Source organism: Amphiura filiformis, chromosome 1, assembly GCF_039555335.1.
Source record: "Amphiura filiformis chromosome 1, Afil_fr2py, whole genome shotgun sequence".
In the NCBI taxonomy this organism is placed as follows: Eukaryota; Metazoa; Echinodermata; class Ophiuroidea; order Amphilepidida; family Amphiuridae; genus Amphiura; species Amphiura filiformis.
Window position 1 is genome coordinate 89277077 of NC_092628.1, and position 71772 is coordinate 89348848.

Genomic DNA, 71772 nt, shown 5'->3' on the forward strand with positions numbered 1-71772 from the left:
TAACAATTATAACTTCTCAATCTATTATAGGCTTCATACTAATCTTTCTTGCTGCCCTGCTGTACACTTAGAGATCAGAATAAAAGTTAATCAAGTGGATACCAATGGTGGAATTATAATCACTTGGGTGAAATATGTATTGTTTTACAACTTTCATTCCACTCACTGTTCTGGCTTGTGTCGCTGTTCTGACTTGTGGAATGGAACAAGCCATTTTTCACCATGTGATTATATTTTGACCATCACACTCATCATAGACAGATTTATATGCTATCACATACTTGTACTTACATAGTGAGTATGAGCACAAAATGCATACTGAGGTTTTAAAGTTTGCAGGATCTGTGGAAAGTAATGAACAGAAGAGATTGGCATTAGTTATCAACATTTATAGGTTAATTTATGCATATTACTTGTTGGGAGTGAAACTGTACAAAATAATGCATGTGTACCGAGATGATGCATTTAATGTACGAGCTCCGAAGGGGGGAGTGCATTGTATGCATCAGCATCTCAGTACACTCTCAGCATCTCAGTAGTATGCGCCTGTGCATATATACAATCAATGCATGGTTTGCATTTTTCTAACGCTTGCTCTGATTGGTTCTCGCTATCTAAGAATGTATGAAGGAACTCTTATTAAACCATAAATACAGTGGCTCGCATTAGCGAAATATGCACTGGGATTGAATAGCAATTTTCTTTGTATCGCCTCATCTGTTTGGGCCAAAATTAAAAGAGGACATATCTCATGATATCTGACAGTGAAACCTAACATTTTGTGGGAAAAATACAATTCTATTTCTTATGGAAATGTTACAATATGTCTTTAAGGAGCATGGCACTCACCTGTATATGCCTATGTAGCATGGTTTCTGATATTGCATTATGGGACAGTAATATCTTAACTGGTTTATTATCAGATTCTTCCTGCATTTCAGTAAGCTTATCAGTCAGGTCTACATCTACTTTGGGACTATGCTGAGTGTGTAGAAACGGTAGGAAATTCAACTGCAACAAGTGAAGTGAGACAACAAATATTAAGTTCTGCACAGAACCACATACATTAAAAACTTGCAACATTACAAAATTAAATGCAAATTCACATTATTTTCATGTAAAATCCATGTGTGTAAATAAAATTAAGACCGCTCCGGCCTCCACATATAAACTGCTCAAATAAAGAAAGTCTGCAGTCATTTAACCTGTCCTACGCCAAAACCTAATCGTGTTATGACAATTTAATTGATACGGTCGTATGCAAAATTTTGTTAGCTCCAATTTGATACCAAATTTGCTACCAAACACTCAAAAGTGACAAAGATTGATACCAGTTTATGGCATTTGGTGCATTTTTAAAAGTTGCAAATCAACACTATGTACGCGGTCGAAATTGCTTAGTGTGGTAATTTGGTCAAGCTTGCTTGCCCACGATGGGCCCCTATCGACTATCCCAAGTGCGCGCTTTATTCAATTGTTAATTTAAAACGCATGGTTTGCTACAGTGCTTTACTGATGAATACTAGGGCATGATGCGATCGATATGACCTAGTGGTTGTTTCGGGCTATGTCAATGGTCGCGCTCTGCTATTCACTTCTACAGGTCCGTGTGGTCCGTTTTTAATTTGCAACTTTTGAAAATGCACCAAATTTCATATACTGGTATCAATCTCTCTGAATTTAGAGTGTTTGGTAGCAAATTTGGTATCAAATTGGAGCTAACAAGATGCTGCAAACGACCTTATCAATTAAATTGCCTTAACAATATCAAGTTTTGGTGTAGGACAGGTTACATGACTGCGGACTTTCTTTATTTGAGCAGTTTATGTTATAAATTATCACAAACCTTGTAGAAACTAATGAAATTATGTTGTATAGGTTCAGCTACACTGCCAAAATGTCTTTCAAATCTTTGTATCTTCTCATCAGTGAGTGGATCACTGGCTCTCTCCCCTCCAATGTCATTATCACCTGCCACATAGATAAGCTGAGGAAGAAAAATCAGAAAAAAGTGTTCTAAAGAGATCTAAAGTGTATCATGTCAGAACTTTTGTACTTGAACCTTCAGGGAAAAAAGTTCATTTTGGCAGTTGCGAGGGCAGCCAGGCAATATTGCTAAGGCCTGTGAGGGCACCAAGGCAATCACATGCTAATGAATACATCCAAAGTTACACATTTTGAGGGGCACCAAGGCAAAGGCATGGGGCACCCAAGGCAATTGCTTTTGGTGCCTCTGGTTATTTTTTTCCCTGAACCTTCAAAAGGGTTTCTGAAAATGTAAGAACCCTTTGGATAACCATTACAGGTTCTTCATGCTTTTTAACCATGCAATGTTTCTCTAGAATGCAGTGCAAATGTATCCTTTTATGGTCCCTCTTGAGAACCATCAAGGCTTCTCTTGAGAGGACAAATAAAGAACCGTTCTGGAATCTTTTTATTCTTAGAATGAACAGGTGCAAAGACCAAAGCTTAGCTGACTGCAACCCTTTATGGAAATGTGGTTTACAATATTAGGTTTTCAGGAATGTCATTTGATGGACATCACAAGATAAAAAAAGATGTGACAAAATCCTGAAGGAAGCATGCCAATTCAGTTGGAGATAGCTAAACTGCATCAGAAATGATTGAAGGGTTGTTAAACCACACTGTCTCATGTATTACTGCAACCAGTAGAATGGCACTGCATCCTTGTACACAGACCCTAGAAAGAATCTATGGTCTATTGGTCTATGACTGTGCCTAGCAAAGTACTTTGTAACAGCTGGTAAGACATGATGCAGATGGTTCTGTCCCAACTTATGTCAGAGTCAAGACAAATATATTGTTTGTTTTAAAGCAGTTGGTTCTGCAGGAAATTACCAAATAAAAATTCAAATTTCATTTCAAATCTTAACTCATAATTCCATTACTGACAAACAACATAAGTCACAAATTATTTAGTTTCCTACCTTAACATTTTCTGGCACAGCATAGAGCTGTTTTAATCTTTGTGCATACACATCAAATTCCCAGTCATTAGCTATACTGCCTTCGTCTAATAAATCACCCATTAATATTACCACTTCTGGATGGACATAATCCATGACCTCTTGGAAGTACCTAAAAGAAAACAAGGCACAATATTTTAAGACATCTATTGACTTTTGTATCATGTATTTTATACCAGTAACTGTTTTATTTCTGGTATTATTACATGTAGAGTCATTCCTGACAATTCTAACTTGATATGGATATGTGTTGCATTGTAAAATGTTGTGATGGTTGTCATATCATCATACCAACCAGTCAACAAGTATTCCATGTAGCTTTTGCCTACCCAAGAGAAATGTGCTGGATGATGAATTGATGATGTACCTGGAGCTTGTGTGAAATAAAAGTGCAATTGGGATGTCCAGTACTGCAAGGTATGAAATTTGAATTAACTTTCTAAACAAAATTTCTAAATGAAAATTCACATGATTCAGGTGCGTATACAAAACTCCAGCAACCGGGGGAGGGGGATTTCTTGGTGAGCTAAGAAAGGATCATGAAACATGTAACTATAACAAATTGAACTTGGAGTGAAGTGTGCCTAATTTTCCCTTCCTTTAAAGCTGAAATAATCATATATGAGATTAATTTTGTCAAAATCACATGCACACAAGAGTTTCCCTTCTCTTTTTGTCCAATTTCTCTTTTCTTTCTTTTTTTATGGGGGGGCACACCCGTTTAATAAGGATTGTATACACTACTGTCATTAAGAGTTAGCGATCAAGTACAGCAAGTCTGGGCATGCCAACTGAACCCAAGAAGAAGATTTAAAACTCACCTTTGCAAATATCTGTCTGCGTCCCATCTTGTCACATAGCCAAGTAATGCTGGCTCATCCCGATATCCCTGGATTTGTGGGTCACCCACAAACAGTACCCGTACTTGATTCTCAGTATCTTTAGAGGCAAACAATTGATGTGCACTTGTTTGAGTCCACTGGCTATGTTTGAGGAGCATAAATTCTATGTATTCATTGTAGATTAGTAGACCCAGTGCTGTTATGATGACTAAGGATGTGATGGATGGTGGGTACAGAGGTTTCAACATCGCAAACCTGGAACAACAGCAACATAAATTGTTTTTTTAGTGGAACACGGACCGTACAATACAGTTCCAATAATTGGAACTCACAGCTCAGACCGGGAGTTCCAAGAAGTGCTGTGTATGTGTTTAATGGGCATTCATGTACATACTTAGTCGTTGGCATGAAGAAATCATTGCTCCATAAATGATTGCAAATTAGACATTTTGTAATCATTTTTCACCACAAAATATGATAATGAAAACACTAAACCAATCACATATCTGACATACATCCATCCAGGCCTTGCTGTCTAGATTTTAAAGTGGTTAATCACTCGCTAGCATGATGCTAGGCGAGTGGTTGATTTTTCACAAATATCACTTATTGGGTTTAATCAAGTTGAGCTTAACGCGGCTGTGTACTCTAGCCATTGTTTCTTTCTCAAAATTGAGTTTTTATGATATGTTTGTACCTTGTTATGTTTTTTATAAATACAAGGAATGAAAATCCAGATTTGTAAACTCCAACTGCAATATTTTAAGGATTTTATTTCACTATTCCACTCGTGTTTGAAATTGAAAAGGAAAGAAAATCTTTGTTGTACCAGCAAGGTACACGCGGCGCAACAACTCATCGCGTTGCGTATCGCGCAATTTGTTAACGACAAATACGCTGGACGATACGCTGACGCTTATCCTGCACGCGCTGGCAAGCATCTTATGGAAACACCACGGAAGCACTGATTTCACAAAAACCTAGTGGTCAAATGGCTCCGTTTTAGCTGATAAAATGTGGGTTTTTTCAAGTTCTTTCCCGATTTAAATATCAAGTTATGAATGGATTTCGCTCAAACTTCTCAAGGGGCTGTGGATTTACCCGATGTTCACGTAATATAAGTTACAAGAACGAAAACTGTCGCATTCTCCTGTGAGATTCGATGAAAGTGCAAAATGTGACCACTTTAAACTTCAACGGCCATTATTTCAATGTTCATTTTCTCGGTAAAATGACGATTTAGGTAATACGATAACTCAATAAATACAGCATCTATAGGTAAGCAAATATGATCATCGTAAAAAGCATGATCGACTCAAGAAACGGTTTTCTCATTTTTTATATTTTGGTCTATTTCCGATTTTGGGCATCATTTTGTGCAAATAGGCGTTTTTGAATTTTAAAAAGTTCATTTTGATGCCTTATATGGTCAATATCTCAAAAAATAAGGCCAATATCAAAAAAATCAAAAAACCGTTTTTGGAATGGAGCCTCAAGATTGAGCTCAAAACAAAATAAAATATTTTGGAAAGAGTGTTTTTTGTTATGATGTACCTAACAAATATTGCCAAAAACTCACTTTTTGTGATTTTCTTCAAATTTGTTGTTTTTACCCCAAATCTATATTTATATTAAGATTTATTGATGTCTTGCCTTCAGAAAAATGTATACTTTTATATTTTTTGCGCCAATAATTACAAATTTATTGCACTTTTACTCAATGCATGTCTGAGAGTACACAGCCACCTTAAAACGGTATTGTATTCATGTTGAAATGCGTGTGAAGCGCGCTAAGCATCCCCTTCGGGTCCGAGGGAGCGAGATGGAACAGCCAAATCTCGGCAAAAGCAACCAATGGCCTGGGAAGAAGTGTTCTATTGCAAGTGATGTCATGCCGACCGACAGAATATAGGTATAAAAGGCAAGTTTACCTTAAAACACATTCGTTTGTCAGCCAAATTGGCCCAAATCGGGCCCCAAACACAATACATATTTTGCATAGGAAATTAAATATTGTCTATACTTCACTTGACCCAAAAATTTATTTTGGTGATGAGAGAATTGCACTTTATGGAAATTTAGAGGGATTCTGATAGCAGTTCCACAAAAAGTTGCTCGACATAAGGCTATGCTGTTTTGTTTTTTAATTGATGCATTAAATGTTGGCTGAATATTTTTGATGAAAGTCAATCTTTGACCAGCAGCTGCAAGATCAAGATGTAACTTTGCTACGGAAAGCGCTATAACAAAACGGTATTCAGTTTTGGCTTTCTTTACTCAAGGCAAGGGCTTTAATTTGATATATATATATTTGATGTGGTTTGATGCCAAATTTGAATTCACCTTTTCCCTTTTATACCTAGGGGCTGTGCAATAATTATGAGCCCTGGTAAAATTGGGGGGCAAGAAATTTTGGCCAGCCGAAAATGGGAGGCAAGCAATTTTGGCCAGCCGAGAGGGGGGGGGGCAAGCAATTTTCGGCACACATTCATGGGGTGCCATAAAATGCTCGGAAAAGGCTTCAGTACGGAAATGCTTTAATATGCAAATTTTCCTGCTCGCTGCGGTCGCAATATTCTAGGCCATTTAAGATTTCCAAATTGGGATCCAAAATATTTTGGCACATGTGTAACTTTAGGTGAAAGGAGGGGGGCAAAGATTTTTTGGCAGGCTGAGAGGGGGGAAAGCGATTTTTGGCAGGCTGAGACTGAGAGGGGCAAGCGATTTTGGCGGGCTGTTCGAAATTTTACACCCCCCCTGGAGGGCTCATAATTATTGCACAGCCCCCTACAAATAAACAGTCAAATGTAAACCTGTATTTTTATCTCGAGCTAGCTGCAACTTGACTTCAAATCAAGTTTGAATGCCATACCGGATACCGTACATGAGTATACGGTATTTACTATTCGATATTCGGTAAGCTTAAAAAAGTAATAAAATGTTTTGTAAAAAAAAGTGTCTCCTCAGCTCAGTTAGATCACTGAGATCAGCCCTATAGACCACGGTAAATTACCTTGGTGGTAAGGCAGGTGAAACGGTAGACATCAGTCTCATCACATATTTTACCTCTATATTAAAACAATACAGCTTCTTGAATACAATCTTCGTGGTAGAATATCAGGCTTTATTCGTTGTTTACAATCATGCACGGCTCCTGTAATTTATTGCCGGCGAAACAAACGTTTCTGCTACAGCTTACAATCGTGATCTTGATAGAGGCATATAGCGCCAAGGAAACCTCTAAAACTGATACAGCGACTGTTTTGCGGCCAGGTGGTGTGCGTAACGAATTTCATAATGTGCTTTACTTTACATTTTTCATTAAAATCATTTATTTTAAATTTTTCATTAAAATCAAACCCATCAAACCTGAACAAAATTACAAAAAAAGTATGTTAGTTTGTTAGTAGGTATATATACTGATGGGTGGGCAAAAAGAGCCAAGCAAATTTGGCAGGGCAAAAAACAAAAACAACAACAACAACAACAAGTTCAGATAACAATATTGTATGCAGCCAAAATCATTGTGCTTGTAGGATAAGAGCTATGGTTGAAATGTCTAAAAGCCATATGTGACACGATCTGGTCCATGGGGGCCAAAGGAGGCATTTTTGAAAATTGAGTTACTGTAATTAGCTGTAATTATTAGGCCTACATTATAGCCCTACATACAATAGGCTATCATTTACTGAAAACACCAAAGGTCTAGCATGCTTGGTTCTAAAGTTATGAAGTTTTTTGATGTCTATTTTCTTATGTAGGCCTATTTTATTGTTTTTTAACTCCATATTTTTACCTTTATCTCAGTTTCAAATTTGCCGCCTTTGACCCCCATTGACCAGATCATGTCACATATTATAACATTTAATTCTGTTTTTTAGAACTCAGTAGCAGATGCGATGAAGTAGCATACTGCAGTTACTGTCCGTTTTCCTATACATAATACACAGTGCTCTTTCCCATTGACGCGTGACCTCTACAAATAGCCTACGTAAAAAGTATGGGGATATGCCTAGTTAACGTCGCTGTGTGAAAAATAACCGGCCAATATTAAAAGTACTCTTCTAAAGTAAAATATAGTTTTGTAACATATCCTAAATTTTTAGCTAATTAAGATGTTTGGAAATATTCGCACTTTGGTGTTTTAGTTAATGTTATAGGTAATAGTACATTGCCTAGTTAACGTCGCTGTGTGAAAAATAAGCGGCCAATATTAAAAGTACTCTTCTAAAATTCTAGACAATATAGTTTTGTAACATGTCCTAAATTTTTAGCTAATTTAGATGTTTGGAAATATTCGCACTTTGGTGTTTTAGGAAGGATATGTAAACGACAGATAACACCAAAAATATGAAGAAATTATTTCCAAACCGTGTTAAGTCTGCAAACCACCATGTTTCTCATTTTCAAGAACGCTGGTTAACAATAAGCACGTATATTGTCTCACTCGTAAACAAAGCCCACACACAATTGTTCTCTAGCGCTCGCTTTATAATCGTTCACCCAACTGAAAGGATAATCCCAGCGCATTGCTCCATTGTACGTGTAAAAGCAGAAACATATGATGTGTGTATTTAAGCAGAGAAGATATGATTTAATCAGTTGAGCTGTTTTCAATGAGTGTTATCTTAGTTTAATAGCTTTTAATGGGGTTTAAGTCCTGCAAAGGTCGAATTGAATTCTACTGTAGACATGACTGCATCATGGTCTGCTTATCAATGCTTATCAGTATCATCAGCAGCAAAGAGCTTTTAAATAGAAATAGAGTCGCAATAGATTATATATACATAATCTTTTGTTCGTTTGATGCCGATTAGAAGTTGCGACAGGCTATTCATAAAAGTGGTACCATTGTTTCGAATAAAGGGTTCCGCCATTAAATTGGTCACTGATCCGGCATCATATTAACGCTCTACACAACAGGCGAGTATCAATAAGTGACCACACTACAGTCATGTGTAAGGGCAGTCATGTGTAAAGTGGTACCATTGTACTCATGTATCCCAAATGTGTGCTTGTGTGGGTCTGAAGACTATAAGGAGGCTTTAGCTGTCGATGCAATCATCTTTACCACCACCTGAAGATAGGTGTTTCATTTAAATAAATTGAATGCTCTTGGTGATCGATTACACATTAGAATGTATGAAGGCTGCCATTTCCAGTCCATATATCTATATTACACTATAATGGTAATCGCTATACGTATACATGTAAGTATAAGCATAGGCCTATAAAGGTTGTTTTTAAGAAATTTCCATTTAATTTTATTTTAAGAAGGAGATTGGTATAGAAATAGTGGCGTACCCAAAGAGGGGAGGGGGTTGGGGAGGGACAGATTCACCTCTGTGAGAAGTCTTGGGAGGGGAGGGAGGAAGAGGGAGGAGGGATATGGAGAATGAGAGAGGGCTGGAGGAAGGGATAATAAAGACAAGTAGATAAATAGAAATATAAGGAAAATGATGGGAATGAGAGAGGGAGGGTGAGAGGGGACAATGAGAGCGAGGGAGTGATAAAATGTAGGCCTAGGAAAGAATAAGTACAGAGAAGGGAAAAGAAAGGAATGATGAATACATTTAATAATAATTATTAGGCCTATATTAACTAAACACATAACAGCACTGGGCAGCCATTCGACGATGTCAATGCCTTTATTCGTTACGTAATTAAAACGCCCAGTCAGATGTATTTCACACCTACCAAACACAACTCACCCAATTTCGCAAACTGGACATTGAATGTACACTCTCATGAATATTGATTGGCAACATTTTCCAATATGTCAGCGCTCTAATCGGAAACAATAGAACAATAGACCCTGCAGAGCGTTGATCAGCAGTATATAGATAACAGATGAAGTAGTGTGCTATCAACAATAGAGGCAAATGAAGTAGTGTGCTATATCAGCAGTGGAGGCAGATGAAGTAGTGTGCTATCAGCAGTAGATGCAGATGAAGTAGTGTGCTATATCAGCAGTAGATAACAGATGAATTAGTCTGCTATCAGCAGTATATAGCAGATGAAGTAGCTATCAGTAGTAGATACATGATGCACTTATGGTCCATGGCAAGCCCGATTCGACCTTTGTGGCATTAAACCCAGTTAACAGGAAATTAATCCAGTAAATCGATTCAATAAAGCAAATAAGCTCATGCATTCGATCACTAACGGCAACCAGCTTCGGTCGATTACCCCAGCTGCAGCGTGTGTAAACTCTAATTTGCATAGAGGCTGTACGTGAAATTATTGATTGCCTCCAAACAAAGGATTTGAACCGGTGCACGTAATCATGGCGCAGTGCAGTCCATTCAATCAAAAGTTGTCATCAACCTATTTGATCGCAGTGCATTGTTATGTGTGTGAGACGAACTGTCGCGGTTGATTGCAATCAAACAAACGATGTCTTATGTATTACTTTGTTCCGTGATGAAAATCGTGATGTTTTATTTAATCACTCTCGAAAAATGTATTTCTTTTGTAGGTCTATTACTTTGTTTTGTGATGAAAATCGTGATGTTTTATTTCATCACGCTTTAAAACAAACGATTTCTTATGCATTATATTTGTTTTGTGATGAAAATCGTGATGTTTTATTTCATCACGCTCTAAACAATAATTATAGTTACATGCATTTCAAGAAAAAATCTTATTAAAACGGTAGGCCCTATGTTGTTTAGAAAAAATGTAGAAAGTGATGATGATGATGATGTCGATGATGATGATGATGATGATGATGATGATGATGATGATGATGATGATGATGATGATGATGTCTCCAAAAGTGTCCCGGGTTTTTTTCTTGCCCTAAACATGCTAAATCGTGCGTATCTATTAATAAGGCACTTCAATAATCAATAATCAGTCCCGTGACGGCCTCCACTAACTAGCTACTAACTTGGGTTATGGGCCCTGATTTTCATGTTCACTGTCACTTACTCATCAGCGAAGTACGACCCTTTGTCAATTACCTACAGTACCAAATTTCGGCATACTATTTAAAAACTCATCATGATGATCGAACAGAGAGTACTTTAAATGTAGCTTGTACCGTTTTCGTGTGGCATTCTTCAGAAGTGAGCGGTCCGTTTACCAAAATTTTCGGTCAAATCTCCATTCAATTAACACGGGATTTGGTTAGCTATGCCTTGCCCTCACTCACTGTTTTACCAAAGTACGAATATTTCTGAACATCTAACCTAGCTGTAATTTTAGGTCATGTTAGAGAAATATATTTGCTAGAAGTTTTGAGAGTACTTTTAATATTGGCCGGTTATTTTTCACACATTGACGTTAACTAGGCAAATGCCTATCCTTTTAACGTGGCACGATTTGTAGAGGTCACAGCTCAATGGTGAGAGCACTGTGTATTGTGTATAGGAAAACGGACAGTAACTGCAGTATGAGCAGATGAAATAATATGTTATCATCGGCAGTAGATAGCAGATGAACTAGTGCACAGTGTCAACACCCTGTATTATAAATATTTTTTCCATACAGCTCTATACTCCGTTGAAATCAACATTCTATTATTGACACAGATAAAGAAAGTTTACATATGCATTGTGTTATAGGCCTTGCACCTGGAACTTAACTGAATGGGCTAAACGTGTTCCTTTATACCTATAAAGTATAATTGTAATTCTCAAAATTAAATAAATCACAATTTTTACTTTGGATTTCAACATCTTTACTTATAAAATGCAGTAAAAGATATCCACAGCAAGCTGCAAGGCCCGCTAATTAGTGTATTGCTTTTCGAGTTAGTGTACTGGAAACAAAACCCTGGTTTTACCTGAAAACAAATCGATTTTTCTTGTAATAGAAACATCATATGGGGTACTAGAGCATGCACAAATCGTAATAATGTGTAGAATATAGAAACTCTATTATGGTGTCTCAAATGATAGTCATGGAATGCTTATCCTGAGTCGCTCGGCATATCTCGAACAAAATCGCCATGCGTAGCTGTTGAAAAACGAAAGGATTCGCTGTACTATCAGTTTTCACGGCAATTTTGACACGAAGATATAGGGATGATGACGATGTGTAGGGGGGGGCACTTCAATATGAAATGGATATAGGTGTAGGGCTGGCACTTTCGCACTAAGGGGCATTCGGTGAGAGCAAAATGTAAAAAATATGGGGTCATTGGGTGAGAGCATGATTTTTGGCATTCGGTGAGAGCAAAATTGAAAAAATATGGGGTCATTGGGTGAGAACATGACCTTTTTTTAAATGGAATCTTTGGGTAAGAGCCGAAAAAGCGCCACAGAAACCTCGAAAATAAAATTTCTAGTTCTAAATGGCTTCAAATTTCTTTGTAGTGTGCTATCAGCAGTAGATAACTGATGACGCAGTGTGCTAGATGTTTGATAATGTTTTTGTTACTTGTTGCCGAATATGCCGTCTAGAAATTCAAGCAGCGTACCGTGGTTTAATAATACTAGTGGAATGCCAGCGCTCCGCTAAGGGGCTGTGCAATAATTATTAGCCCCCGGGGTAAAATTTCAAACGGCTCGCCAAAATCGCTTGCCCCCCCTCTCGGCCCGCCAAAATCGCTTGCCCCCCGCCAAAAAATATTTGCCCCCCCCCTTTGAACATGCCAAATTTTTGGGATCCCAATTTGCAAACTTTAAATGGTCTATATTTATGTTGCGAGCTCAGCGAGCAGGAAAATTTGCATATTTAAGCGTTTCCGTACTGTTTTCTTAAGCCTTTTTAGAGCGTTTTATTAAAAAGGCGCCCCCGTGAATGTGTGCCAAAAATCGCTTGCCCCCCCCCTCTCGGCTTGCCAAAATTGCTTGCCCCCCCTTTCGGCTCGCCAAAATTTCTTGCCCCCCCAATTTTACCCTCCCCAGGGCTCATAATTATTGCACAGCCCCTAACGAGAGCGATCACTAAAACGGGAAGAATCGCTCAACAGGTTACCGGTACATGAGCTTACATGATGATAGCGACTATAACTAGATATGAATGCACAGCCGGCAGTGACCTCTTAAATGCGTTATGGCTCAAATCTTTGTGACAGAAGAGGCATTTTGAAGCTATTTGGTCCCATACCGGAAACCCCAATTTTTTGTACACCATATAGACACTGGCTATTATAGCCGATGCATATCCGCATACTGAGGCACTTTCCGAGATACTCCAAGATACCAAAAGGAATGGAAAACATATTGTGACAACGTGGCTTGACCTACAAAATGCATATGGTAGCGTGCCACACAACCTCATCCAATTTGCATTAGAATCAGGGACAGACTTAGGTTTCAGTTTTCTACTGGCCCTCCGGGCCAGTGAAATGGCAGATCTAGTGGCCCTGCAATAAATTTACTGGCCCAGCTTTTTCAATATGTTCTACTGCAAAAAAACAAACAAAAAAAACACGTAATTGTTTTCTTGGTGTTTTGGGGAAAAAATCTATATCAATTTTTAATCATTTGCCATAAAAATGTGTAGTATATCACGAATTTCAAAAAATCTAAATTATTTGATATCAGAAGGACATTCCTCGTTTTCAAAATGCAATTCGATATGTCTGATGTGCTCTCAAGTCCCACAAAAATATGTGGAAACGTCGCTATCCGAACCCTTAAAGTCAAGCAAACCTTAACATTTGTTTTGTACTGAATGTACTCAATGTAGAGATTGTAGTAGTCACAAAGACGAGTTCAGTCAGTAGTCCTGCCCAGTGGCGTAACTAGGGTTGGTAGCGCCCGGGGCAAGAAACAAAATTGGCGCCCCTACACCGCCCCACCCAAGAATATCTTAGACGTGGGCAGTGGCGTAGCTCAGGGGCTAAGGATACATAGGCCTAATGCTCCCCTATTCTTGAAACAATTGCGTGCCGAGCGCGCGAAAATTTGGACTAGGCCTATACACTAATCATGCTAATTCATTTTGGTTACTAGATGTTGAATATCCGTCTTAAAAATGTTGTTTCAATTGATTTTGTGCTGAAATTTGCGAAAATTTTGACTTTCATCGCTTGGAGGGGCGCAGAATCGATGCTGAATTGGTCAATTTGGCGCCCCCTAAGGGTGGCGCCGGGGCATGTTGCCCCCCCCTCTGCCACCCGTAGTTACGCACTGGTCCTGCCTTTTTTAGTTCCAAAAGTTCACAAAGGTTCAAATAATTGTGACATGATCAAGAGGAATGAGTCGCATGTCGACCCTGGTTGAAAATAAGTTTTATTTATGTTTCTAAAGAGGACATTTAGAGCTTTCAGAAACTGAAAACCCCATGTTGATACGACTTTCCTTTATGAAGTTACATCAATTTATCAATCGCTGAAAACAATATAGAACAAAAGAATGTATCGCTATCATCATCAGATAGAGCACGAAAGAGCTTGGAAGTAGTAGGCTACGTGTACTATCGCCGTAAAAAGCGGCCGTATATTTCCAACTTGCTATAGCAATGCAAGAATAAGAATATAAATATACGAAAAATCATTGAATAAAGATATAAATTACAGGTGACAGACGGAGCAGAAACTGTGTAAATAATGTCCATGACTGATTACATCTTGTCTCATATGTGTTGGCTCAAAAATCTAGTGGCCCGCCGGGCCAGCGTTGTTGGAAGTTTACTGGCCCGACGCAAAATCCACTGGCCCCGGGCCACCGGGCCACCGCTTAAATCCGTCCCTGATTAGAATGTTCCCGACCACGTCAGGAAGATGATCTTTAACTACTATGACGAAAGCTACATCTATGTAGAAGACTAAGGAATGGACAACAGATTGGATACACTGTAGCATAGGAGTATTCCAAGGATGCCCACTATCTTGCATCCTATTCTTGGCAGTATCCAATCTTTGCCTTGATCTTCTTGACCAACACAGCCATCTGGGGTACTGCATGAAATTTGATAACTCAAAACAGGTACTACTGGTAAAACTCCATCCTTTTTTTGGAGTCTGAATAGACTCTGAATTTAGATATCTATTCTTGCAAATTTGCAAGTAGGCAAAGAAACCCAAACTAGCTCCGGAAATATCTTATAGAGCAAACGTTCCACAACAGCCATGTGAAACTCAAAACTTTAGGTTACAACACAATTTTTGACATTTTTGCAAGTGGTCACACTTTAAAAAAATAAGATTCCATTGGGAAAACCTGCACTAGAATGGCTGGATAATACTGTATAGTTAATTAATTAATACATAATTCATTGTGGACATTGTATGCATGCATGGAAGTATAATTGAAAATGCCTTAAAATCTTTTGCGCTGATTTCAGTACATAAAAAAGAATATTTTTGTATTGAAGGATTATTGAAACTTTGAGTTTACAACATTGCTACATGAGGGTTGTGCAAGAATTATGAGCCCTGTGGGGAGGGTAAAATTGTGGGGCAAGGAATATTGGCCAGCAAAAAAGGGGCAGGCAATTTTTGGCAAACCAGGAGGGAGGGACATTCATGGGCGCCTTTTAAATTAAAAAAGGCTTTAAATAGGAAAACTGTGAATTTAGTGTCACGTCCCTGACATTACTAGCGCCACGTACACTTTTATAGTGATGCTTCCTGTTTTAACATTCCTTGAACTCAACTAAATAAACTGAACTGTCAGTAGCGAGTCATGCAGCCAAAGGTCAAATCTTACGGTCACATAAATTACTACAATAAATATTGTACTTGAGCAAGTACAACTATGATATCTGTAGCATAATTTCCTTTTCCTGTACTCCCTGATATGCCATTGCAACAATGACTTCCACGCTAGATGTACTTGCAACTCTAGCTGCAGTAGCAATAATAGCGTTGATTGCAAAATTTGCCTATTTGATGAAAACAAGATGGATGATACAAGCTGCATTAAAAGATTTCCCCGAACATCCTCGTGGGATATTTTTCCTTGGACACGCGAAAGCCGTAAGTATAATAAAGATCTTATAATATGAATTTGGTTAATTTTTTTAACCTGATTTTTTGGCATATTTGTAATGTTTACACATGTCACAACTTGCACCTAAATGGAATCAGCCAAATTTGTTGTGTTTGTAGGTAAACAGAGCAAAGTTCGACATAAGTCATAATTCAAGAAATTATGTCCGCCCATAGAACTGCGTGTTAAACGGCCAAAATAACAAGCAGTGTTTCTTTCACGTTACCTCGTTATTTCAGCTCAAAATGGACAGAAACCATTCCCGATCATTATTACTAGTATTATTTCAGCATTTTGAGTAGGCCTATATAATGACAAATTTAAAATTTGAAGGAAATCGTACATTAAGCCTTTAATACTCCCGGCACTAATACTACTACCATACGTACTGCATACCATGACTGCTATACCCTCATTTCGACAGTGTTGCCAATATCGGCTCAAACTAGTCTTGAAAGATGACCTCAACGTCCCACCCAATTTAAATATCATTATTACCTTTGCTATGCTTCAAGAAGTGACCCGATTTTACAAGCGCCCAAATGTACTCACACGAAATGACCACCATAAACAAGTGATATAAAGCAATTCAGCATCGAAGTGGTTACGTAATTCTCTTGGTTACCGGATCACGCTACTTTGGTATGCCTTCGAGTGCCATATACTTTATGTGGTGATCATTTCGATCGTGGTTCATTACTCTAGCGCGTGATCCCGTTGACATAGTAACATTACGTAACTTCGATAGATATATATAGAGAGTTGACTTCTGACGTCAATGCCTGGCAGTATGCGCACGCATCATCACAATTTCCATTGTTTTTTGCCTAGCCGTATGCGCGCGCATCATATTTTGTTCAGGGCTCGTGTTTTTAAAACTCCCGCCACATCACAATAAGGCTATTGAACAGTGTAGTGGTTGCATGGGGTTCAAAAAGCATTTCGATATACCAGTCCCTTGCCTTTGTTGATAAACATTGGGGTCAACTCATCTATAGAATCACTACGTGCTTACTCCAAACAGAAGGAATCGAACTAATGTACCATATTCGCCGTAGAAGTAGTGATGTAACTGGATTTACCATGCAGCCTATTTGTAGCGCAGGGCAATACATTCAAAAATTAATCCTGTTACATCACTACTTTTACGGCGAATAGTTTGTTCAGTAGAATCTTGGGATCAATTATAGTAGTGTTTATTTGTTAGCTATTAATATCAAGTTGAGGAAGCTGTATTCAATCTCTGTTCAACTTTCTGTCCAGTATATGCCTATCAAAATAATTCACGTGTTGAATGTTTGGTGTGGATGATCAGTGGGACTGATCTTGATCGATCGAGAACAAAAGCTGTACAATAAGGTACAATATTGCCAACGCCGCGTTTAAACGGCCAAATTGCACTAGTTCAGTTTATAACATAAGATCGTTATGATTATCCCGGTTTTGGAATTGAATTTTTTTTGTGAGTTAGGGACGCGCCATTTGATTTGCAGTGGGGTGGGATGGAAGTATTTGGGGAAAAAATCCACTACATGAGCAGGAAAAAAAACGTTCCCCACCATCACTAAAAATTTAATAATTTTTAGTTGAACTACCCCATTTTTGACAGTTGCAATATTACAACTTGCCGCATTTTCACTCCTGTGATTTTCTCGCGTGTCTTTAAAATCGCATCTTGCGAACAAGTATGTCTTCTTCTACTAAAGTTGCTTCCTTGGTGACCGCCAAAGTGACATTTAATATATCATATACTGCGCCAAGAAAGTATCCTTACACTTGGAAAAATAATCACAATTTCAAAACTGAACCATTTTGGGGTAAATTTGTTTTGTAAAAGATGTACTATCTAATCCTGCACATTATGGCACTGCATTGAATCAATGTGACCTCAAGAAGTAAAGTTACAAGCAATTGAATAGACAAAGGTCCCATTTTAAAAGTGACAAATTGGCCTATACATACAAGGCGCAAAAAGATTCCAACAAGCGCAACAAAGAGACTACACAGTTTCTTCAATGAAGCCTTATTTAAAGCAGCATTTACTTCGGTTTTACTTCTCTGTACTTTTCATAACTTGCATTTGATTTGTCAGCTCTTTTGCTTTAGTTTTCTTTTGTTCCTTTTGTTTTAAATTAAAGGCACGCACAAATTAGCCATTTACTACTCTCAAACCAGATGTCTAGTCAGTGGAGTTTTGAATAGGCCAGTGTGTCACTTTTAAAACTGGACCTTCGTCTAATCAAATGCTTGTAACTTTGCTTCTTGAAGTCACATTGGATTCAATGGGGTGTCAAAATGTGCCGGATTAGATAGTGCATCAATTAAAAAAACAAAGTTACCCCAATAGTTTTCAGTTTTAAAATTGTGATTATTTTTCCAAGTGTAAGGATACTTTCTTGGCGCAGTATATAACAACTTCATGTGGCACTCTTTGTCAACATCCATATTTTAATGCATTTCAGTTCATGGATGGCGCGAGGGGAATGCAAGCGAACTTTGATGTTATATACGAAAACAATGAGAAAGCCCTACAAGTGTGGATAACACCGTTCAACCCAGCAGTATTGGTGTACCATCCAGATACCATGAAAGAAGTTTTCAACAGGGCAGGTAAATAAAAACAATATTTCACTTTCAAGTTTCATGACTTCAGTTCGAAATTTACGTTCTGTCTATGAATTGTGAAGACATTAAAATGTTGGTCTTAACCCTGGAATTATGAAAAACCTTTGGGCCTCATTCATAACTGCTAACTATACATATTTAGAATGGTAAACACTTGAATTGTTTGTTTTTGTACAGGGTGATTCAAAATGAAGTTAACTCATATGTCTGTGGCGCTTTTGTACGATATCTAGGCGATATCAGCTGTAAATGAAAATATCATTGTACATTGAAAAGAGCAGAATTCTGAACGTCTAAATTAAAAAGTGTTGTATTTGCTTTTAAACCCGAGTTAGGCCTATACTTATTTTAATAAAACCAACCATTTTTGTAGCTGCATACGGTTTCACTTACCATGCGTGTAGTTAAGACCACTCTGTTTCTTTTGTTTCAGACCCTAAGACATTCGCCTACGATCCTATGAGGCCATGGATAGGTGATGGTTTACTGGTATCCTCTGGCAAGAAGTGGGCACGAAATCGGCGGCTATTGACTCCGGCATTTCATTTTGATATTATAAAGCCTTATGTGAAAGCATTTGTGGAGTCGACTCACAATTTGGCGGTTAGTGAACAGACTGGGTGTTTTTTTGTTCAGTTACAAAATAGGCCTATGTAATAGTACAGACCGTATCAAAATGTTTAAAAATGTAAAAGTCCATCCAACGGTGCGTTTGGAAAAAGCAGGAATTTAAAACAAACAAACAAAATATAACATGTATAGCTTGGCCAAAAATGGTAGGTCTACTCCATTGATTTCTTTAATCTGTTCATCGAACGATTCTTTTCAGAACCAACATGTAGGCTTCGGACACTTTTTTAAGTTAGGTATAATACTGTTACGATCAAAAGAATCTCGACGGTGTGGCGATTGCAAAACCAATAAAACCAATAGGAACTTAACTGCTGTGCATTAGTGCATTGTACTACATAAACTTACATGTACGGTTTGGGCACAGATTCTCATACTCTGCACAGCAACATGTAACTTCAATCTGAAGTAATAGGCCTACTATTTTTCTTGTTCTGAACAGATAAAGTGGAAAGATTCATATCATAAAGACACAGCTAGCTCAACAGAAGTCATGCACGATATTAGTCTGGCAACACTGGAAAGTTTGCTGAAATGCGTCATGGGTGTTGAAGGCGATTCTATACAAACGGGGTAAATATGTCATTTGGATTTCGTCCTTTTGAATGCTTATTCAATGATTGTTTTCCTTTTATGTTAATTTGCAAACGAAAATCGATGATTATTTAGTTCCCAGGGTTGATAGCAATCATATAGCAATTAAATAATTATGTAGTTTGTATAATTTCAATTCATTATTAATTAGACTATTCATTCCATGATCCAGAGGTAATTTGTACTCTTTCTGGGTTGTTATTATTTGTGACTTGAACAAGTTACTGAAAATATTTTAAGCAGCTAATTAGCATTAAGATTTTTGAATAATTAGGTATAAAAATGAAGAAAATTTTGATCAACCTGTATACATAAACAAACATCGCACTGCATAAACTATATATTTTCTGGTGGGCTTTTTCAAGCCCTTTTTGATTTTGACCTCCAGATTGAAAATGCTCCTGAAAAGAAATAGGCAATTCAATACTATATAACATGTTCATTAAAAAGTTTATTTAAATTAAGCGCCTTAAGCAGTATACAGACTTTTTATTGTACGTACAATATTGTATGTACAATATGTACGTTATTTAATCTATTGCCATTCTATTTCCAGTAATGTTTATAAGTTCTAACGAATGTTTGATGACGTAAAATCGATAATATATTTCTGCTAGATATTGTATGTAACATATTATCGATTTTTCGTCATCAAACATTCGTTAGAACTTATTAACATTACTGGAAAAAGAATGGCAATAGATTAAATAACGTACATATCGTACATACAATATTGTACGTACAATACTCGGAGTCTGAAGCGCGCTTAAGTTAGCGTATTTTGTATTAGTGTGACCAACAACCCACTCGACAGAACAAAAGGGAAACATTTTGCAGCAATCCCTTGACTTTCGTTTGATCGCCTATTGATACACACGTCCCGAGTTTAAGCGTCAACACGATATTGGTGCAGGAACCAATTACACGTTCGCATTGAAGTAAATAAGAGCAAGAAAACCAATTGATATAATACGAAGTTGACGTAGAAGTAACTTTACAAACTTGCAAAGGTTCTGCTTTATATCCTCTATTACTAAAATAAACGTTTAACGACAGAAGGCATAGTCTTTCTTCGAAGCCTTGAAACGAATGTGGTGTGAATTTGATTTAATTTTGAGAAAAAAATAGGATTGACTCTAGAGGAATGTCATATGGACTTTCTTTTCCTTTTGTTTTCCAGGGAGAATCACCCATACGTTCAAGCGAACTACATTTTGACAGAGCAACTGTTTGTGCGTTATGTTAATATTCTCTACCAATCAGACCTAATCTACGCCATGAGTCCTGATGGTTCTAAATATCGCCAAGCACTTAAGACTGCCCATGAATTCACGAGAAAAGTAGTACGTCGACGAAAGGAATGCCTTCATCAATCCAAATCTGATACGTCAAATCGGGAACGCCTGATGCCTTTCATTGATATACTTCTTCAAGCAAAGGTTTGAATCCAGTACAATAAATCGTGTTTCATAATATACCAAAGCAATTACATGCATAGGGCATACTACTAATTATTCATCAAATGTTGCTAGAGTCCCATATACTACTCATTTATTCTTTAATTTTTTATTTTAATCAATCTTCCCTTTGGTGACCCATCAGTTCCCATTTGCACGAAACTTTATGCTCTCTTTCTACTATCATTCATGAGATTAGCTGATCCGGATGAAATTGATGAGTACAATTTACACGATTTGATTCACCTTCCCATCTCTAGCTATATGGGATGTTAAGAGAATCACTTTGAGAATATAATTGTATCCATTATCTAGGATGAAAATGGTGTTGGTCTAAGCGATCAGGAAATTTATGACGAGGTGGATACCTTCATGTTTGAAGGTCATGATACAACATCATCTGCATTGTCTTGGATTGTATACAACTTGGCTAATCATCCAGAACTCCAAGAAAGATGTAGGAAAGAGGTGGATGAAGTTATAGAAGGAAAAGGTGACGACGAACTCGAATGGTAAGCATAGAGAAGAATATATTCATCTCAACATATACTAAATTGTCCTTCATAATTTCCTATGAAGTTATTTTGCTGCATTAAAGGTGATTTGCTACATGTATTATGTTCCCTGTAACTCAGTTGCGTCTCGTGGTAGTCGACATCGGTTGGGTGTGGTGTCCAGGTTTTACTACCTTTGTCTTTTCAAGCGAAATGTGAGTTTAGTGAAATCATGGAAGAAAAACTCATCTCTTTCTTCCATGGTGAAATGAGAGTTAGTTTTCCCCATTACATTTTTGTACCTCATAATAACTGACATTACTTTATATGTTTTAACCACTCCTCTTAATCCTGTAATTGGGTTCTTTTGTTTTTAATGACAGGGACGATTTGACAAAATTGGAGTATCTGACACAATTCATAAAGGAGAGTATGAGGCTTTATCCTCCTGTACCGGCCATTGGGAGAGACATCAAATCGTCAATAAAATTACCAGACGGGCGAATTATTCCAGAAGGTAATATTGACACCGTATACAATTAAGAAATATAAGCGACGGGCAAATTGTGCAGTGTCTTTCAGGGGTAGACTAGCTAGTGCTCTGGCTCGGGAGGGGCAATAAATTGTTGTTTGAAGGCATTCTTGAGAGTAATGTAATGTGGATATATCCAGATCCAGAAAGCTTCTGTAGCCCGGTCATGTCTCTTCTATTTTCCATGTACATGTATTGTTTCTTCGATGCCATCCACATTGGTGCTTCACTTCTCACAAAATCAATTCTCACGTCTACTTTTTAGCAGCGTGCAAGCAAACAAATAAATGCATTTTAGTGCCAAGATTTAACCTTTTTCCTTCACTTCCAAGGAAAAATCAACTTGTCAGTTAACTAACCGTTCTTGTTTCTTGTGTTTACAGGGATGAGTGTCATTATAGACATCATCAATCTTCATCACAATCCAAATGTATGGAAGGATCCTGAGGTTTTTGACCCAGAGAGATTCTCAAAGGAAAATTCCAGCGTACGTCACTCTCATGATTTTGTTCCATTTTCAGCGGGGCCAAGGTACGTGTAACTATACGGCCACGTCCATGGTATAACTTGGTAAATGTGATAGTAAATTAATAATCTTTACATGGCTGCTCATTGTCCCGTGCAAAAGAAAAGTTTTTTTGGGAATTAATTATCCTTCCATAAAGTCAATTGGTTACAAACCATGCGTGAATAAATGTATGACGTATGGCGCAATCGATACCATTGATAGCTAACTTATACAAGGATTGATTTTCTTTACCAGTTAAATATGCTACCTAGCTGGTCAATGACCTGACGGTGTTTTTAAAATGTAAGATATTTTCCCTAATATTAAAACTAATAATGAATGCAGCAATTAATATTGCCTATTGTTTTAATACACTCAAAGTGTATGACGGATAATGTACTCATGCAAATGCATTCGTCAAGATAATTGCACTTGCCATGGAGTTATTGCATTTGAGCTCTCGAGCCTATCGGCTCTCGAGCTAAATGCAATAACTCCACGGCGCGTGCGATTATCTTGACGAATGCATTGCACTCAGTTCATTATCCTTATCATATACCCCAGGACTCTGAAACTTTTAAGGCTGGACCAAACATTACCTTATCATACCTTGGCTAATATGGAAATAATTGTTTGACCTTTTTCTTTTCATTTTTTTAAAGGAACTGCATTGGTCAACACTTTGCAATGTCTGAAATGAAGACGTTTATCGCTGTGCTCCTACGTCACTTTCGTTTTTCTCCTGACAGTAGCAAGCCAGTTAAACAGATAGTGAACGCTGTATTGAGAAGTACAACTGGAATTCATGTATATGTAATTCCCAGAGAAAAAGATTCAAACTGAAAAGAACATGCTACTTGATATGATTCAGCAGCCACAATGTGCATGAATAACTGCATGTGGAGTGCATCGTTACCTCAAATATATGTGATATACATACTAAGCATTAAAAAAATTAGTCTTTTGAGACAAAAAGAAACATTCATTGCAGTACAAAATTAAAATCATATCGTATTGTGATCTGATCACATCAAGATTTTATTGCATCCATCTACTGAAATACTGATTTCAAAGCAGAGTAATAGATCTGGAGACATAGTCTGCATAAATTTCACACTATTAAATTGGAGGAACAATCATTGAATGTGGTACTGGTTAAGCAACATATTATGTAATGTAGAATTTGGGGAAAACACACTTTTATCCTATATCACTTCAATGGCTTGCTACAAAGTGTTTCTGAACAATTGGTACAGGAACTAGTTTTGGTTCCTTTACTTGATAAATTGTCTGCTTAGTGCCAGAAGTGGGTAAGTGAAATAGCTGCCTTGTGTTAGATGAGTACTACATATGCTGTGGGGAACTTGCCAAATGTGCACTTACCAACACCTGGCACTAAGCAGTCAAAATATCCAAATTGAAACTTGGAAACACAAAGTATGGATTTTTGTCAATAGCGTCCTTTTAGTTGTTGTTTAGGAAATACTGCAATTTCACCAAAATTCATGATCTTGATTTTTGTTCAAGAATGATTAACTATTACACCATCCCTTCATCCACACAACGTGGGTGTAGGTGTTTGCCAGGAAACAAGGACACACACTTGCACTTCACATTTAAACCGTTGACCACTCTGCAATGGGGGACTATCCTCGGTTTCTGGAGGTATTTGCGAAATACGTCCTCGTACGTGAGATATAATATCCACAGTTGCTAGGTTATATTCCACACACACAAAAATATACAAACAAAATGGTGGAAAACATCCTCGGTATGTCAATCGCGTACAGATTCAGACGACCACGCTTGCATAGTCCTACACAGCAACCACGTTTGGAGGCAATTACACGACGGGTGGTGGGAATTATCGACAGACAAAATCGCTGTACTTCCTAAACAACATCACTAAATTTGATGAAATAATACTATTGACTATTACAATTGCAAGTAACAAAGGAACCCAAACTAGCTCCGATAATAATCTTCTAGAAACATCCTCTAGATCATGTGTTCCACACCAGTGAGTCATGTGAAGCTCATTTTCAACTCATAAGAAATGGGGTTGCAAGAAATGTTGGGAAACCGAATGATAATACCATATATATCGTATACATTGTGGTAATACCATAAATTGTGGACATTATATACATACATGAAAGTATTATGAAAATGCCTTCAAATCTTATGCTCCGATTTCAGTACATAAAGAACAATATTTATGCATTAAATGATTACTGAAACTTTGAGTTTACAACATTGCCACATGAGTATACTGAGACTATAATACAAATACTTCAGATGCAATTGACAACTTTTTTGAAAGAAATTCAAAGAGATTAGCTGCTAAGTACAATTAGCGAAACTGGTTTTTGTTAATTGGTATTAGTCCCGGTATCGATCGGCGCTGAGGGGGTGTGCATTGGCCGGCCGTTGACATCACAATTTGACTCCGGACTAGTTCTGATGGCCATTCTTTCAAATGAAAACCCACCCTACCCGCCCTTGTTTCGTTTGGGGATAAAAGGGGTGGTGACGTTGAGGGCTTACTTTTTGGAGCCTGAGCGGTTTGTTCAGATTATTCGCGTTGCTGGGGACGCGCCCCCTTCGGGAACAAATAGGGGTTGGGAAAAAACTTAAGCTTTTAGGGACTATTGTGATTTGCTACAAATTGTTATATTTAGTCGTCCGTGTAGTATGGCGACAGCATAAACATTGTGTAAGTACATGTTGAAAGTATATGTTTTTCTTCGTTCGCCTGTGTATCACGGTGACAGTTGGTAATTCAGAATTTAAAGGTGCTCTTGTGTTTAACATTGCACAGATAGCCAGTGTATATACGGCTTTGTGTTTTATGTGTTTTTATTCAGTATTATTGAGCCATAAAATTATTCCGTGGTCATTCCGCACAAAAGTTTGGTTGTTTTGTGTCTTTCTTCTTTGTCGTCGATATCCGGGGCTAATGGATCTACTCCAAAGGTTCCAAAGGTTTTTGGAAGGGGGTACTTGACATGTTTTATGAAGAAAGAAAAAAACTATGTATTAGACATATTGTCAGAGTGGTGATACTCTGGATGAGCTGGATTTGGTTATATGGGTAAGGCATCCTGAGGGAAACATGCCACCAACTTTGGTGTTTAGATCAATTCATGTGCAAGCAGTTAGAAGAAGTAATATTTTACAGCCAATCTCTCACAGTTCCTTTAAAGACACGTGTTGAATGTTTGGTGTGGATGATCAGTGGGACTGATCTTGATCGATCGAGAACAAAAGCTGTACAATAAGGTACAATATTGCCAACGCCGCGTTTAAACGGCCAAATTGTACTAGTTCAGTTTATAACATAAGATCGTTATGATTATCCCGGTTTTGGAATTGAATTTTTTTGTGAGTTAGGGACGCGCCATTTGATTTGCAGTGGGGTGGGATGGAAGTATTTGGGGAAAAAAATCCCACTACATGAGCAGGAAAAAAAAAACGTTCCCCACCATCACTAACAATTTAATAATTTTTAGTTGAATTAACTACCCCATTTTTGACAGTTGCAATATTACAACTTGCCGCATTTTCACTCCTGTGATTTTCTCGCGTGTCTTTAAAATCGCATCTTGCGAACAAGTATGTCTTCTTCTACTAAAGTTGCTTCCTTGGTGACCGCCAAAGTGACATTTAATATATCATATACTGCGCCAAGAAAGTATCCTTACACTTGGAAAAATAATCACAATTTCAAAACTGAACCATTTTGGGGTAAATTTGTTTTTGTAAAAGATGTACTATCTAATCCTGCACATTATGGCACTGCATTGAATCCAATGTGACCTCAAGAAGTAAAGTTACAAGCAATTGAATAGACAAAGGTCCCATTTTAAAAGTGACAAATTGGCCTATACATACAAGGCGCAAAAAGATTCCAACAAGCGCAACAAAGAGACTACACAGTTTCTTCAATGAAGCCTTATTTAAAGCAGCATTTACTTCGGTTTTTACTTCTCTGTACTTTTCATAACTTGCATTTGATTTGTAAGCTCTTTTGCTTTAGTTTTCTTTTGTTCCTTTTGTTTTAAATTAAAGGCACGCACAAATTAGCCATTTACTACTCTCAAACCAGATGTCTAGTCAGTGGAGTTTTGAATAGGCCAGTGTGTCACTTTTAAAACTGGACCTTCGTCTAATCAAATGCTTGTAACTTTGCTTCTTGAAGTCACATTGGATTCAATGGGGTGTCAAAATGTGCCGGATTAGATAGTGCATCAATTAAAAAAACAAAGTTACCCCAATAGTTTTCAGTTTTAAAATTGTGATTATTTTTCCAAGTGTAAGGATACTTTCTTGGCGCAGTATATAACAACTTCATGTGGCACTCTTTGTCAACATCCATATTTTAATGCATTTCAGTTCATGGATGGCGCGAGGGGAATGCAAGCGAACTTTGATCATACTGCAGTTACTGTCCGTTTTCCTATACACAATACACAGTGCTCTTTCCCATTGACGCGTGACCTTTACAAATAGCCCTACGTTAACAGTATAGGGATATGACTAGTTAACGTCGCTGTGTGAAAAATAACCGGCCAATATTAAAAGTACTCTTCTAAAGTTCTAGAAAATATAGTTTTTTAACATGTCCTAAATTTTTAGCTAATTTAGATGTTTGGAAATATTCGTACTTTGGTGTTTTAGTTAATGTTATAGGTAATAGTACATTGCCTAGTTAACGTCGCTGTGTGAAAAATAACCGGCCAATATTAAAAGTACTCTTCTAAAATTCTAGACAATATAGTTTTGTAACATGTCCTAAATTTTTAGCAAATTTAGATGTTTGGAAATACTCGTACTTTGGTGTTTTAGGAAGGATATGTAAACGACAGATAACACCAAAAATATGAAGAAATTATTTCTAAACCGTGTTAAGTCAAAAATCATTATGTTGCTCATTTTCAAGAATGCTGGTTTACAAAAAGCACGACATTGTCTGAGTTCGTGAACAAAGCCACACATAACATTGTTTCCTTTCGTTTCCTTTATAATTGGTTACCCAACTGAAGCTATGAATACCAGCTTTATTGTGATATCGCACATGAAAACAGTCACTTGTGCACAACCAGAGAAGATCCGATTTAATCAGTTGAGCTGTTTCAATGAGTGTTATCTTGGTTTAATAGCTTTTAATGGGGTTAAGTCCTGCAAAGGTCGAGATGAATTCTACTGTAGACATGACTGCATCATGTGTTATATACGAAAACAATGAGAAAGCCCTACAAGTGTGGATAACACCGTTCAACCCAGCAGTATTGGTGTACCATCCAGATACCATGAAAGAAGTTTTCAACAGGGCAGGTAAATAAAAACAATATTTCACTTTCAAGTTTCATGACTTCAGTTCGAAATTTACGTTCTGTCTATGAATTGTGAAGACATTAAAATGTTGGTCTTAACCCTGGAATTATGAAAAACCTTTGGGCCTCATTCATAACTGCTAACTATACATATTTAGAATGGTAAACACTTGAATTGTTTGTTTTTGTACAGGGTGATTCAAAATGAAGTTAACTCATATGTCTGTGGCGCTTTTGTACGATATCTAGGCGATATCAGCTGTAAATGAAAATATCATTGTACATTGAAAAGAGCAGAATTCTGAACGTCTAAATTAAAAAGTGTTGTATTTGCTTTTAAACCCGAGTTAGGCCTATACTTATTTTAATAAAACCAACCATTTTTGTAGCTGCATACGGTTTCACTTACCATGCGTGTAGTTAAGACCACTCTTTTAAGAATGTTTCTTTTGTTTCAGACCCTAAAACATTCGCCTACGATCCTATGAGGCCATGGATAGGTGATGGTTTACTGGTATCCTCTGCCAAGAAGTGGGCACGAAATCGGCGGCTATTGACTCCGGCATTTCATTTTGATATTATAAAGCCTTATGTGAAAGCATTTGTGGAGTCGACTCACAATTTGGCGGTTAGTGAACAGACTGGGTTTTTTTGTGTTCAGTTACAAAATAGGCCTATGTAGTAGTACAGACCGTATCAAAATGTTTAAAAATGTAAAAGTCTGGCCATTTCAAATCCATCCAACGGTGCGTTTGGAAAAAGCAGGAATTTAAAACAAACAAACAAAATATAACATGTATAGCTTGGCCAAAAATGGTAGGTGTACTCCATTAATTTCTTTAATCTGTTCATCGAACGATTCTTTTCAGAACCAACATGTAGGTTTCGGACACTTTTTTAAGTTAGGTATAATACTGTTACGATCAAAAGAATCTCGACGGTGTGGCGATTGCAAAACCAATAGGAACTTAACTGCTGTGCATTATAGTGCATTGTACTACATAAACTTACGTGTACGGTTTGGGCACAGATTCTCATACTCTGCACAGCAACATGTAACTTCAATCTGAAGTAATACTATTTTTCTTGTTCTGAACAGATAAAGTGGAAAGATTCATATCATAACGACACAGCTAGCTCAACAGAAGTCATGCACGATATTAGTCTGGCAACACTGGAAAGTTTGCTGAAATGCGTCATGGGTGTTGAAGGCGATTCTATACAAACGGGGTAAATATGTCATTTGGATTTCGTCCTTTTTGAATGCTTATTCAATGATTGTTTTCCCTTTTATGTTAATTTGCAAACGAAAATCGATGATTATTTAGTTCCCAGGGTTGATAGCAATCATATAGCAATTAAATAATTATGTAGTTTGTATAATTTCAATTCATTATTAATTAGACTATTCATTCCATGATCCAGAGGTAATTTGTACTCTTTCTGGGTTGTTATTATTTGTGACTTGAACAAGTTACTGAACATATTTTAAGCAGCTAATTAGCATTAAGATTTTTGAATAATTAGGTATAAAAATGAAGAAAATTTTGATCAACCTGTATACATAAACAAACATCGCACTGCATAAACTATATATTTTCTGGTGGGCTTTTTCAAGCCCTTTTTGATTTTGACCTCCAGATTGAAAATGCTCCTGAAAAGAAATAGGCAATTCAATACTATATAACATGTTCATTAAAAAGTTTATTTAAATTAAGCGCCTTAGTTAGCGTATTTTGCTGCAATCCCTTACACGTGACTTTCGTTTGATCGCCTATTGATACACACGTCCCGAGTTTAAGCGTCAACACGATATTGGTGCAGGAACCAATTACACGTTCGCATTGAAGTAAATAAGAGCAAGAAAACCAATTGATATAATACGAAGTTGACGTAGAAGTAACTTTACAAACTTGCAAAGGTTCTGCTTTATATCCTCTATTACTAAAATAAACGTTTAACGACAGAAGGCATAGTCTTTCTTCGTAGCCTTGAAACGAACGTGGTGTGAATTTGATTTAATTTTGAGGAAAAAATAGGATTGACTCTTGAGGAATGTCATATGGACTTTCTTTTCCTTTTGTTTTCCAGGGAGAATCACCCATACGTTCAAGCGAACTACATTTTGACAGAGCAACTGTTTGTGCGTTATGTTAATATTCTCTACCAATCAGACCTAATCTACGCCATGAGTCCTGATGGTTCTAAATATCGCCAAGCACTTAAGACTGCCCATGAATTCACGAGAAAAGTAGTACGTCGACGAAAGGAATGCCTTCATCAATCCAAATCTGATACGTCAAATCGGGAACGCCTGATGCCTTTCATTGATATACTTCTTCAAGCAAAGGTTGAATCCAGTACAATAAATCGTGTTTCATAATATACCAAAGCAATTACATGCATAGGGCATACTACTAATTATTCATCAAATGTTGCTAGAGTCCCATATACTACTCATTTATTCTTTAATTTTTTATTTTAATCAATCTTCCCTTTGGTGACCCATCAATTCCCATTTGCACGAAACTTTATGCTCTCTTTCTACTATCATTCATGAGATTAGCTGATCAGGATGAAATTGATGAGTACAATTTACACGGTTTGATTCACCTTCCCATCTTTAGCTATATGGGATGTTAAGAGAATCACTTTGAGAATATAATTGTATCCATTACCTTCTAGGATGAAAATGGTGTTGGTCTAAGCGATCAGGAAATTTATGACGAGGTGGATACCTTCATGTTTGAAGGTCATGATACAACATCATCTGCATTGTCTTGGATTGTATACAACTTGGCTAATCATCCAGAACTCCAAGAAAGATGTAGGAAAGAGGTGGATGAAGTTATAGAAGGAAAAGGTGACGACGAACTCGAATGGTAAGCATAGAGAAGAATATATTCATCTGAACATACCAAATTTTCCTTCATAATTTCCTATGAAGTTATTTTGCTGCATTAAAGGTGATTTGCTACATGTATTATGTTCCCTGTAACTTGCATCTCGTGGTAGTCGACATCGGTTGGGTGTGGTGTGTCCAGGTTTTACTACCTTTGTCTTTTCAAGCGAAATGTGAGTTTAGTGAAATGAGAGTTAGTTTTCCCCCATTACATTTTTGTACCTCATAATAACTGACATTACTTTATACGTTTTAACCACTCCTCTTAATCCTGTAATTGGGTTCTTTTGTTTTTAATGACAGGGACGATTTGACAAAATTGGAGTATCTGACACAATTCATAAAGGAGAGTATGAGGCTTTATCCTCCTGTACCGGCCATTGGGAGAGAAATCAAATCGTCAATAAAATTACCAGACGAGCGAATTATTCCAGAAGGTAATATTGACGCCGTATACAATTAAGAAATATAAGCGATGGGCAAATTGTGCAATGTCTTTCAGGGGTAGACTAGCCAGTGCTCTGGCTCGGGAGGGGGGCAATAAATTGTTGTTTGAAGGCATTATTGAGAGTAATGTAATGTGGATATATCCAGATCCAGAAAGCTTCTGTAGCCCGGTCATGTCTCTTCTATTTTCCATGTACATGTATTGTTTCTTCGATGCCATCCACATTGGTGCTTCACTTCTCACAAAATCAATTCTTACGTCTACTTTTTAGCAGCGTGCAAGCAAACAAATAAATGCATTGGTGCCAAGATTTAACCTTTTGCCTTCACTTCCAAGGAAAAATCAACTTGTCAGTTAACTAACCGTTCTTGTTTCTTGTGTTTACAGGGATGAGTGTCATTATAGACATCATCAATCTTCATCACAATCCAAATGTATGGAAGGATCCTGAGGTTTTCGACCCAGAGAGATTCTCAAAGGAAAATTCCAGCGCACGTCACTCTCATGATTTTGTTCCATTTTCAGCGGGGCCAAGGTACGTGTAACTATACGGCCACGTCCATGGTATAACTTGGTAAATGTGATAGTAGATTAATAATCTTTACATGGCTGCTCATTGTCCCGTGCAAAAGAAAAAAGGTTTTTTGGGAATTAATTATCCTTCCATATACCCCAGGACTCTGAAACTTTTAAGGCTGGACCAAACATTACCTTATCATTAGTGAATACACATACCTAGGCTAATATGGAAATAATTGTTTGACATTTTTCTTTTCATTTTTTTAAAGGAACTGCATTGGTCAACACTTTGCAATGTCTGAAATGAAGACGTTTATCGCTGTGCTCCTACGTCACTTTCGTTTTTCTCCTGACAGTAGCAAGCCAGTTAAGCGGATAGTGAGCGCTGTATTGAGAAGTACAACTGGAATTCATGTATATGTAATTCCCAGAGAAAAAGATTCAAACTGAAAAGAACATGCTACTTGATATGATTCAGCAGCCACAATGTGCATGAATAACTGTGCATCGTTACCTCAAATATATGTGATATACATACTAAGCACAAGAAATTAGTCTTTTTGAGACAAAAAGAAACATTCATTGCAGTACAAAATTAAAATCATATCGTATTGTGATCTGATCACATCAAGATTTTATTGCATCCATCTACTGAAATACTGATTTCAAAGCAGAGTAATAGATCTGGAGACATAGTCTGCATAAATTTCACACTATTAAATTGGAGGAACAATCATGGAATGTGGTACTGGTTAAGCAACGTATGTAATGTAGAATTTGTGGAAAACACACTTTTATCCTATATCACTTCAATGGCTTGCTACAAAGTGTTTCTGAAGTGGTACAGGAGCTAGTTTTGGTTCCTTTACTTGATAAATTGTCTGCTTAGTGCCAGAAGTGGGTAAGTGAAATAGCTGCCTTGTGTTAGATGAGTACTACATATGCTGTGGGGAACTTGCCAAATGTGCACTTACCAACACCTGGCACTAAGCAGTCAAAATATCCAAATTGAAACTTGGAAACACAAAGTATGGATTTTTGTCAATAGCGTCCTTTTAGTTGTTGTTTAGGAAATACTGCAATTTCACCAAAATTCATGATCTTGATTTTTGTTCAAGAATGATTAACTATTACATCCATCCCTTCACCCACACAACGTGGGTGTAGGTGTTTGCCAGGAAACAAGGACACACACTTGCACTTCACATTTAAACCGTAGACCACTCTGCAATGGGGGGACTATCCTCAGTTTCTGGAGGTATTTGTGAAATACGTCCTCGTTTGCTACGTTATATTCCACACACACAAAAATATACAAACAAAATGGTGGAAAACATCCTCTGTATGTCAATCGCGTACAGATTCAGACGACCACGCTTGCATAGTCCTACACAGCAACCACGTTTGGAGGCAATTACACGACGGGTGGTGGGAATTATCGACAGACAAAATCGCTGTACTTCCTAAACAACATCACTAAATTTGATGAAATAATACTATTGACTATTACAATTGCAAGTAACAAAGGAACCCAAACTAGCTCCGATAATAATCTTCTAGAAACATCCTCTAGATCATGTGTTCCATACCAGTGAGTCATGTGAAGCTCATTTTCAACTCATAAGAAATGGGGTTGCAAGGAATGTTGGGAAACCGAATGATAATACCATATATCGTATACATTGTGGTAATACCATACATTGTGGACATTATATACATGCATGAAAGTATTATGAAAATGCCTTCAAATCTTATGCTCCGATTTCAGTACATAAAGAACAATATTTATGCATTAAATGATTACTGAAACTTTGAGTTTACAACATTGCCACATGAGTATACTGAGACTATAATACAAATACTTCAGATGCAATTGACAACTTTTTTTGAAAGAAATTCAAAGAGATTAGCTACTAATGGATCTACCCCAAAAAACGTTTTTGGAAGGGGGTACTTGACATGTTTATGAAAAAAGAAAAAAACTATGTATTAGACATATTGTCAGAGTGGTGATACTCTGGATGAGCTGAATTTGGTTATATGGGTAAGGCGTCCTGAGGGAAACATTCCACCAACTTTGGTGTTTAGATCAATTCATGTGCAAGCAGTTAGGAAAAGTAATATTTTACAGCCAATCTCTCACAGTTCCTTTAAAGACATAAAAAGTTATCAAAAAACCCTGTACTTTCACACAATTTACTGATATTCAAAATATTCATATTATCTTAAAAACTTCCTGTATGTTTTTGAAACATCTACTACAATATATAAAAAGTTCAGTGGCCAATCATGATGTGACCCCATCAATTAAAATTAGTGCAATGTCACCAAAGTGGGTTTGAATGTTTTCATTATTGGGACACCTAAATATAGACTAATCCAATTTCACGCATTCCTAAACCTCAATGGCAGCCATAGCTGGCCCCCCCTTAGGTCTATTCCACCTTAAATGTGAAATGATGTGGCCTTGGCGGGGATATTAAACTGGATTCCATCACCCGTGTTACACATAGACAAAAGAATGATGAAAGTTTACAACACAATACAATTCAGCATCGATTTTTAAGCGGATTTAATCCACCCAATTGGGCAGTAACAACAAAAGTTTGGTGCAGACGGGACCCAGTAATGGCCGACTGAATTCTGACCGTCACTTGGCTCGTTAGATTCATCTATATAGGTGATAAAATGCTGTTCACAACAATGCAAAAATATACTCTTGCTGACATTTTCTAATTCTGAATTGATAAGATCATATATATGTCAGCTTACTAGCAGAATCACTCAAACATGCAGCATATGGACCTCTCTTACTAAACCTTGTAAAACCTAATAACAAAATGTATAACTATATAATATTTCTATCAAATAAACAGTTATTTCCTTTAAATCACATGTGGGCATCCCATGTTTTCTTTTAGTACTGCATTTTACTTGTAAACAGCAGATATATATAAAATAATTTCTACTGGATTGGCAATAAAAATATACTTCACACAATTCTTTCCAACATGCCCAAACAATGATTTTATGTATCTCAATTCTGTCAGTTTAGCTGTAACACCAATTACCCCATTATAGGAAGCAACACAAATCTATCATTGAGGTACACAATGTTCAGACGACTTGTTACAAGATATTGTCATATCTCTGCAAGCTCAATACATCCTGAAGGCCACATGAGCTTCTCAATGAGTCGTATATCATACACCAAGTTGGTTCCTACGACCATGGTCATGTCTGTTTGGGTTACGTTTAGGGTTAAGGCTAGAGTTAAGGGTTGGGTTAGCTAGAAATAGTACAAGTGTATGAGACTGATAACAATTGTGCTCCTATACTTTCACATTGGAATGACCATGGTCGAAGGAACCAATTTGGTCCCATTATATAACGGTCTCAACAAGGCAAACTTTGGCTTGACACACAACCACAAGCTCTTTCTTACTTTACATTTCATTTCTTAATTAAAATGTTGCAAAATATCAAACAATATAGTAATTAAACATTTATCCTTTAAATAATTTGGTGCATACTTATAGGTAGCTGATCAGGGCAACGTACAGTTGTCGGCTATGCTTGCCTATTAAGTAAAAATGCCCAATCCGCTATATTTGGTGACCCCCCCCCCTGCTTGACCAAATCACTTGTGCCTGATTGAAGTTCATCAGAGTTATCTCCCTGATTTCAGCTGTTAATGGCTACATACGCTTGACCTAAAAAAATACTGGCTCTAAAACTGAGAAAAATAAAATTTGGTTCTGGACATACCTAACTCGAGCAATAACAAAAGCAAATATCTGTTTACCACACAAAATTGATCAAGACATGTAAGTGTGTAACTTAGTTTGATCTTTATATTAAGGAGTCTGTTCATCTATGACTCACTGTTTCACATGATGACATACAAGAGATGAGAATTGTAAACTACAACATTAAACACCAAAGATATGTTAAACATGAAGATTTTTGTATATAATGATGTTATTCAATATCTATTACGATTTTATATTAATTTCAAAGAACTTTCTTGTTATTCAAGCTTCCAGCCTACACTAGTTGCCCTCATTATATATGCCATATGCAAAACATATATGTCCTGATGATGGCAAAAAATATATGCTCAGTAAAACAAACACCTCTAAAACCACTTTCTTCCTTGCTGCAATTGTCCATCTGTGAATCTTATTCTAAACTTCTTACATTAATAATTTAATTACAAATAACATGCCATAAATATGATGTCACCAATACAAAAGACAGCGTCACTTGTAAACCTTAACATTTTCTTATAATTTATACATATAACTCCTTCAGTTTACAACAGTTAGACATCTATGACATACATAGTGTAAGACAGGGTATAGCTTGTGAGTTATGTCTCTGTCATCCAGCACACAATTCACAAAGATTGAACACCCCTAAGACATTGCTCAAGCATGAAAATTATAATAATCACTTATTGAAACACTTGATGCTAATATTGTACAATTAATATCCCCATGACAAATATTTTGTCAATAGCAAAAACATAGCCCTTGTAATCAAAATAGTATTTCAAGCCTTGGGATGATCTCAACAAATATATTTAATAGAATGAAGGTTGATTAAAACTGGAAGGTTTGAATTCATGAAAGCTCAAATTTTTTGTTTTGTTCAAAACTTGAGACACACTTAACTTGAACAAAGTCAATCAGTACACTTACTGTGGTTCATCGTCCCTTTGAAATCTGACGCCCGAACTGGGTGTTACTTTTGTTGCAAATACTGTGACAAAGGCTATTATATTAATGCTTACAATGAACTGCAATTTTATTTCTCATGTATGTATGTTAGGTCAGGCAAGAGTGAAAGTAGATATGAAATGCAACAAAGATATGACAAGAATCAGCAATTTGTTGTTGTGATTGAGACTTGCCATGAAATCATAAATCTAACTGAGAAATCTCATCTAGGAAATGTGCAAATGGCTTCAGTGTAGGGCGTACTTCCTCACTCAAGAATTTAGACACCTGAAATATGAAATGGAAGAAAATAATGAAGTTAACATTGGAAGCATCTTACTACATGCTAATATATAGATATACTTAGAATTACATCCATTATCAATTGAGAAAAACAGATGCGTTGATAGGTTTTCATAGTTAGAGGTTAATAACTGCGCATCGGTAATATGTTTTGGAACAAAGGAATATCCCCAGATATTCCGAGGTCCAATTTTTCACAATGCCCGACATATTACCGATGCAAAGTTATTAATATTATTCATGACCATCACTTTCATCTCTTCACCTCTTCACTTTAAAAATAACAAAACATTTTCCTCAAAAGTTTGTAAAAATAAACAATTTTTACATTTTGCCTTTCAAAAATCGAACAGGCTAAAACAGGACGACCAATAACAGAAGTGCAAATCAAAATCTTTGCAAATATGATAGCGCACAATCCAAATACGGTGACCAGTGCGTGCGCAGTTTGTTTGACACACAACATGGCGCAAGCGGAGGTTACTAATATTTATGCTGACAGTGTTGAGGTCCACTGTTGAATATTAGTAACCGCATTCAGCGTTTGCATTTTGGCAAATAATTAAAAAACAATTGCATCGCATGTATCACGTTTATTCATGAGGTTATGAATAATAAATAATCAAAATGTTTTCCATATTTACAGTATAAATGATAAAATAATCAATTCCGCAGATATCCAGCCACCAAAAGCATAATATTAATATCACCACAAGAGGGTTTGACAAATTATAAAATAATAATAACTTTCATGAAATTCATACGCAAGATTTTGTTCTCATTAGGAATTGGACTATGGACATTCTTCCACTTGAGACAAGAATCTAACCAAAATCTATTTTATATTTTGATATCCTTCATTTTCATCTCACCTGTTGTTGGGCTCTACCAGTAAAGGTTGATGGATTAAGTAGTTTATCTAGTTGGGCATGGATGGGTGAGAAGTATGCCGTCTTCTTGATTCTTTGCACCATGTCATTATCTCCACCTGCTTGTTTCACTACAGCTGCTGCTTGCTGGGACAGTGTCCTGATTTGCTCATGGCACTCCTGTAAAACACAGTATTGAGTTCAAGTATTGATATTAAAGCCTCATGCAAAAAGTAATGTTTGGTTACCCAAATTGGAAAGCTAGGAAATTTCTAATTTTAATTTTTATTCACACTTCTAATCTAATATTGGAAATTCACAAATTACAAACATTTTTTGAGGGGAAGTTCAAATTTTCAAATTTCAATAAAAAGACAAGAGAACATAACAATTTAACAGATATTTGTGAACATACTAGAGTGACCAATAAAATTTGTTTCATGTGCGCTAATTAACTACACAAAGTTTTTGAATGCATAATTGGCAAATTCCTTCATTCCAATAAGGATCATCAGTGTGACGTTTTTTGGGTGAATCAATATAATCACCTTCATGTATAAAAGAAATCATGTGATAACCTAGAGTCAAGTACACAGATTTGCACCCATGACAATAAAGGGAAATGCAACCGTATATATTTACCAGCTTTTACCGACAATATAGTGAAAAGCTGATGGCATCTATTGGCATAAATAGTTAACTGTCCTATGAGACATTTTTTCTCAAGGTTTTGGATTGTATGTTTAGGCTATAAAACCCCTACATATGTTGGTACACACACCTGTCTGTTGCCTCCCGCCTTGACCATAGCCATGATGATGTTCTCAGATGCCATAAATGGTAGTTCTTGCATCACATGACGCTCTATTACCTGAAAATCAATACCACAATAATATAAGGAATTAGTTTTCTGAAATACAATGTCATTTTCCAAATTTTTCAAACGATAATCCAAAATATTCAAATCAAATTATTTGTGATGAACACACAAGAAATTGAAACCAACAAATTGTGAGCATATAATTCTTATAGTCTTTTGGGCCAAGTGCAGTCAGTGACATCAGTCAGTGCCTATTCCATTGCATGCAGTTTCATCTTGATCGGTCAATCATGCACATATGCATTTAAAGATGTTGGATTAATGGGTGCATGAAACACCTGCCTCAATGCAATGACATCACCGAGTGCCTAGGTCAAAAGCACTACCCGTATTTCCTCGAATAGTTGCCCCCCTCAAATAAATGCCCCTCCACCACTTTTTTCAACCAAGATGTTTAAAAAATGCTGATATTTCCATGCTATCTTATGTAGTAAGCTTACCAAGTTGCTCACATGGTCGATAATAGCAGCAATAATTGGCGAAAATCTGCATCGGAAACCCGGAAGTGAACCAAAAGTCAGTGTTTCTAGTTCATAGTTTGTCATTTTAGCGTGACTTTTAAGCTTACCTAATGATTTTAACGGGAATTGTTGTGTTAAAAATGACCTGTAATAAACGCCCCCCGGTTGGAAAATGCAACTATTCGAGGAAATACAGTGTATATATATAATGCCACAATTTAATATCAAATCATACTTGCAAATATTTTGGAATTCAATAACTTGGCAAAATATGTTTTAATTATATATATTATAGGTGATAATTAAAACTAGTTTATTATTTACATCATTATGATATGGGTCAAACTTACTTTTGGGTAAACAACCAGTCCTTCTGACACATTCTGCAATGTACTCAACAAGATATCTGCTGTGAGGAAGGCTTCTGCTAGACATATACGTCTGCAAAGAAATACACAGGATGATTTGCTAAAGGTATGGAAAAGGTCTAGCTCTGTTGGAATTGGAGTCAGGCTGGTGGGCGAAGACCGTGGCAAACATTGCAAATGTACCAAGAGGCCAAAGTTACAAACAGCTTTTTGGAAAAGATTGAAACCCCTAATTAACAGAATATTTGCAAACAGGTTTCGAAATAAGCACTTATCGTCTTGTCCTCTTGTCCAAAAATCACTGGGGACAACCATATTGAACTATGTACTTATCCCCTGGACAACCACTATTTGGCACTCAAAAACATGACATATATTTGCTTTTGCTTTTCTTACAATAATTGAATGACATATCAAATCATTGCACAGAGGGTCTGCCATCAGAGTTAAGACATGACCAAAAGTACATAACATCTTGTACCAGTGGGCATATTGGCACCACATTACTGTACCTTTTTCAGCAATGTCTCCTTGTCTCCGGTATCTCACAAAATTAGTTGTCCATCTGTAATGGGTCCATAATCAGTTATAACTCACCTATTAGCACTGTCATCCAATGTCCTCTCAAACCACTGAACAGACAATGTCTGTAATGGGTCCATAATCAGTGTCATAAGATGACGAGCCAAGGAACAGCACCTCTCACTTCGCATTGGGTTACGTTTGTATGGCATAGCACTGGATCCTATCTGCTCCTTCTCAAATGGCTCCTCAACTTCCTTTAGATTAGCAAGCAATCTGATGTCTGTGCATATCTGCAATATTTGAAAAAGGTGTGAAATTGGAGTTTATTATCACTGCACACCATCCATCTTTTTAAAAACTGCATGAAATTATCCTATTCATCTATGATTACTGGTAACTGGTGGTGACACTGTAACTTGTTAAAAGAAAGGAATATACTGTATCCATAATTTATCCATAGCATGAACTTGTTTACCTTATGTACAGATGCTCCCAGTCCAGCCAATACTGCCAATACATCTATGTCAACTTTACGGCTGTATGTCTGTCCTGTCACCAAGTATGACCTGTTGGGGAAATCAAATTGAAAATTACATTTGAGTTTCCCTTGCATTCACATTGATGTATTTCCATTGCATAATGGAAACACTGATTTATTTCCCTTGCATCATACAAAAACTTATTATCCAAATTTAACACTGCTTCATTCTCCAATTGACACTGACAGGACCAAGAATAACATAAAATATATTTTTGTAAAATTTTCACTTATTCACACAGCAAAGAAATTTCACTTGCAGTTCAATTTTCGTGGCTCATCCGAGCATCAGCCATGATGGCTGTTGCTGGTACAGGACTTTTTTCTGTGAATCAAATCATGTGATTGGTCATATGACCTGATTAGGTTCTTGTAAGCTGGTGGGATATTATCAATATTTGTTTATTTTGTCAACAATGACACTATTTAAAATCTAATTTAGAAATTGAGTACTTCAATACAACAATTTCACAGAAAATAGGAAAATGTTTTGCAAGCATCACCTACAATTAATGTCTATATTATTTAAGTCATCACTAAAAAATCTGCTTTGAAAATCTAATTGAATGGGCTCTTCCAGTTGAAATCCATACATCCCTATGAACCTTAATGGACCTATGAGACCTTGATCTCACACACAGAGAGTGTGAATTTCGAATGTAGTCACCCATTGAGGTAGTCCCATTTGAAATTCACACTCCCCATATGGGAGATTTAGGCTATGTCTTCCATAGAGGGTGTATGGAATTCAACTGGAATGATGGTGAATCTAGCACACTTACTCCTTGAATCCAGCCATTTGTGTAATCAGTTTATCTAACATATCCACCTTGTCACCATTGCCTTCAAACAATGCCAAGAAACTAGCCTGCGTACCCGTTGTTCCTTTCACACCACGGAACTTGAGGTCATCACGAGCTCTAGTAAAGTTTCTCAAGTCCATACAGAGGTCTGAGATCCATAAAGTTGATCGTTTGCCAACTGTGGTTAGCTGTGCTGGCCTGAAAATATTAAAAAGATGAATTGATTTGTATACTTAAGATTGATTTAAACTGGTGCATTTTTGATGATTGCGAGACTTTCCATAATAAGTTCTTTCCGATATTGATCATTCTCTTTCAAACAATTATGCTTAAATAACTACTGGCAGTGGCAGACTAAAACAATGTTTATATCATCCGGCGTGTCTGCATGTTTTAATTCTCTTAGGCAACACATTTTTTTGTTGCTAAATGGTGGTGAACAACAGTGAAAACATTGAATCCCATATTAAAGCATTGGCTGTGATTACAACACACTTGATCAAATTGATCTTACTAAAACTAAATGTGATCCCAGGGCTGCATAACTTACTGGTAGTGTGTATATCCCAGTGTAGGTAGTGCCTTGTGCTCATCAGCAAACACTGAAAGCCTCTGAATGCATCTGGCAAGCTTGGGGAGCAGAATGTTGAATGCATCTCGTATGACAATCAGATCCTGTCAAACAAAAAGCAAATTAAGTTGATTCAACAATTCAAAACTTCTCACAAATTGTTATGGTGGGTATGTTTGTCTTCTTTTCCTTCCCAAGTCAAACTTTTGTTATGCTTTACTTCAGTCAACCAGAGAAACATCAGGTTTTGGAATCACCAACATTACAACCAAAACATTTGAGAGCTGGATCATCCAAGGTCAGCTGCTTGAGGATGGTGCTTAAAGGATGTTTCTGGCAATCACAACATTATGGCTTATATGTTAGAAAAATAATTATCAAGCACGAATCAGATGGTTTAATTTAAAACAAACTCATATTGACTATAAAAACAACCGGTTCTCAACACACGATATTCAAAATTTCCGCCGCCGAAATTGTCTATTGCAATGACGTCATGGTTATTTGTGCTCAATTGTTGTTGTCAGCCTTCATTGTATTACTGGGACGTCATTGCACTAGACATCCTTTAATGACCTGCTGGTATTAGTCGCATTGTTTATGATTCCATAGCCAAGGGTAGCGCTAGGCTGCATTTTGGGGTCCCGGACTCACCAAAATACAGTTCGGACCCCCTATTTTTAAATTTTCTGCGAGTTCAGTGGTTCCTGAAGACCCCCCCTGAAGATCCCCCCCCCCCGCTTTTTAATCTAGCGCTGCTGCAGACATACTATTTATGCTGCATTTGTGCAATTTTGACTCGCCAAACTCTACTACGGAACCCCAACTTTCAAATTTTCTACAAGTTCGGGGATCCCTCACAATTTGAACAGATATCAGAAGTACATGTATGTAGTGTTAGAAATTCAAGTTATTATTCATATTTATGTACTTAAAGTATTAACTGTGCAGACACATATCCAAAGTTGATTTCCCTGATGTTTTAAAACACTTACAGTATTATCCCCAACATAGCACGAAGTGGCCCCAAGATGTATGATCGGTGCTGCCTTGGGGCAACACTGAGCATATGTGTAGACATGCGCCATCACATCGTGTCGTCGTTTCTTCTCCTCTATTGCTGCCAACTCAAAGTCAATGTTGTCCAGATTGGTCTCCATCTCTTTGAGTTGTTCATCAGTGATGTGAAGACCAAGAGTCTGCAATTAAACATGAAAATAGCTTAATTATTTACATCATAAACAGTTAATCATTGAAACCCCTCTTTTGACAAATTCTTAATCCTACCGAACGTCTTATGCACTCTAGCAACAATTTTACATATTTGCTGCTTAAACTTCTAATTTACAAAATTTCTGGTTTCAAAATATTTTGCTTTTTCTGATGCTATGCACTTTTACATGCTTAGTGGTGCCAGGTGGCTAATTAAGCGTTAGCTCGAAATTATATCTTATGTTATTTTTGATAATTGATTAGGAAATATGTTTTCCAAAAATTAGAATGCATAACTTGAAATTAACCTTTGTACAAGTCTTTCGGCTTGATTGTCACAGCATATGAAAAACTCTCAAAAAACTTAAATTTGAGTTTCATTACCAGTTAGAACTACAGAATTAGGATTTTGCAAAGCGGGATATTTTTTAATCCCAAAAAATAGTAGCGTATGTATTTTTCTGGAATGGGGCAGTTCCAATAATTGAAACTCCCGGCTCCGACCTTTTTGTCACATCATTTTCCGTGTTGTACCTCCGATTCCGTGATTTTCTTCCGTTTTCCGTAAAACAGAAAACTTCTGACTTCCTCCTTCCTTCCTTATACGTGCTTACCTCAAATGGCTGAGTATCAACGCACAGGCTTTACGTGCACAGTTTTACCTATGCACGATCCTGGAACCTAGGATTGATTGCAGATATCAGAACCGGGGATGGTCCCCCTTCTCTTTTCGAATAGCTCTGACACTTAAAGTGCACAGGGTTTGACTCTTCCTGTACACGGGACCAATGGCTTTACGTGACTTCCGAATCACGGACGTCACACATACACTACCTATATCTGCACGTGCTAAGCAGTGTATGGGGGCGAGAAGAAATTCTACAATTAAATTCATTCTGTGATGGAACTAACTTAATTGAAGGATTTCTGACCATATAGGACCTTTTTGGGAGGGAAGAGAATTTTCACCTAAGGCAAGCCCAAGGCTCGAACCCTCGCCGATCGTATCTCCCGGCCGGCAGCGCAACGCCTTAACCGCTCGGCCATCTCGCCCTCTAGTATAAGACACATACCCTAAATCATGAAATAATGGACACACCCAGACATATGCCTTTAGGTAGGTATGACAGGGAAACCTCAGTTAACACATTTGCTAGTCAGCCAAAATGGCCTAAACCGGCAATACAAATTTACATTGAAATTTAAAAGAACCGCTTGCTCAAGGAAACCTTCATAAATATGTTGTCTATACTTCACTTGACCCAAATATATGATTTTTTTTGGTGATGAGAGACGCATACATGGAATTTCAGAGGATTTTGATAGCAGTTCCATTAAAAAAAGCTGCTATCGTCATGAGACTAAGATCTAGAAACACCCCCGTAATGCTGTTTTGGGGAATTTTGCTAGCAGAATCTTTTTGATGAAAGTCAATCTTTGACTAGATGTAACTTTGCTACGGAAAGTGCTATGACAAAAAGGTTTTCAGTGTTGGCTTTCTTTAATTTGATATATAAAATGATGCAGTTTGATGGCAAATTTGAATTCACTTGGCATACCTGTACTTTAGTTTTTTTAGGTACGGTACATATTCTTGGGAGCATAACAAACACCAAGTTGTGCTTTGGGGGCACACCACTAAATCAATGCGCCATTTGTGTAACCCTAATGAGTTCCGGTAAAAAACAGAAACTTTTTGAGGTATTTTGGGCTGGTCTTTAGACTTATTAATCAGAAAGAGTGGCGAATTATAGCTTTAAAATAAAAGTGTAAAGCCTATACATAAATTTGAGTCGCCAAAAACGTCGCATTTTTATAATTATTGAGAAAATAGGTCCGCGAATTAAAAAATGGCAGAATCGGGTTTGCAGTCTTGAGAGCATGTCAAAAACAGTGAGGCGCTATTCAGTATTCGCGGCCTCGAAGCGGAAAACGAGGTGGAAGGACCCCATACATTGAAACATATGTTAAACTTTCATCGATTTGCAATCGACTGGTCATCATAAATTTTTTTTTAAACGAGTCCAAAAGGCCTCAAAATGAGCAAAGAAAACCGGTGTTTTTACACGTGTTTCAATGGGAAGATTATTTAGTGGTGTGCGCCCTTCGAAGGGCCTAGGCGTAAAATCGTGCTCTTGAGAGATTCAGCCAAAATTGAAGTTGGCTTTCGATTAAATTGCGTTTTTTTAAATTTAAATAGATAGTTTTTATGTTAGTGAATATATTTAATGCGTTTTAGATGCAAGCCGCGCTAAGTTTATTCTCTCAGAAGCCTTCAAAGTTAAAGAAACTGTCAAAAATTGTGAGAAAACTAAGATTTCTCAGATTTGACTGAGCAAAATTGTCTTAAAGTGACAAATCGGCACAAGTCTTTAAACCTCTCAAATCTTAATTATTTTATAAGGGGGGGGGGTGATTGTTGTAAAATCATTAATATATAGACCTTTGCCATTATGAAACCTAATTTCTTTTCATTTTAAACCGGTTTTAAGCAGATAAACGGTCAAAAACTATATTGAGAATTGGTATTTAATGCAAATCTAGGGAAATAAGCACAAATGGTCCCTATGGTCGCATTTTTATAATTATTGCGAAAATATGTCCGCGAATTATAAAAATGGCAGAATCGGGTTTGCAGTCTTGAGAGCATGTCAAAAACAGTGAGGGCGCTATTCGTGGCCTCATAGCGGGAAAACGAGGTGGAAGGACCCCCATACATTGAAACATATGTTAAACTTTCATCGATTTGCAATCGACTGGTCATCATAAATTTTTTTTAAACGAGCCCAAAAGGCCTCAAAATGAGCAAAGAAAACCGGTGTTTTTACACGTGTTTCAATGGGAAGATTATTGTGGTGTGCGCCCTTTTGACCTTTGACATGCATGCATTCTTTTGTCGAGAGTGACATGGTCTTTCCTTTGGCTTGACCTTGGCAGACTTGACTATATAATCTATGCTTCAGTGGTCATGAAAGGATTCAATAAATAACCTTTGCCCCAATAATCCCAAGCTATTGTCAGAAACTGCTCAACGGAAAATGTATCATAAGAACTCGGTCTCCAAATGATAGTCATAAATGGCCCATAGATAAATGACTAGTATCATTGGCCATATGGAGACTGTCTGACTCGAGAACTCTAGCTTCGAATTTGCACACGATAGTTACGCATTCGATGCTAGAGTACTTACTATGGTTTTTCGATCGGACAGCGGTGCAATTTTTTACACCGGAGGTTATTTATTCTGTTAATGTTGAAATTTGGATGAAAGTTATTTCGATGAGTCAACTGTATCTTTTGAGCAACATGTGCATATTTTGGACAGTTTAAAATTTTGCTGAAGTGTAATTTTAGCAACATTTTGATGCAATCGCCTGTCGTGATCGGGCCGTGTTTACTTCTGAACTTCCATTGCTTTACACGGTGTCATGCTTCAGCAAATCCGACTATATTTTGAATGCAAAGGTCTCTAGCCTAGAATGTGAAGCTATCGGTGAGCTATTCTTGGCTAGAGTTCTCGAGCAACTCTGTCTCTGAGACTGAGTTCCGCAGTACATGTACTAGGTCAGACACACCCTAAAGTAAACGCGGAGGAAATGCTATTTATTCATTCACTGATATTAGAAACAAAACCTGTAAATTTCTATCATTTTTAGCTTCTACAAAATACACATACCATTTGTATGAATGAGTGTAATAACATTGTACATGTCATGTAAGCTTACCTGTTGTGCTTTTGCAAGCCACAGCCACAGTTTCCTCCATGTGCTGAATTTCTTTCGTTCACTGAAATTGAAGGCCATCTCGGCGCTAGCATAGCGTGAAACCAACGGCGAACGGTACTTTATAAGCTCATCGGGTCTTTCTTCATCTTCTTTGGCCCTCTTTGGCGATGATAGCGTGCGATTTGATGCCATATTTTAAGAGATTTTGTGGCACAAAATGATCAATTTTTTAACAATAACTCGCACTAATTCGCGGGAGACTGGTAAATAAAGCCCGTAGCCCAGTGCGCCCTCTAATAACCTTTTACCCCAAAACATCCAGGAGTAAGGTAACAACCCAAAAGTTCGATGAAGCCCTATAAACGAAAGTCCTTTCGTTAGAAGGCTAACCCCCTCCCCCCTCCCTTCTAACGAAAGTTTTCAAATATCGAAAATTCCAACCCGGATTCATAGGATACAGGACCGTCGCTATGGTGGATGGGGATGTGGAGGAGTGCAACAATGCAATGATATTGATCACGTTTATGGAAGAAACCAATATTCTATTTTATTTTAAAATATTTGTCTTCATACCTTTCTGGGAACGAACAAAAATTATAACTTGCTGAATATTCAAATAAAAAAAAGAATCAAGGTGCGGTACAGCTGATTAAAAATGAACTTACAAATTGCAGGTTGCGAGTACTGCACTCTAGTATATTGATTTGAAATTATTTCGAAGCAACCACTGTAAAATGTCAATATCGTACTTCAGAAAATACTAAAATTTATATATTAAATCCTTAAAAAAAGATCAACTTTGACCGATGTTATAACTACTTTTTTACAAACGTAATCGGACTTTTTGACCCCTTCCCTCCTATGCCTCCTTAACGAAAGGACTTTCGTTTATTATAGGGCTTCATCGAACTTTTGAGTTGTTCCCTTAAGGATGAAACTTTTCAGCCATGAAGGTTTATGTTTCCCGGTAATGTTTACTTCAAATGTTGACGTGGGAGTCAATATTGGGATAATCAGCTTAATCTAAATCTCCTCTCTTTTCATCTTCTCTGATTGAATGTAGGAATTGCTTGAATCTGTGGGATTATCTCACCTAACAATGACAGATATAAAATCATCAATCTGATCGCTTTCTTAATTATGTTAAACGTCGTCTTTCATGTAGCATTCTGACACAGATTTAGCATTATTATTATATATTGCAATTGTCATTATAATTTTGTTATCGCTGAGCCGACATTTAATGCCGCATAATAATAGAAGTTGGTAATAAAGAATATCTGAAGGCCAGTTTGCATTACCATCTGACCATGGACTCACTCAAAACGCTACTGACCTGCAGCTGCACTTTTTATTGTTATGCATAGTCGTGGTGGAAGCAGTCGTTCGATACTCCATTTTTCAGTAATGTCAGATAAAACCACATCTTTTAAACATAATTCTGGTGTTAAAATTAGAATTGTGTCTATTAAATATTTTCGCTTTCAAACTAATATAATTTCGCCGATTATTTATTAAGGCACATCGTACCATGGAAATAACAGATAGTCTATTTCCATGATCGTACACAGGGGTCGCGCATCCAGGCCCTCCATTCAAAACAGGCGGCGAATGGCATGATAGAGCCGGCAACTTGTGAAACCGCCCGGCCGTATGGCATTTTCCATATACTCGGTTAGTTTTGTGGGGTTCATTATCGAACCCCAACGGTTTTAACATGTATTTATATTATTTATTAACATAGGCCTATTTGTTTGTGATATTTCAAGCGTTTTAAAATTTCAAAATAATCCCATTCAATTACACGGTTGACGATGAAAATGTACTGAATTTAGAAGCTTTTAGAGAATGCACTGCGACCACCACCTGATTAAAAAAAAAATCCACTTTGCGCGTGTTACGGGTAAAAAACACAGGTTTTTATGCTTTTTCGATCAAATTTTCACTGGTGGCAAATGGTGGTCATAGACCACAAACCTAGATGGGCATGTTGGTGTTTTGGAGGTATCTGACCCCTGCAAAATGTTCCAAAAATGTTCCCCTGGTCATGAAGTTTGTTGTCACCACACCGAGTTTGAGTACCATATACTCCTTATAGATGCCTAGAAAATTAAATTATATGATTTGACCCAGATAACCTTTGACCTGACCCCTGAATAGCGTTCCAAAATGTTCCCCTGGTCAGTAAGTTTATTGTCACAGAGTTTGAGCCCTGTAGGCCTACCCCTTCAGATGTTCAGAAAATGCATTTCTAAAATTTGACCTCTGCATGACCTTTGACCTGACCCCTGTAAAATGTTCCCCTGGTCATGAGATATGTTGTCACTGAGTTTGAGCCCAACACCCCTTACAGATGTCGATAAGGCAATTGTAAGATTTTACCCCCCTTAATGACCTTTGACCCTAAGTGGGTTAGTTTGAAACAGTCACGGTTGCACATGCAGGTACTTCTTTTGAAAGTCCTAAACAAGGTATAGCAGTCGTTGATAGGATATGCAGCTTATAGAACACGGATACCTCATGTGGTATACCACTGTTACCCGGGGGTCACACCTTCTTGGCATTTCGAGATAGAGACCCAAAATGGGAATATTTATCAGAGTCTTATGAGGAGTAGCACCCCCGGTGGGGAAATTATTTTTTTTATTATATTCTGTACTTTTTATCTTTTTCATTTGACCCCACTGCCATGGGGGTCATATCTTCTTGGAATTTCAAGATATGAAAAGGACCCAGGTCTAACGAAGAGTGTCACCCCCGGTAGGAAAATTACTAATCGGGGTGTCATATAGCGTCTTGGATATTAATCACGTTTAAGAAACAATAATTCTATTTTATTTACAGCAACCACTGTAAACTGTCAATATCGTACTTCAGAAAATACTAAAATTGTACAATTATATATTTTAATATACATTATAATTGTATAATTTTAAAAATCCTAACACCACCTACACCTCAATGCAACATATCAATACTACTAGTAATAAATTGTGTGTTTTTCATTGAGAAATGTGTAATTGATTTTCAATTTCTCTCTTTACCTTCTTTACTTAGGAAATCTCGACGAAAATCGTAATTTTTTTGTTATGATTATGAGTTGGGGAGTTGGTTAAAGGTCCTGATCACGGGAACACGTATTTTCGAAAACCTCCGCCTTGGTTACCTTTTGCATGTACATTTTTCCTTGGTTTTGGAACTCCGATTTGTTACTATTTCCAACAACAGCGTTTATTCATCATCCTGGACTATTTGTGGCTGATCCACGCTCAGAAGTTTCCCTTCTGAGATCAATTATTTCTTCTTTTGCCTTGTGGAATTTTTCGCGGGGATATCGCCCAGCGGCCATAATATTGGACCAATGCTTTGTTTACATTGATCAGCTAGCGTATATATATGATATTGTGCTGCCTCAACCTATAGCATCCTACAAAAGGTTTGATGTCCTCCTTCTACCTCCGTTGGAACTAAGGTCAGTTATTTGAACCATATTTGATATGCAGACTTTATCAGTGTTCCTGTTCCTGCCAATTTTGGCTACCAACTTTGCCATGTCTGACCAATATGACACTCCCTTTGAAGTGATCCAACCAACCACCTTGAATATGGACTCCTTCATGTGGTATCCAGCCGTAAGCTTTTCTGAATCCAATCACTACTCAAACCATAAGTTCTTACAAGCCCCATGGATTTCCAGCCTGCATGTTAATCATACTAAATCTTTGTCATCATATCTGAACAAGAAATCTGTATTGTTGTACTTTGCCATATTATTGATTGCTCAATCCCACGATACTGAAATGAATCCCGGACCCTATGCCCCCAAGTATCCTTGTGGAGTTTGTAAGAAGGCAGTTCGATGGTCTCGTACACGGACAGCCGTAGCTTACGATACTTGTAACACCTGGTATCACACAGACTGTATGGGCATGTCCTCATTAACCTACCAGGGCCTAAATAGATCAGATGTGTCCTGGATATGCGCGGCCTGTGATACTCCCAATCATTCATCCTCCATTCTAGATTCTTACCTAAGTGAAACTGAAACTGAAAACAAGTTCCAAGCCTTGTCTGACTTGGATACCTCTACCATAAACTCATCTGTGGATTCATCCTGTCACCCTCCTGTTCCATCCTTTGAAATCAAATGTGAAGGTGTGCAGAAGCTCCTGTCACAGATTAAACCACACACAGCGTGCGGCCCAGATAACCTGCCAGCGTATCTGCTGAAAGAGTGTGCAGAGGAGTTAGCTCCTGTTTTCACCCTGCTCTTCAAAGCCACGCTTCACCAGGGAAGGATCCCGAGTGAGTGGAAGTCAGCAAATGTAACACCCATCTTTAAAAAGGGTGATAAACATAAGCCCGAGAATTACCGGCCAATATCACTCACTGCATCCATTGTTTGTAAAACCATCGAGCACATCATTCACAGCCAAATAATTCATCACCTGGACAACCATGGTCTTCTGGCAGAAACCCAATTTGGATTCAGGAAGAGGCGATCCTGCGAATCACAGCTGTTGTTAACCATCAACGACTTGGCTGAAGGACTTCGTGACAAACACCAGATTGATACCATCCTCCTCGATTTTTCGAAGGCTTTCGATCGAGTCCCGCATGAGCGCCTTCTCCAGAAGCTTCACCACTATGGAGTCCGTGGTCATCTACACTCTTGGATTCGTGATTTTCTGACAGGAGTCACAGACGTACACAACAAGTCACCATCGAGGGGAAGAAGAGCAGCCTGGCAAACGTCACTTCAGGGGTACCCCAGGGCACTGTCCTGGGCCCCCTGTTGTTCCTAGTGTTTATAAATGACCTACCAGAGCATGTATCATCAAGTGTTCGCGTCTTTGCCGACGACTACCTCCTGTATAGAACCATCGAGTCACAAGATGATATCTCCATCCTTCAAAATGACCTGAACAACCTTCAAGAGTGGGAGAAGAAATGGCTGATGTCCTTTAATGCCGACAAATGTGAGGTCCTGAGAATATCCAACAAAAGAAATAACATCCTAGGAGCCCAGTAGCCTATACAATTCATGGGTCAGCACTTCGCACTGTAGATGAGGCCAAATACCTCGGCGTTACCATACATCGCAATCTGAGTTGGAAACCGCACGTCAGCAACATCTCGAAGAAAAGTAACAGCACCCTTGGCTTTTTACGTCGTAACCTGAGGAAGTGTCCACCAAACATCAAGGAGAAGGCATATAAGACCTACGTGCGCCCTACTTTGGAGTTTGCTTCCTCGGTATGGGACCCTCATACAAAAGATCAGGTGTCCCAGATTGACATGATCCAAAGACGTGCCGCCAGATTTGTGAAGTCTGATTACAACCAAAGACACAGCGTGATACAGATGTTGGCACGTCTCCAATGGCAGTCTCTGTATGAACGACGGGCACACAGCAAAGTCATCATGCTGTACAGAATCATCCACGGCCTAGGTGCCATACCAGCAGCTCCACCATATCTTTTCCCATCAACCGAATCAACCAGAGGTCATCAGCACCAGTTCAAGCAACAGCACTGTAGGATCCAATCTTTCCAGCACAGCTACTTTCCAAGTGTTATCTGCATTTGGAACACGCTACCAGCATCAGTGGTCACAGCCCAGTCCCTGGAGATCTTCAGGATCCGCTTGAAGCCACTAACTCTCCGTTAACCAGCTCCACCAGGCTTTTTACTCGCACTCTCCAGCACCAGTTTTGTAAAGGCAGCGTACAGGGTCAAATTATTGACCTCTGATATTTGGTCTTCACCTCCAGTCGTTTTGATGCCAATGTGACGGCAATGATGCAAAACCAAGGGACAGCAATTTTTGACACAAATTTTTGAATTATTCCATAATATTGACTTTAGAAGTGGTTTTAAGCATTTAAACCTTCTTAGACATGATATTTACCCCAGTCAGTGGTAATTTTCACTTCCCACACTTGCTCACAAAAATACTACAAAATCACTCAAATTCGGTGCGTGACATCGGGACATGGGGTTTTCAGGGGGGTCGTCAGATATTGAAGAATTTTTTGACTCCAAGAAATTAATTTTTCCCCACTTGGATGTTCTTAACTATTTTTATACATACAAAAGTCCATGACTAAGCCAAAAAGAAAAAAAATCCGCTTTTAAAACTTTTATGAGCGCCGAAAGTCGCGGGACTTAAAAGTTACTCTTTTCAGAGAATCACCCATTTGTTCCCGTGATCCAGCACCTTTGCACCCAAGTACGACAATCCTCAAGTTGAGGGAGGTACTCACCGGCAGATAGATAGATGATAGATAGAATCTCTAATCTAACAATAGGAATAATATGCAAATAGCGCTTTCACCCCTGGCCCGTTCATACTGAAGATGAAGCACAAAATGAAGATCAAATTTGACTTTCAATATTTAGCATACGCATAGACTAGACTTTAATGGAAAATAAAACAGATTGCTTTCCTTGGACTTACAGTTATAAGAAGAAGAACGACACTCATGTTCAATGTTAACCTCTCAGTTTTTCCTCGTCAAAAGAAATGAGTGAGTGATATGTACTGATTTAAAATTATGATTAATCAGTTTAGTAAGTTATTGATTTTGTTGTTTTGAATAACACTTATTTTAAGGGAAGGGCTATCAATCACGCCTTATTGGCTTTTTTAAAAGCCAATAAGTTGTTGTTGTTTTGATGCTTTTGTATGTAATATTTTTAAGTTATTGAAATAACACGTGTAATGTTGAAGTTTAAAAGATAATTTTCAGATTTCAGTGTAAGTTTGAAATACTGTTACGAATTGGGTTTGGCATTTTGTTCAAGTTTCTCACCCTCTGGTTCAGCACCAATTATTTTCAGGAATACTGCCCTCATTTTAAGTTGGAGGGAGATTTAAATTGGGTTGATACATCCCCCATTCCCCAATAATATATAGGATAGTAATGTTGATTTTCAGACAGTATCAAAAATAGTAATTCATATATTTATAATAATAATACTATGATATAGTTTTTGATGTAAGAACGACATTGAAACTTGGATCTTTGACAGAAACCCAATCGGGATTGGGAGCCCACCTTGTCATGCGAAATCGGTTAATTAGTTTTCCTTTGTTTATTTTTAAATATATGTCACTTTGATCATTGGCCAATTAAAGCAATCAACCTTAAACAAGAATGTGACTATAACGTGTAAATCTAACACCACCAAGTCTGGTGTTAAACTAGTGCTATTTTTATACATATCTTTTATAGCATGCATGGAAGTTGATACTCACAAGTTGTACGAGCGTATAATATAGAGATTCGCTCTATAAGATCTAGCTTTGCCCAAACTTTGTTAGTGTAGGCCTGGAATGATTCGTCCAACCGATGTTAAAAATGTATATATTAGGCCTTTTAGTGATAGTCATTTCCTGGTAAATGTTAACATGTTTACACACTCTTATGGGAAGATATACACCACTGGAAAATATATTGCAAAACTTTTCGATTTAGGCATAATTTGCATGCCCTTTGTGTGGATGCAATACAGTCATTAAAAAAAGACTGGCATACTTTTTTTAACATACTGTCTTCCCCTTGGCATTCTTGGGAAGACACTCCGATATTTTGACAGTGATCTCAGTGTACTTGTCACTGTCGCGAAAGATACTTGTTAAAATGTTATATTGAAAATAAAGGGTTCTTACGGTGACACGTCCTAAAAAAGGGGGAGTACTGCATTGCGGCCAGCTGAGACTGGTATCTTTTGGTGATATCATCATGTGTCATGATAAAAAGAAGTCTTTATAAGACAAAATGTTTACTATGATGACAGAATGTTTACTATGATTGCAGAATTTAACAAAAACGAGGTCAATGAACATTTTTGGTCAAAATTAAGCGTTTTTATGAAATAGTACAAAAATGACCGTATGTTTTGCGGCAGTTTGTTTAAAAATATCGGGGGTACTTGTTTGTAGAGCCCATCATCACATACCATAGCATACGAATACCCATTCCTTCTTCACATTGATTTTACACATTATATTTTTAACTAAAATGCGTTTTAACCAAGGTCATGGCAAGAAGGTGAAAACAAAATATTGTCCATGACTGTACTGTCAATTAAAAAAGCACAACACCATGAAGGTGTAAGTGAACGTAACATTATCTCGATATATATCCAACGTTAATTGTTTACCTAAGACTTGTTGTTGGCTAAAGAAATAATTATAGTAAACTTATACATGATAGGAATTTCTCAATTAAATCAATTATTGTTCTTGACTTAGTCGTGAGGTAGATTGGAAGTTCACGTCGGTTATGAAGAACGAAATATAGTGATGGTAGGCCTATGATCTTCCATGCAATATAATCATAACTTTTTATGCCTTCAGGTTAGCGCTGCCTTGTTCTTCTCCGGTATTTTATTTTCATCCAATGTCATGGAAAAGAAGAACAACCGGGACAACCTCTTACATCCCAGCCTTGTCAGCTTTGACTTCAGTACCTGTCACTCTACATCGATGTATTTCATACCTTCTTATGGATTCATACCCACTTTGAGTATTGATGAGACGGTGACAGATGGAGATCGAAGTCAGGTGATGCTGATAAGTGGACCTGAAATGTTGCCTGATAGCGAGCCGTGTCGTCAGGCCTTGATGATTGCTTCACATGCTGCTGGTTTAGTAGGAAACGGAGAGTATGCAGGTAAGTGGGGAGAACATGGGAAATGGATAAGGATGGAGAGCCTGGAAGAGAAAGAGGAGGAGAAACAGGAAGAGAAGAAGAAGGTTATGGCTAGAGCCACAAATGAAGAAGTCAAAATGACTGACGAGTATGACACAATAAGGATGACACGACGACGACAATGATGGCGTGTCATGTAGGGAAGAATTATTTTATTTAGGGAATGAAAGAACATCAACTATTTTGAATTACAATTGAAACTGACAGTTACTGACAGGTCTGCTAAAATTCAGTGTATCCGCTTTGAACGAAAACAACATTTATTGAAGTGAAAGCCGAAAAGAAATTTGCGTAAAACTATATTCATTGTTGGGGTGCGTGAGATGTGTGTGCCCCATAAATGTTGACTTATGATGATAACGATGACGATAAAAGATAAAAGATACGAAAATGATGACGATGATGATTGACGATGGCGATCGCTAATGATGACGAGGAAGATGAGGAGGATAGAAAGAAGGGTTAATTATAGTTTTACAATAACCTGTAAACACAGGTAAACTATGTTCAGGTTATGTCGCTCTTTATTATTACATTACTCTTAATGTGTCCCCATTTTTAGATACATTTTTGTTTCATACCAGATTATCATAATTATTTTATTGTAGATGAAGAAATCAGACCGTTAAAACAGCGTCGTACCAGAGCTAATTACACTCGGCAACAGCTACTTGAGTTAGAAGCAGAGTTTGAACGTAATCGTTACCCGGATGTGAAGACTAGAGAATCATTGGCCGATAGATTGGATCTTCTTGAAGCAAGGATACAGGTAACAAGTAAAGCAGGCAATTCTCCACCCTGCTCTCCTTTCAATTTTCACTTCCAACGTATTTACACTTATACGCCACATCTTTTAAGATCTTTTTAAAGTCCTAAACACATCGTAAGTCACTAACACAGCACATCGTCACTCCGAGTCTTCCATGGTTTAGTTACTTTGGGCCTATACGATGAGTTTCAGGCATTGCCGTCAATCCGTCTTGATGTGGGTGGGGACCATTTGGCCTTAATTGTCAAAAAGTGGCTGTAAAGAACAAAAGTATGTGTCATTTTGCCCAAATGTGTGGGGGGAACGTCCCCCTGTCCCTACCCCCTCCCGGGATTGACGCACATAGGGGTTACAGGACTTATGCGATGCGTCATAATATATTGTGAAATGATAGCTGCTCTTTGCGCCTTCTGAACCTTTTCCTATAACTCCGTATACCTAGATCCGCTTCATCCTTTTCCTTCTCCTACAGCTCCGTCCGTACCTCCGCTTCATCCTTTTCCTTCTCCTACAACTCCGCCCGTACCTCCGCTTCATCCTTTTCCTTCTCCTACAACTCCGTCCGTACCTCCGCTTCATCCTTTTCCTTCTCCTACAACTCCGTCCGTACCTCCGCTTCATCCTTTTCCTTCTCCTACAACTCCGTCCCTACCTCCGCTTCATCCTTTTCCTTCTCCTACAACTCTGTCCCTACCTCCGCTTCATCCTTTTCCTTCTCCTACAACTCCGTCCGTACCTCCGCTTCATCCTTTTCCTTCTCCTACAACTCCGTCCCTACCTCCGCTTCATCCTTTTCCTTCTCCTACAACTCCGTCCCTACCTCCGCTTCATCCTTTTCCTTCTCCTACAACTCCGTCCCTACCTCCGCTTCATCCTTTTCCTTATCCTACAACTCCGTCCCTACCTCCGCTTCATCCTTTTCCTTCTCCTACAACTCCGTCCCTACCTCCGCTTCATCCTTTTCCTTCTCCTACAACTCCGTCCGTACCTCCGCTTCATCCTTTTCCTTCTCCTATGAACTCCGTCCCTACCTCCGCTTCATCCTTTTCCTTCTCCTACAACTCCGTCCGTACCTCCGCTTCATCCTTTTCCTTCTCCTACAACTCCGTCCCTACCTCCGCTTCATCCTTTTCCTTCTCCTACAACTCCGTCCCTACCTCCGCTTCATCCTTTTCCTTCTCCTACAACTCCGTCCGTACCTCCGCTTCATCCTTTTCCTTCTCCTACAACTCCGTCCCTACCTCCGCTTCATCCTTTTCCTTCTCCTACAACTCCGTCCCTACCTCCGCTTCATCCTTTTCCTTCTCCTACAACTCCGTCCCTACCTCCGCTTCATCCTTTTCCTTATCCTACAACTCCGTCCCTACCTCCGCTTCATCCTTTTCCTTCTCCTACAACTCCGTCCCTACCTCCGCTTCATCCTTTTCCTTCTCCTACAACTCCGTCCGTACCTCCGCTTCATCCTTTTCCTTCTCCTATGAACTCCGTCCCTACCTCCGCTTCATCCTTTTCCTTCTCCTACAACTCCGTCCCTACCTCCGCTTCATCCTTTTCCTTCTCCTACAACTCCGTCCCTACCTCCGCTTCATCCTTTTCCTTCTCCTACAACTCCGTCCCTACCTCCGCTTCATCCTTTTCCTTCTCCTACAACTCCGTCCCTACCTCCGCTTCATCCTTTTCCTTCTCCTACAACTCCGTCCCTACCTCCGCTTCATCATTTTCCTTCTCCTACAACTCCGTCCGTACATCCGCTTCATAATTTTCACCACAATCATTTCGAATGTTGCGTTAATTACTTAAAAGTCGGGTTCTCCCTGTATAAGATGCAAATAAGACCCGTTCATGTTTTTGTTGAGTTGAATGGCGATATTTGACTCTTTAGACTCTTTGCAATAAGACCCGTGTTCAGAGTGCCGTTGTGACTTCTGAACATCTTTCAAAAATGAATTGCAAATTATTTGTCGCATCAATTTATAGCAGCATATTGGTACAGTTTATAATTCATAAACCAAAAGCGTTATTGACGTAATAAATAAAGTAAAATATTTCGTTATATTTTGTAGGTTTGGTTTCAAAATCGCCGAGCCAAGTTGAGAAGATCCTCCAGCAGTTATGGTGACACCAATAAACAGAAGATATATCCCAAGAGCACAATGTTAGACTGAATCAAACATGTCGGATCATTCTATGGATAAGTCAACAACTTGAATAGTAAATTTACATTTGGATTTCAAAATTAGTGTAGATTTCGAGGCGATAGCATTGCCCACGTTATAGCTAAATAACAAATTCTGGTATTCGATCGATTTATTACCATAATATCTAATTCTGACAGGTGACAATCCGTTATATGTAATGGCAGTAAGTTGAGTCCGAAAGTGCCAACATGGCCGGATGGCGGCAAAATTAGAAGGCGGTAACCGGCATTTACCGAAATAAATACGGACGTAATTGTGGGATAACGTAACACACTGAAATGTTAAGATCATATCTGACTGATTGGTAACATTGGACATGTTGGAACTCATTTTCAACTCGACAATACTGTTATGTAAAACTACCGAATTGCTGCTTGGATCTTAGCAGTGCCACCATAGTCCCGAAAGCTGTGGACTGTAATTAACTTCACATGCCAAAATGCTGAAGGCGTGTCCGTTCTCCAAACCAAATTTACTAACAACCTGACAAAAAGTTTTGAAAAATGTATGATACAAAATGATAACCATTTTCATAAACTCGTTTGCACTTTTCATTGGTCACAAACTTGTTGATATTGACTCATATCATTGTTCTAATTTATTTACGTTCGTCATCAAATTTTTGAAAAAATTATTTTAAAAAATGATTGAGATACCTTGACTGCTTAGCCTATACGTAGGCCTACATGTATTACGAGATGAAAATATTCGTATGGCACATTTATCGCAAATCATGCCTTATGAGAAATTCCATCGTGCACTTTATCCCAATTTTGCTCAGGAATACTGGAATTCGTATTCGGCATAAGGTGATAAAATGTGCACTCAGTCACGTAAAACTTATAAAAAGGGAGAAGAACATAGGGTGTGATGGGTATCAGGAAAAAATATCGGAAAATTGCTTGTGCTCGTGACACACTATACCCCAAGCCACTGCCGATTTTAAATGGCACTGAATACTGCCACCAGTATGCATTAATATTGCACCCTGTGTGTTTGTCACCATATTTTCTCGCCTTCGTGACTTTGGCTTTTTATTTTTGAGCGTGTTTTCTGAAAATTTCATCAGAATAAGCTGTAGAAATATTTGCCTCAGGAAATTGTCTCTATATTCTGTCTCAAACAAAATCATAGTAATCGGAAAATAACTATTGAAAGGTGATTTTGTTAAGAAAATGGTGTGTACATAATACTCTCAGAAACAAAGGGTTTGAACTTTTTCCTCTACATCATGTACATGGAACCCTCAAAAGAAATGGCTCTTTAAACTTAAAGAATCAAAAGGGTTTTTTAACCATTTTTAGAGCCTTTATACTAATTTAAATATTTTGTTCTTTACGGAACAGTTGAAGGTTCTATATAGGACATGTTTTAGAACCCCTACTAGAGTGATATATATTCTTGCGTCTTCTGAGGTTAAACTTATACAAGATTTGAGAAATTCCAGGTAATTCAAAGTAGTTCTATCCCATTTGAAACCCGTATCTTGAAGGTGCATGATAGCCCCAAGTATTGCCAAATTGGACTGTATTTGTCTGGCAATATCAATCAAGATCTCCAAATACACAATCCTCTCATCTTCCGTACGTGATAAAATAGTTTGTTATTTTTGGATACGTGTTTGATGGTGGGTTCTTTCTTGCAACGTAATAAACAAGAAACAATTCAATAAAGTGGGCATAAGATCTAGAACTGCATTGTTTTCTATGTTGTCTATGCCACATTGTTATAAATTTTGTTTTCCCCTTTTTTCTTCTTGCTTAACACTAAACCATACTTGCTGTCAGTTCACGGTCTCCGGTCTATAATTCTCAGTGATGACACTTAGTTAGCCATGTTAGTGGTGGATGTTAATAACTGATCAGAATTCACTCTCTCGATAATTCATTTGGAGTTATGCAAACCCACCCAAAAAAGAATCCGCTGTCCCCTCCTGGAAAAGGCAGGAAAATTACCCATAAAGATCTCGTTACAGTCGGTTCCGATTCAATGCCCGATTGTCGGCTACACTTACATGTCCTGAAAAAATGCCCCGACCTACGACGAACCCTTTTACCAGATCACTAATGGCCTGGTTATGGGGGCACTTCAATATGAAATGGATAGAGGTGTATAGGGCTGGCACTTTCGCAGTAAGGGCATTCTATGAGAGCAAAAAGTAAAAAATATGGGGTCATTGGGTGAGAGCATGATTTTCGGCATTCGGTGAGAGCAAAATGTAAAAAATATGGGGTCATTAAGTAAGAACATGACCTTTTTTAAATGGAACCTTTGGTGAAAGCCAATACATCGCCACAGAAACCTCGAACATCGAATTTCTAGTTCTAAATGGCTTCAAATTTCTTTGCTTTTTTCAAAATAAGTAACAAAATCAATGATAAATGAAAGTTGCTGTTTAAATTGAAAAATAAGGGTCTTTGGGTGACAGATCAAATGGAAAAAATAGGGGGTCGTCGGGTGACAGAACATGTGTTCGTATAAAAAAAAATATGGGGTCTTTGTGACAGCGACTATAAAGGGGGGTCTTAACAGCCCAACATACGCGTCACCTCCAAAGTTGGAGTGCCCCCGGCCTGGTTATCGTCCCAATTTCAGCTGTTAAATGCTTCGATATATTCGATATAACAAAACAATTAGTGTTAGTCTTTCAGAAGGGAGCGTAAAGCGGACAGTCACACGTCCGTATAATGCTCCATTGTTCCTGTTATCGAGAGCTTCAAGTCTGCTCTCAATATGCCTGACATCTTTCGTAATTCATTTGCGAATAGTTTGTTCTTTTATCTTTCATGTTTGTTTTGTCTTTTGATATAACGCTTTGAATGTTTGTATGATGAAAATTCACTTTTAAGTTGTATATAATTTCAATAATATGAATATTCAATGAGCAACACTTGTAGTGTACAAGTAATAACTGAGTATAACATGACAGCTAATTTCGATAAGAGTAGGATTATAACCTTAGCTTCTAGTTATCCCAATTCATCTTGGATGTTGAACTATCATTGATTACAGTTACTGTTTAACTACCTTTGATCACTGTTACTGTTGAACTACCTTTGATCACTGTTACTGTTGAACTACCTCTGATTACAGTTACTGTTGAACTATCTCTGATCACTGTTACTGTTGAACTACCTCTGATCACAGTTACTGTTGAACTACCTCTGACCACTGTTACTGTTGAACTACCTTTGGTCACTGTTACTGTTGAACTACCTCTGATCACAGTTACTGTTGAACTACCTTTGGTCACTGTTACTGTTGAACTACCTCTGATCACAGTTACTGTTGAACTACCTCTGATCACAGTTACTGTTGAACTACCTCTGATCACTGTTACTGTTGAACTACCTCTGATCACAGTTACTGTTGAACTACCTCTGACCACTGTTACTGTTGAACTACCTTTGGTCACTGTTACTGTTGAACTACCTCTGATCACAGTTACTGTTGAACTACCTCAGATCACAGTTACTGTTGAACTATACCTTTGATCACTGTTAATGTTGAACTACCTCTGATCACAGTTACTGTTGAACTACCTCAGATCACAGTTACTGTTGAACTACCTCTGATCACAGTTACTGTTGAACTACCTCTGACCACTGTTACTGTTGAACTACCTCTGATAACAGTTACTGTTGAACTACCTCTGATAACAGTTACTGTTGAACTACCTCTGATCACTGTTACTGTTGAACTACCTCTGATAACAGTTACTGTTGAACTACCTCTGATCACTGTTACTGTTGAACTACCTCTGATCATAGTTACTGTTGAACTACCTCTGATAACAGTTACTGTTGAACTACCTCTGATCACTGTTACTGTTGAACTACCCCTGATCACAGTTACTGTTGAACTACCTCTGATCACTGTTATTGTTGAACTACCTCTGATCATTGTTACTGTTGAACTACCTCTGATTACAGTTAACTGTTGAACTCCCTCTGAACAAAACTAATGACACATACGCACATGGTCAAATTCTCGCGTTCTAATTCGACTACAACGTCATAGCCATGTTTCTGTCGCGTATTGGTCTAAATCACACTTTACTATTTGACCATGAGACGTGAAATTTCAAAACGTATTTTGACAAAATACTTGTAGCAAAACAAAGTATAGTTGATAGTTGTCTCCAGGCCTCTATCAGTGAAGATGAATTAGTTTGTCATAAAGTTGCATGTTATAAGACACTCTTAGACAAATCCACATTACATTCCATCAATTCTTTACAACGTTTAACACTGTATTTCACATTTCAATATAGTGTTAAAACATTCAGGTTAATGTCGTTGACATTCGGGCTATGTCATTGTAGTATAATGTGTGAAAATAGCAAAGACCTTGACAATCATGACCCAGAGGAAATAAAAGAGACGACTCTCACAAAGACGTATCAATTTAGGCGTCGAAACGCTCGGAGAAATGTCTTCAAAAGTGTCTGAGTGATAGACAAACACAACATGTTCCAGAGGATATGCATGATATGTGATTGTTAATACATGACCTTATTGAAATATACAAGTAAATTTGATACCCGAATTGTCACCACGGATCAGTTATGATAAAATATTACCTGCTTGTAGGGAACACATGTTTTCGAAATCAAATAAACCCGAGACGGGACGCTTCAAAATAAACGTTTATTTGCACACAAAAGGCACATGTTGCGTCTTCCCTTACAACATGATGTTAGTTTTGTATTATTTGTCAACGTTTCTTCGGCGTATATAAACACATTATCTTTACGCTCATTTTCAATTTCCAACATTTCAACAGAGATTTTGTGATATTCAAGCAAGACGGAATGATATGTGTATAGATTTCAATACTATTTTCCACGTTTGTCACGTTTTCTTAAAACCAATTGCAAGCCAAGCATCGTATAGTGCGGTACAAATCCAGCCCACGTTTATTGTCCGGATGGTGGTATGCTATCTACTGAAGATAGCGCAACACAGTTGAGAAGCGCATGTTTTTGAATATGACAAAATTGTATTTTGTATTATATTGAAAATAAAAAGCAGTAGTTAACACTTCATGTACATACAAGTGAACAATGCGCATAAATTGTTTATATTTACACCTTGAGTTCAAGGGATTTTTCATCACGTGTTCAGATGATTAAGTGCATTTTGCCTATATACATTAATATGGGGTATATAGTCATCAGGACAAGACAAGGGTTATCGTGACCTCCCCTTCTCGCTCCTCCCGTGTTCCGTTAACAGATCTCCATGGCATGAACACACTCCTGATCTGGTTTTCTTTGTCTGACATGAATAGAAATTGTCCATTTGATTGAGAAAGGCCATTTATACGCCATTCCTGACTGTAATTTTTAAACCTCGACTGGGCTGAATTTCCTTAAGGTATTGTGAACAACATGATTATATCAACCCTTTTTTTTAAACAGGTCTATATAAATGTATTTGCTCGAACTCGATATGTCTTGCATCTTGCTTTTGAAATATGATAGGATCATGTAATTTTGAAGTATAGAGGATGGCACAATTTATATTAATTACAAATTATCATTTCTAGTAATTTACAACCTTGGTGACTATGGTTCGCCTCTACCTCCTATCAAATAAATTTCGAGAAGCATCATTTCTGATAAACGGGTCAATTAAAATAGTGTATAGGTTGTATCAGACAAGTAAACCAATTGTAAATCAAATAACCTTCATTTTGTTGGCTAAGAGATGGATGAAATAATGCCTTTCTAACATTGACATTATTTCCAATCAATGCATATACGTGTCATTTAACGAGATACGAACTGTTCGGCTGTACGCTCCGATTCCTCTGGTCATAACTGACACAGCGTTTCTAAATTTTGTCGATATCTAGATGGTTTCGGCCACTTACTATTTTGCTTTATATTGACAAGCGTGTACATTTCTGAAGCTTAGAATACAATAATATTGATGTTTTTAAAATGATCTGATTTGGTATATTTGGTAACCTCATGACATGAATACGATAACAAAGAGAGGGAGGTTTCAAATGAAGTTGCCATGAGTGAGGGTTTTTCTGCATTCGAATTTTCTTCATATTTCATGTATGCTCATCGCTTCTTGGTGACGTACGATGGCGCGTGACAGTACCATGTTTTGTACAAAAGCTTGTAGAAATTCAAATTGGGAAAATTAACAAAATGATGAAATTGTTAACTTTGTAAAACGACTTGTAATTAAAAACTCTTTCGTTGCCAATTTCATCTGATGGAACTGACAATGCAAGCTTGGAGTGTGATTTTGTGATTTATAAAGGATGGTTTTTCATTACAATGTATTCAACCAACGAAATGTACAAGTAAAAATAGGCATCCTGGCTTGCCTGTAATTTTGGATAGGGTTTTCAATCTAATATGTCATCTTTTTCCCGTCAATTCTAGTGAGTACAGAGGAATTCTCTAATGTAATTACGCAGCGTACGCCTAACCGATTAGCGAATGCTGATCCGTTGCAACCCGGCGTTAATACGCCCATAACACAATGTAATTCAGCTAAAGCATATAAAAGTGAGCTGCGACAAGACGGACGAGCCTGGCATTTCTTTTCATATGCCGAGCAAAATACACCGTGAGTCTTTTGTTACGTTATTTAATTTGCGAGAAAGCGTTTTAATTTGCGCTCGCAAATAGAAAAAGTCAACGTTAAAGTTTTGTTATGCTCAAGGCTACATCTCAACGACGTGTATCGCAATTGACGAGAAAGCGTATGGTACTAATCAAATTAGGAACAACTTTTCTTTTCTTCAGCAGCTTCGCGGGTTTCTTAAGTTTCGAGCCAGCCGTTTCTATATCCTTTCTCGCTGCGATGATGGGAAAATGCACACTTATTAGTGATTTCTTATATAACTTATATTTAACAAAAGGTGATTCTTCGTTTGAGAATGATTAGTGTAAGAAAAAGTGAAATGGGGACACAGAGAATAAAATATAGGTATGCAACTATGCATAGATACAGTATAAGAAAATCAGGGCCTGATCTGTATGCACGATTATAAGGCATACAGACACACCGACAGACAGACAGACACATCCCCATTACACATCTTAACTCTTTTCTCTCTTTTATTTTATAATTACAAACATGTATAATTGTAAAGACATTTCTAGGAAAACGCCTTTTATTAAAAACAAAATCGGTCACGTAGTATCATAAGAAATTCCAGAAAAGTTCCCGCACAAAGCATTTTACCTGGCATTTTAATAGATACAGCAAGCACGCCATCACGGTCGTATACATTTCATGAATAATCTTTTATGCAGAGTGCAATTCAAATGCTTTGAAATAGGTAATGGTGTTTTAGTAAATGAAATACATTGTCTTCGCAAATTGAAATGCAGGAAATTAACATACACGTACCGTACCAATATACACTCTTGATACATAAATACTATCATCAGAAGATAGCGTGATAAATGCACTTTAAAAAGTTTATTACCGTGCTGAAGATCTACTGATGAAAGTATTTTGGAGTACATCAATCCTTCAGTAGATATATTTACTTATGGCCCTTTATAAAATTCACAATATTATATTTGTGAATGTTCTCAGCCATCAGGTAGATAAACCAGTAAAGATGAAACATAATCAAATTAATTGTCAATCTATTCATCTAGACTTGCTATTTTTATGGCTACGGTATCACGTCTGATCCAAGGCGCATGCGGGTATGGGGGCACGACATTTTCATGGGGGGGCAAGGGGGGTCAAACATAATAAATGAGGGAGGCATCGTTCATGCTGTTTGGCTTTGTAAGCGCGCCAACACCCTCGTCGCACTGGACGACACGGGGGGGTCTGAGGAGTCTGCTTGGAATGTGTCCCCGGAACAGTGGCGTAGATTTCTTTTTGACATGGAGGGATGGGGTTGAAAAAAATTGTCTTGAAGTATAGCTCCCCTGCCCCCCCCCCCCTTTGTTACGCCACTGATCTGCACTGTGTATATACAGCATTTTCTTTATGCCAAATTAGATACCTTGCATACTCTCTTACAATCGTCAATAGATAGCACGTCTTCTATCTTCAGTAGAAAACAATTGCATATTTCTTTGAACAAGAAATCATCTTTTATAACACTTGCATACTATCTGCTATACAACGTTTTTTACACTTCGAAGTAAAATATTCCATTTTCACTGTTTTGATATTATAAGCGGCCTATATATGTTTTGATATTAATTAAAACAGATATGTGTTTTGATATTAATTAAAACAGATATGCTTTTCCCAGTAGATAGCATCTTTTCTGTCAAACGCTAAATAAAATTATGTCTTAACTAAATGAATTATTCAAAGTATTTTTTTCTTTATCATGTTTATAGTCGAGGAAAAGTTCCGATTATTTTTTTTGATAACGGGTGTTACGTTGTAAACATACTTTTTTGATGATATCGCAAAGATAAAATCATAACAAACCAAAAATTTCAATCCAAGAATAATTATACAACAAACTAAAGATCTCATAATCAGATGCCGCGATAGAAAATGAGAATAACAAAGAACTTCCTTACACAGATGAAATAAACAATGTATTTGGTTAATATTTGTACGGAAATACAATGAACAGGTATCCTTGTGTGATTCGGAATTAAAATAATATTAAACGTCTAAAGCGAAATAAAATAATAATAATAATGATAAAGTTATACCAACAAAAGGTTTCGATTTAATATCTCTGTGGCTTTAAATAAACGAGCTATGGAGCAATTTGAAAGGGACAAAATGGAAAGAAAAGAGACATTGAAAAGACGCCTCGCTAATGCAGCAGCTTATAATTAATTGCTTTTCTAACTCTTTTCATTGGCACATTGTAATACAGTGACTTTGCAGTCCCAATTTGTTCATAATTTAATTTGTTAGAAGATTCTTTTATTCAGTATCTACAAATAGACGTGTTATCCGTATGAGCATCGTGTAATTTTGTTTTACATTATTGTGTCGTGAATGTAAAGACCATTAGATTTTGAATAAATAGAGCTGCTTTAATCGGCATAATCAATGTTCACTTTCAGAGTTGTTTTTTGCTTCAAAAGAATAATTTGTTACAGATTTCATTAAAAATGCATTTTGGAACTTCTATTGAAGTAAATCGTTACACAGCAAGCACAAAAACGTTTTAAACAAGTTATATTTTGAGTTTTGGTTTATGTTTATAGGTAAAAACGTTTTAATAACGTTAAAATGTCGGGTTATATAAGATCATGAAAACGTTTTAAAACGTTTTGCATGAAAACACAAAACAGCAATATTTTTTTAATGTTTTCAAAATGTTATTATAAACTATTTTTTTGCAAACATTATTTGGCAAATATTTTATCAACACTTAAATAACATTATGTTAAATATTTGCAGTAGGTTATCAAAAATGTTTTTAATGTTATGAAAACGTTTTATACCCTTTATATAACCCGACATTTCAACGTTTTCTGACAACTTTTTATAACCTTTTGCGAATGATGTCGAAAACGTTTTGTGTTTGCTGGGTATAACATACCGGTATAACTGCAACAATAAACAATAGTATAATTTGTCACTTAATATTTTCGTAGTATTTATATAATATCTTACTCCATCGATTTGTTCGTTTATTCATAGAAATTTGCTTTATCCATTGTCCTCGTGAGAGGATGTAACAGCATTGCAATATTTATAAGGCGGAAAGGCAAAAAAGTTTTGTTGTTGAAACTGCTGCTAAACCATCAAATCAGCACGTTGTTATAATCGTGCAATATTTGTTCAAACAAAATAAATATACAAATAAATTATTTTTGATACATGTTATCACATGTTTTTAAAACTATTGTTCCTTGGAAGATCAAGTAATAAAGGCGTACAATTATCAATTGTGCAAAAATTATATTAACAAATCTATATTCTTTTTCTCTATATTGTTTGCACATTTCTTTGCGTATTTTTAAAGATTGATACTTATTATAATTATGACAAACCACGGCAGGTAGCAAAAGCAATAACTATATACAATAATTATTATAAAAATCTTAATGCAATATGGGTATGGTGCATTGGCTTATTATTGGATTACACCCTCGTTCATCAATCCCTATCCTTAACTCTAAAGCAACACTAAACATTTTAAGCAAAAATTGCAAAGTACGATATTTTTTTCATTTTTGAGGGGATTCACCGCCGGTCACAAGGTTCGCTAATCCAAAAATAATGTTCGCTAGTCTGAAAAATAAAAAGGGTTCGCAGGTCCAAAGGTTGAGGTTAGGTTTAGGGCTGGCTTCATGGTTCAGGGTTAGATTTGGTCTTTGATTACCAAATCATTGCATTGGTGACATCAACATCGTGTTCAAAGCTGATGTTTTCTTATCACTGTGTCTAGAGATTAAAACCGTTTTCTTGAATCAATAAACACCAATTTGTAAAGTGTTTAAAATAATTTTGCAGTGTAGCAATTGTCAAGTTGGTATCTTAACGAATTAATTCAAATGCCTATGTTAACATGTCCAATTTCTCGATGCAAGATGCACAGGAATAGAGTGTTTGACATTGTTGTTGTTATTGCTGTTGCTTTAATCATCTCACTCTTTTCCATTTTCTGAGTTTTACAATTATGTCTGAGTTAAAACAATATTTATCATTAAAGTTGTAGTTTCTTCAGGTGACATGCGACCAAGTCAAAGATCTTTCTTTCTTTGAAATATTGCACCAACCACCATTGTCCAACCCTCTCTGTGTAATACCACGTGCCCAGTCTTTTCTTCGGCAATTTGTCGCTGGCATGTGTGGCTAACATGTAAGCTTTGTGATGGGCGTTTTGCGGTGAAGCAATCTTTATACAGCATAATACCTCTAATTAATCAAACACAACTTAAGCAAATTGTTCATTACGGTTCAATAATTTATATCAATCATTTTTGGTTTGGTATCAAACTAGTAACAAATGTTTGTGAAAGTTAAAAAATACACCCATTAAATGACCGTCCTACTGAGATTGTTTTGTGGTTGATTGAAGCGAGTACTGCCATTATAATTATTCTCATAAGGATTATGAAGATAAAATTAACCATATTTACGTGGACTAACCACTAAATAAGTTTTCCCACACGACATTCGTTCAACTGACTGTTGCTTGCCATTTTCAGTGTGGTCCCTCCCGAGAATGGTCATACAACTGTCTTGCGTTAATATATGTGAAAGCTGATCATTAATATTTTGACACAAATGTACACCAAGAGCAGAATATCTGTATTTTCTCATTTTCATGGACGTTAGCGCTTAATTCCCAACATCACCACTACCTTCATCATTTTAAAAACGTTCCGAAGCAACCTTATGTACAAATATCTTTAACATTTTCGTAACATTAAACTATCGGTACAAAAGGTCCACTTCTCTGTACCCCACCAAAACATTCTTATTTAAAATTACAATCACACTATACCACTCTTTTCAGCAAATTGCCGGCAATTGGCTATTCTGTGCAGCCTGAGGAGGTACCCCTTTCGGAGTCTGCCCCCCCCCCTCTCCTAGTCATTGTTTTTATTATTTTTTTCCTTTTTTAGAGGAGGGAGCGGGCGGCCCGCCCCTCTGGATCCATCCCTGGAATGCTGATCATAGCTGGTGAAGATTTCATAATATAACTTCAACATTGCAGTGACAAGCAAGTCTGCAAATTATTTGGTGTATAATACCGTTACTCGTTACATGCAGATACTTGTTTGAAACTTTCCCGACCCACGACAAGTATTGCCATCAATTTGTAAATCATTAGCCATGTTTACCTGAGAATTTGAGCCGTGTGCCACCACGCAATAAACCTGCCACTATGCACAAAGCCACGTGGCCAATGTAACCTTAATGAAAACGCGGAGTTGTCATTACCAACAAATTACACTAAGTAACAACGCGGTTTCTATTATAGCCAACTGATGTTGTCTTTTTGTTACAACAGCGATAATGCGTCACTCGCCATGAAATTCAAGCTTGTAAATTAAATTATTGCCCTAATATGCCTTTACAAGCGGATAAAAATGACGAGCAAGCCGAGATTACGGGGTCTAAAGCAAACATCTTCTATCCATTTATGAAATTACAAAACCTCTATGCCATCTAGGCGAGTTTCAATCAGAGTAGAAAGTTTGGCTGTGTATTATGCAGGGCGGACCTGTGGTTTTTGTGAAAATAGAGTAAAGAGTTCGATAGAAATGGAACATATTTAATAAGTCTATCAGTATAGAACCAAAGAATAAAGTTGGTGAATCTAGAATAACTTCAAAATCAATCAGGGGCCGTATTTTCGATGCTAGTTTAAGCTATCTTCAGTAGACAGCATTTTGTGATACTTAGACGTTGCTCTGTAACGTATCTCTACAAATGAGCAGTTTATTAAGAAAATCGCCAAATTTAATTTTCCATGTCAACTGTTTGTCTAAAGACACAAAACTATTAAAGATTTTCTCAAATTTTTGAATTGTTTCTAATTTTTAAAATTATTGGTCAAAAAGGATAAAAAGATTGACTTTTTTTCAATTTTGACCAAAATTGGGCTATTTTAGGGTTTTTTATGGTAAGGTAATACTATAAGGTCCAAATTCTAAAATTTGAGAAAAGCGTTACTAGTTTTTGCGTAAAAGAACATATACGACGTATATGCCGTTTTCATTGATTTCGGGAAATTTAATGTATGTTATAGTGGACGAAACAAAATTTGTATGGAAAATCAAATTTGGTGCTTTTATCATTTACTTTCTATTAATATACACTTTTATATACTTATCATCATTACTTTTAAAGATAAAGACAAAACAATGTCTAAAATGTCTCACTTAGAGTGACCCTGCATGCCCCTTTAGATTGTAGCTATATCATCTTCAGTAGATAGCATTTTCGATATAATAAAGCATTATCTCCAATGATAATAGCAAGACATTACTCCCAGCAAACACAAAACGTTTTCGACATCATTCGCTAAAGGTTATAAAAGGTTGTCAGAAAATGTTTAAATGTCGGGTTATATAAAGGGTATATTAAGAGCATAAAACGTTTTCATAACCTTAAAAAACATTTTTTGATAATCTACTGCTCTGCAAACAAAAATGATTTACAGAAAACGTTTAAATGTCGGGTTATATAAAGGTTATAAAAACGTTTTAATAACATTCCAAAAACATTCTTGAAAACTTGATACAAAAACATTCTAAACAGAATGTTATTTTGGGGTTGAAAAAATATTTTGCAAAAAATGTTTGCCCAAAATATTTTCAATAACGTTTTAAAAACGTTTTCATGACCTTTAGAGTGCATTTCTTAGAGTCTTAGAGAACATTTCTGTGTTTGCTGGGTTCAAATATTTTAACATA

The 71772-nt window shown here is 37.3% G+C and overlaps 7 protein-coding genes across 9 annotated transcripts in view; 5 read left to right on the top strand and 2 right to left on the bottom strand.

The window, feature by feature from the left end:
* LOC140156722 (uncharacterized) overlaps window positions 1-7006 on the bottom strand; it is a 12231-nt gene extending 5225 nt beyond the window's left edge. The window contains exons 1-6 of one of the 2 annotated variants that reach the window (XM_072179671.1): window positions 6896-7006; window positions 3809-4084; window positions 2949-3099; window positions 1847-1987; window positions 850-1011; window positions 292-342 (exon numbers count right to left, since the gene is read on the bottom strand). In XM_072179671.1, the coding sequence (XP_072035772.1) occupies window positions 292-342; window positions 850-1011; window positions 1847-1987; window positions 2949-3099; window positions 3809-4077 (774 nt within the window). In that variant the 5' untranslated portion in view covers window positions 4078-4084; window positions 6896-7006. Of the gene's footprint in view, window positions 1-291; window positions 343-849; window positions 1012-1846; window positions 1988-2948; window positions 3100-3808; window positions 4085-6842 lie in introns of both variants that reach the window. The other variant, XM_072179663.1, reaches the window with a different exon arrangement.
* Window positions 7007-15466: 8460 nt separating this feature from the next.
* Window positions 15467-19549, top strand: LOC140164218 (ultra-long-chain fatty acid omega-hydroxylase-like). Its single transcript, XM_072187467.1, has 4 exons — window positions 15467-15704; window positions 18180-18327; window positions 18776-18945; window positions 19415-19549. Exons 1-4 carry the CDS (start codon window positions 15540-15542, stop codon window positions 19547-19549), a joined length of 618 nt encoding a protein of 205 aa, XP_072043568.1. The 5' UTR covers window positions 15467-15539.
* Window positions 19550-20750: 1201 nt separating this feature from the next.
* LOC140156737 (cytochrome P450 4F12-like) lies at window positions 20751-23504 on the top strand. The gene is made up of 5 exons (XM_072179683.1): window positions 20751-21005; window positions 21339-21535; window positions 21901-22034; window positions 22433-22580; window positions 23220-23504. The coding sequence occupies exons 1-5, from the start codon at window positions 20844-20846 to the stop codon at window positions 23398-23400; spliced, it is 822 nt and encodes a 273-aa protein (XP_072035784.1). The 5' UTR covers window positions 20751-20843; the 3' UTR covers window positions 23401-23504.
* A 4248-nt stretch (window positions 23505-27752) lies between these two features.
* Window positions 27753-32377, top strand: LOC140164224 (cytochrome P450 4F2-like). Its single transcript, XM_072187479.1, has 8 exons — window positions 27753-27894; window positions 28352-28521; window positions 28993-29123; window positions 29985-30243; window positions 30579-30775; window positions 31099-31232; window positions 31631-31778; window positions 32032-32377. The coding sequence occupies exons 1-8, from the start codon at window positions 27753-27755 to the stop codon at window positions 32210-32212; spliced, it is 1362 nt and encodes a 453-aa protein (XP_072043580.1). The 3' UTR covers window positions 32213-32377.
* LOC140156743 (adenylosuccinate lyase-like) lies at window positions 32367-47016 on the bottom strand. Of its 2 annotated transcripts, XR_011859587.1 has the most exons (11): window positions 46739-47016; window positions 42797-43000; window positions 41781-41905; window positions 41210-41428; window positions 40365-40455; window positions 39962-40179; window positions 39347-39437; window positions 38437-38526; window positions 37659-37835; window positions 35413-36771; window positions 32367-35305 (listed from the first exon to the last, which is right to left on the bottom strand). XR_011859587.1 is itself a non-coding variant. In XM_072179695.1 (10 exons), exons 1-10 carry the CDS (start codon window positions 46928-46930, stop codon window positions 36685-36687), a joined length of 1494 nt encoding a protein of 497 aa, XP_072035796.1. In that variant the 5' UTR covers window positions 46931-47016; the 3' UTR covers window positions 32367-36684. The 2 variants fall into 2 exon arrangements, 1 of the variants encoding a protein (XP_072035796.1); XM_072179695.1 differs by having other exon boundaries at window positions 32367-36771.
* A 3273-nt stretch (window positions 47017-50289) lies between these two features.
* LOC140164230 (uncharacterized) lies at window positions 50290-52408 on the top strand. The gene is made up of 2 exons (XM_072187489.1): window positions 50290-51485; window positions 51760-52408. The coding sequence occupies exons 1-2, from the start codon at window positions 50290-50292 to the stop codon at window positions 52406-52408; spliced, it is 1845 nt and encodes a 614-aa protein (XP_072043590.1).
* Window positions 52409-55108: 2700 nt separating this feature from the next.
* On the top strand, window positions 55109-58887 carry LOC140167438 (pituitary homeobox 1-like). The gene is made up of 3 exons (XM_072190747.1): window positions 55109-55418; window positions 56066-56226; window positions 58290-58887. Exons 1-3 carry the CDS (start codon window positions 55151-55153, stop codon window positions 58389-58391), a joined length of 531 nt encoding a protein of 176 aa, XP_072046848.1. The 5' UTR covers window positions 55109-55150; the 3' UTR covers window positions 58392-58887.
* Window positions 58888-71772: the final 12885 nt, after the last annotated feature.

Excerpts from the sequence above, each read along its gene's own strand:
- LOC140164218 (XM_072187467.1), top strand. The coding sequence starts at position 15,540 with ATGACTTCCACGCTAGATGTACTTGCAACTCTAGCTGCAGTAGCAATA. Across the intron at positions 15,705-18,179 it reads TCCTTGGACACGCGAAAGCC|TTCATGGATGGCGCGAGGGG; the intron begins GTAAGTATAATA and ends AATGCATTTCAG. Across the intron at positions 18,328-18,775 it reads AGAAGTTTTCAACAGGGCAG|ACCCTAAGACATTCGCCTAC; the intron begins GTAAATAAAAAC and ends CTTTTGTTTCAG.
- LOC140156737 (XM_072179683.1), top strand. The coding sequence starts at position 20,844 with ATGAGTCCTGATGGTTCTAAATATCGCCAAGCACTTAAGACTGCCCAT. Across the intron at positions 21,006-21,338 it reads ATATACTTCTTCAAGCAAAG|GATGAAAATGGTGTTGGTCT; the intron begins GTTTGAATCCAG and ends TCCATTATCTAG. Across the intron at positions 21,536-21,900 it reads GGTGACGACGAACTCGAATG|GGACGATTTGACAAAATTGG; the intron begins GTAAGCATAGAG and ends TTTTAATGACAG.
- LOC140164224 (XM_072187479.1), top strand. The coding sequence starts at position 27,753 with ATGAATTCTACTGTAGACATGACTGCATCATGTGTTATATACGAAAAC. Across the intron at positions 28,522-28,992 it reads AGTCGACTCACAATTTGGCG|ATAAAGTGGAAAGATTCATA; the intron begins GTTAGTGAACAG and ends TGTTCTGAACAG. Across the intron at positions 30,244-30,578 it reads ATATACTTCTTCAAGCAAAG|GATGAAAATGGTGTTGGTCT; the intron begins GTTGAATCCAGT and ends ATTACCTTCTAG.
- LOC140156743 (XM_072179695.1), bottom strand. The coding sequence starts at position 46,930 with ATGGCATCAAATCGCACGCTATCATCGCCAAAGAGGGCCAAAGAAGAT. Across the intron at positions 41,906-42,796 it reads GCTATGTTGGGGATAATACT|GATCTGATTGTCATACGAGA; the intron begins GTAAGTGTTTTA and ends TTTGTTTGACAG. Across the intron at positions 40,180-40,364 it reads TGGGAGCATCTGTACATAAG|ATATGCACAGACATCAGATT; the intron begins GTAAACAAGTTC and ends CAAATATTGCAG.
- LOC140164230 (XM_072187489.1), top strand. The coding sequence starts at position 50,290 with ATGTCTGACCAATATGACACTCCCTTTGAAGTGATCCAACCAACCACC. Across the intron at positions 51,486-51,759 it reads AGGGGAAGAAGAGCAGCCTG|GAGCCCAGTAGCCTATACAA; the intron begins GCAAACGTCACT and ends ATAACATCCTAG.
- LOC140167438 (XM_072190747.1), top strand. The coding sequence starts at position 55,151 with ATGGAAAAGAAGAACAACCGGGACAACCTCTTACATCCCAGCCTTGTC. Across the intron at positions 55,419-56,065 it reads AGGAAACGGAGAGTATGCAG|ATGAAGAAATCAGACCGTTA; the intron begins GTAAGTGGGGAG and ends ATTTTATTGTAG. Across the intron at positions 56,227-58,289 it reads TTCTTGAAGCAAGGATACAG|GTTTGGTTTCAAAATCGCCG; the intron begins GTAACAAGTAAA and ends TATATTTTGTAG.